Source organism: Lagopus muta, chromosome Z (genome assembly GCF_023343835.1).
Source record: "Lagopus muta isolate bLagMut1 chromosome Z, bLagMut1 primary, whole genome shotgun sequence".
Lineage (NCBI taxonomy): Eukaryota > Metazoa > Chordata > Aves > Galliformes > Phasianidae > Lagopus > Lagopus muta.
In genome coordinates this window covers 6,525,475-6,597,563 of record NC_064472.1, presented here as the reverse complement: position 1 = coordinate 6,597,563, position 72,089 = coordinate 6,525,475, and positions in this window count along the sequence as shown.

Genomic DNA, 72,089 nt, shown 5'->3' with positions numbered 1-72,089 from the left:
AACCGTAGGAGTGACAAGATTGTTCAGCTGAACAGTTACAGTCAGCCTGGTTAGCAAGGGATCCTTCTTTGCTTCGCAGTGAACTGTTCAAAGGCTTACATTTTTGTAAACCTCTTCAGCGTATCCACTGTTTGCAAAAATCAGTTGCATTAAAGCAAATCCAAGAAAACACAACTGCATTGGGAAGCTGAGCAACCATGCAAAATGTTATCCTAACAGTCCTAAACACTCCAGACTAGACTGTTGTTTCATAACGTGTTGATCACAGCAAGGCGATGTGTATGTGCATGTGCTGTGGATATATGCAACGTTTGTTTATAAATGAAGTGGGGAAAACTGTCAAGGGAAAATAGGCTGTTAGCTTGGCCCACGGGAGAACAGAGTTCAAGCTCTAATTTATCAACACAAACGTCCACATAATAGTGCGACAATTTACTATCTCATGACTCACTTTGCTTTTGTGAAATAAGTGTGGTAATCCCTTTTTCTCAGAACTATTACAAGTAGAAAAAACTAGCTACTTTTATTAACTAAAAGACAATTATGTATGTGTAAACGTGTAGATTGACACTTAAGCAACATTAAACAACTAAGCTCCAGTTCTGTAATATATATTAAGGGAACAATGTTCAAAACAATGTTACAGAAGTTCACACATTACCTCTGTGAGCATTATGCAGTATAGGAGAAAATCAGTATTAGTAGTAATGATAGCAAATAAAATGCAGCTCTTGCATAAGGCAAACTTCACCATGTGGAATCTCCAATATTTTCTCAACTCTTGCTTTGACATCCCTTATTTAGCACTTAGCAACATTAATTCATATGTAGTCTATACTGTGTTTAGTACTAGCTGTATAATTAGTTGTGGAATATATTTAGTTGTCATCTCTATCTATTTAGGTTCTTGGGATCATGTAAAGTTCTGCTACATTCAAACAAATTTGAAAGAAAATGATTTTTATTCACTTTTCAGTGTAGTGACCATTTCTGATTAGCTTATATAAATGATAAAATATTGTTTTAACACCTTTTCCATTTGTTTTGCCGTCATTGATGTAAACTCCTGAAGAAAATATTGCAATAATTTCTTGGCTATTTGACAGAAGAATTGTAGACATATATTTTATTCTCAGCATCCTGTCAGGAAATGTTCGCAATCCCATCCATTATTTAGCAGTTAATTTGTTAATCGATTGATCGATTGATTTGGGGTTATTTTACACTGGGATTAGCATGCACACACACAAAAATCTTGTCTCTATGGTAAATTCAGGGAAATTGAATCGGAATGTAAAATGTTCTGGTGTTTACAGATGTAGATTGAATCTACCATGGACTAGCAACTACAAAAATAATTCATTGCTGGGAATATATAAGGTTTGGATCAAAACTTAAGACCTGTTCTATTTGATGTGATTATTTCTTCTATACTGAAAATAATGTGGGGCCTATTTTTCCTATGGGAAAAAAAGCTCTTTGATTTATCAATTCTTCTGAGGAAAATATTTCTCAGTCTGAAACAAAAGAAAGCTACCTCCAGTCTTTGAAATCTAAATGTTCTTCAGTGCTAGAGTGTTTAAGGACCTCAGAGTTTCTCATTACATACCTTCTCACAATGTAGGGCTGATGTCCTAGAAACATTCATAATTACCAGATGTTGTATATATATATGGTACTCATATGGAGTTCATCTTAAGCACTTAGGCTTTGTAGTCTGAGATTCTCTTCTTAATGATCGTATGATAGCATTACTTTAGCAACTCCCAGTTTTCCCCTTTCCTAAGTTGTATCTGGATAACTGTTTTTGAGAAATCGTAGTTACTCAAGAGGACCTTTGATTCGATAGAATACAAGTGATGTTATAAACCTTAACCAATGAATACAATGGCTTCCCTATGACCAAGAACTGTACTGCTGAATATCCTGCAAAAGTTGGTTTGGGAATCTGGAGAAACACAATGTTGCTGTGGTCACCTTCCAGTCATAAACTGGATATATTCCACTCAAGATATTCAGCAGTGTTTTCTAGAACTGTAATACTATAAATTCAAATATATGTATGCCTGTTCTTCTACCCCACCTGCTCATTAGATTTGCAGAATTGCAACAATTGCACCACTGAGATTCCTAGGGAGTATTCAGAATAAAACTGCTTTTAACTAAACTTTGATTTGAGAAAATTTATTTAATAAAAAGTGAAGTAACAGTGCTTATTTCACTAAAAAGCCTTTGCATAACATCTGAATTACACAATGACAATTACTGAGATAGATGTTTGACAAAACATTTACACACCTTTGTATTTTATCTATGTTTTCTTCACTGACTGCTTTGGTAACATTCCAATTTTGTGTCTCATTATGTCTGTTCTTGAATGTCTGGCAAAAAAACTTTTCTTGATCAATAGTAAAAAAGGAGATATGTTAAAACTGGAATGAATTCCAACCACGATGGGCCAAGTTCTGTGATCAGATGTGCCTTGAAGTTTCCTACTGCCTTTCACTGTGTTTTGTACATAAGCATCCAAGAGTGCAGGAGTGTCTCTCATATTGGAAATTTTAGTGAAGCAGGTTGTATACTGAGAATACTGGGACAAGAACCAACGTGGGAGGAAATCCAGAGCCTAAGAAAGCTGCCACTGTGCTAATGGATCTGCCTGAATTAAATCCCAAAATCCTCAGCAACAAATGCTCAAGCAATTTCCACTTCTTTGAGAGTATGTTCCAGATTTACCATGAGGTTTATCTTCTGGTTTTGGAAGTCCTCTTTCCCCTGTTCATTTGACTTTGGTAGAGCATATACACAAACAAATTCAAGTGAATAGAAAAGGAGAGGGCAGGAGGAAAGGGGGTGATGGGGACTAACAACTTGTTTATCAGTTTCAAGTTGAACCATCTGTTGTTAATGATTACATCTTCAGCTTCCAATTTTCATTTGAACGTTATTGCTCATTTCTAGCTGGGTACTGAAACATCATTTTACACTACTACACAGGATTCTAAATTAAAGACTATTTATATTGGAAATCTGTTGGAAGAGAAAATTATGTTCCCTATTATACGACAAAAATACTTTGCCTAACACTGAGAGTATTTGACTTTTTAGGGGAGGATACTCAAGATCTGCAGCTGAAAAATGGATTCATTTATGGTGTAAATTGCATTTGAGCTGGAGGGGGTTTGGTGAATGTCGGGGGTTTAGGTTCTGACCTCAGGCATAGAAGTGTAAAGTAATAATAAGTAGAAGTCAGGGGTTTAGGTTCTGACCTCAGGCATAGAGGTGTAAAGTAATAATGAATAGAAAAAATGAAAATCTTTTCCAGATCCATAGCAAATGGAAAGGATTCAGCATCTTACTGTGGAAGTTTAAAATAGTAATTCACTTTTTTTTTTTTTTTAAATTGTTCTTATTATTATTTCAGTTAAACTATAGAGGAATGGAATCCCTTTCCCAGTATGCAATTAACACTGTGGAGAAAGAAAAAAAAAAAAAAAAAAAAATTATACCATCAATATTTTATCCCCAAGATTGAACCTGTCTAGATGCTTGCTTTAATGACCAAAATAGGAAAAAAATAGCAGGCATGTAAGTCCTAGTTTTTCATACTCTGTTTACAAAACCCTTGATCAGATATCCACATCTACATCAAAGAGGTTGTAATTTTTACAATAAAAGGTCAATCTCATTGCTTTGTCTTTTCTTGATTAGTTAGCAAGTGAAAAGTAACTTATCAAAAGGCACACCTAGCAGAGTCTCCCAAAATATTTTCAATATTTTCACTGGAAAATTCTGCAGCAATATGAAGGCCTTCCTTCTCTTTATTAGTTGCAAATAAGAACAATAGAAAAAATCTAGAAGTATCATTTTCTGAAACACCTTTGTGACTTTTCTATATATGCATAAATCACACAGGTACTTTGGAATTTAGATCCCACTGGGATCCTAAATGTTCATGTGATTTATGAAAATAGGATGTATTAGGCTGTGTTTCCTAGGTAATTTAGAAAAAAATTGCTCCTAAAGGAAGAGCTGATCTAGTTGATTTTTGCAGTTACTTTGTTTGCTTTGCAATCATATTTTACTTATGGAATTTCTTGCTTTTACTCTTGCAGGCTGACAGACCTTTAATTTGCTATTTTTCACAGCATGCATTCACCATACAGAATTTCTTCTATTGATTGGAGGTAATTAAATTGTAGTTGTTGGTTTTCATCACTAATGTGGTTTGTGTGAGAGTCTGACCCACAATCCCTATGGTAAATATAATAGTGTTTTATCTACACTGTACCTCAGTTTTAAGATCAAACACTTGAAAAAGCTAGAGGTTTGCAACAAATAAAAAGTTCTAAAGAAGGTGAAGTACTATGTTGACAAACTGAATCATTTATAACCCATTCCTTTTAACAACCCTTGGAAGAAGAATAAGACACTGCAATTTCCTGTTTAATCTTTCTGTATCTTGTCAATGACAAGAAGAGATGCACCACTGTAAATTGACGTAAGTGCTATATGTAGGTTAAAGCAAAGCCACGCAGACCTGAGATATCCAAATTTTGTTTCATCTGTGCAAAAAAAAGTAACACAAAGTGTACACGTGTGAGGGATATCCAGCTTGATAGACTAATGATCAAGTGGTCAGCAGTCCATAGGGAAAAAACAAAAAAAACAAAAAAACCAAAAAACACTGTGTTACTCTGGAATAATCTAAATACAGTACTTAGAAGTATGCATCATTAGGTAAAAATCTTACTGATAATGATTTGAGCTTGAGTCCTGTTTAATGTGTAAACACAGTAATTTATCCAAATAATTATATATTTTTTTAATATAAGAAGTATATTTTTTTAAGAAAACAACACATGAAGCACAAAGAACTAACCAATAATGAGGGTAATTATAACATGCAGTCTGAATTCAGATATTTGGATAATGTTATTTAGCTATGACTTCACAAGAATACTTGATTGTATTCTGCTCTTGAGCTTAGTTAGTCAAATGTACACCAGTCTAATCCCTGCAAGGCTGGGGGTGAAAAACAGTCTTTGGAGCTGATTGCACTATAAAGTCCCATTAACATGTAAAAGTCCCTGGAGAGTGTGAAAACTTGGGATATTTGGTGGAAAAAACAAACGTAGCACCAACTTTTGAATTTCCTTATCTCAAAACTATGTAAAAACAAGAGTGATAATTTACTCTAGTTGTCAGAATGCATTAAAAATTTCATGGCATGACCACTGGCCTTCATCTTCTGCCAGTGGTATTTTAGGTGAAACATGTTTTTTAGTTTTGAAGGTTTTGAGCGTAATTCAGAGTGCTTCTAAAATCTCTTAGTATATTCTCATTGTGTGGGATACAAACCAATAAGCAATATGGTGATATGTAATCTGCCTGCTTTTTTTATAAAGGGTGATTTAAAAATGAGTGTTCTATATATCTCTCTCTGTTTCAGTAGAGATACATTATGTTGCTACACTTATTCATAGTTTGGCTACAACTTTCAACCCTAAAGGCATGATGCTTGAGTGGAAGTGTAGTGGTTACCATCTGAGCCAGCACACTGGTGTTTGATATGAATCGGTCTCCAGAATTAAACCCATGAGTAATTCTGAGCTTTGAAGCCAGACAATAATAAATAGCTGGGGGCTGTAATGTGCCTGTGTTCCCTGTGCAATTGGAACAATTGTGTTGTACAATTACACTGTATTCTACACTTTGCTCAACACCGAGGAGTATGTCTCAGCTTCAGAAGAATAAAATTTGTTTATATACATATATTTATGTGGATTTTGAAATACTAATATCGGAACTTGGATGCTGGAAAATAAAACAAGAACAAAAGATTTAGATTTTGTTTTGTTTTGTTTTGTTTTTCTGCCAGTATAGACGCAAATAAAAGCATTTGGAATAATAGTTTTACAAATAATTGTGCTTTGGAAAGTGAAAAAGAAAAAAAAGAGAAATTGAAAAGCATCCTCTACACCCAGATGTAAACATCTTGCTTTGACATTTTCAAAATGCATAATTCTTTGGAAAAGCATATCCAGATTTAAAATCATATTTAGATAGATAGACAGATACATGCATCCATAGATGGTAGATAGGTAGATAATGCAAAGAAGATAAATATGTCCACTAAAAGCTGTGAATTAGTGGACAATTGTTAAAGATTTTGTAGAATGAATTTCTATGTGGTTCATCATAAAGAATTAAGAAGAATTTAAGAAAACAATTTTAAGGTGTTCATGCTTAGTCTCATCAAACAAGTGCCTACTCAGCTATTCTATCCCTGACAGCTGCCAATACCAAGTGTAAGGAGGGGAGCATACAGTGCTGTTTCCCAGCACATTTGTTCAGAAGGCTATGACTTGAGAGATTTAGAATCATAGAATCATAGAGTCATAGAATTACTCAGGTTGGAAGGGACCTCAAGGATCATCAAGTCCAACTGCAGCCTAACCATAGTACCCTAACTCTAACAAACCCTATGCTAAATCATATCTCTGAGCACCACATCCAAACAGCTCTTAAACACATCCAAGGATGGTGGCTCAGCCACCTCCCTGGGGAGCCTATTCCAATGTTTAAGCACCCTTTCTGTAAAGAAGTGTTTCCTAACGTCCAACCTAAACTTACCTTGGCAGAACTTGAGGCCATTTCCCCTCGTCTTGTCACCTGTGACCAGTGGGAAGAGACCTACCCCGCTCTCACTGTAAGCACCTTTGAGGTACCGGAAGAGAGCAATAAGGTCTCCACTCAGCCATCTCTTCCCCAGACTAAACAGCCCCAGCTCCCTCAGCCTCTCCTCATAGGGCTGATTTTCCAAGCCCTTCACTAGCCTCGTTGCCCTTCTCTGGACCTGCTCCAGTACCTCCATGTCCCTTTTGTACTGAAGTGCCCAAAACTGAACACAGCATTCTAGATGAGGCCTCACCAATGCTGAGTACAGGGGCAGGATGACTTCCTTAGTCCTGCTCACCACACCATTCCTGACACAAGCCAGGATGTCATTGGCCTTCTTGGCCACCAGGGCACACTGTCCAGCCACACCTCACCAAGTCTGTAGGGTTGCCTGGGGTTGTTGTGACCAAAATGCAGGACCCGACACTTTGCACTATTGAAACTCATACAGTTAACCTTGGCCCATTGATCCAATCTGTCCAGATCCCTCTGCAGTGCCCTTCTCCCCTCAGGCAGATCAACACCCCCTCCCAGCTTCTTCTTGTCTGCAAACTTACTGAGCATGCACTCAATCCCCTCATCAAGATCATCTATGAAGATGTTAAAGAGAAGTGGTCTCAGTACTGAACCTTGGGGGACACTGCTCGTGAACGGCTGCCAACTAGATCCAACTCCACTGACCACAACTCTTCGGGCCCGGCCGTCCAGCCAGTGCTTCACCAAGCAGAGCGTACACCCACTGAGAACATGGGCAGCCAGCTTCTCCACTAGAATGCTATGGGTGACAGTGTCAGAGGCCTTACTGAAGTAGATCAGATAGACAGCCTGACCCTCATCCACTAACCTGGTCATAGAATGAAATCACGTTTGTCAGGATCTACCATTCATAAACCCATGCTGACTGGGCCTGATCCCCTGCTTGACCTTTAATTGGCCATGATGTTTCCTGAGATTATTCGTTCCATTCATTTCCTCAAATTGAAGTGTTATCTTTGTATTTTGTAGCCCTTGCATATTTTTCTTAAAAAGGGAAATAAATAAATAAATAAATAGATCCAGATCTATTTCAATCCATGTAAAGTTTTGCAATTTGTAACCTGCTTTGAGAACAACTTCCACAACTTTGGTAGATGCAGTGTAGCCTTGTCTTTGTTGTGAACAATAACTTCTCACACTGTGTCTTCAAGTTCTTAAATTATTAGAAACATTGCTCATTTTTCATTTCTTTCTCACTCTTTGTTCATCATCTCAGGTCAGAAGTCTCCTTGGGCAACATTTTCTTGCATCCCTGATGTTTCACAATTGTTTCATATAAAATTAGTACCAAACCAGTGTCATTCATTCTCCATGAAGAGTTCATTGTTGAAGAAAGAGATGCTTCTGGATTCAAGGTGGTTTAATTACCTGCTTATCTAAATGTTATTACACCCATGGATAGTGGATGTATTTTGACTTCATTCTATCACCACTATCAAATTAACTTTGGCAAAAGCCAATTAACTACTGTAAATTATTCTGCTTCAATTAAAAGAAACAGAAATTGTGAAGGATTTTAATGTATCACTTTTAATCTACAGGTTTATGAAACACCAAAAAGAAAAATTGAGGATTTTATTTATTTTATTTTTTTCTAAGAAATAAGAAAGTATCTGGAAGGAATGCAATAAAAAATAAGGATCATGCAAAATGTCACAATCATTTTCTCTTAATTTCTCCACACAGTTATATATCTGGTTATATTATTCATTTGACAAATCAATTACAGCTATAATGAAATTTTATAAGATTTTACTTTTATTTAATTAGTTACATCAACATGTATTATTGTTTTTGTTTTGTTTTGTCTTGTTTTGTTTTTTAATTTCAGTTATACATGAAAGCATCTAAGAATAAATGATGGGATAAGGTTAATTATACATCCTCTAAACATAAATTTTTTAAAGACAAAAAGAAAGTTATAGTGCAAAATATTATAAGTAATGTAAGCTGCAAGGTGATTTGTTAAGCTGGCTAAAGGCCATTTTCTTAAATAATAGTAATAACAATAATCCATGTCTTTGTCACAAGCTATTTGAATTCTACAGAACCGTCTCAAATAATGGATGTAAAGTGATTTCCCCAGAATTTTTTTCTTCAAATCTCTTTGCTCCCACGGGTAACGCATTTTATTCTCCACAAGGGAATGTAACTCCAGCATGAAGGTAGTGAGTCATCTAAAAAAGTGTTATCCGGTTCACTGGTGGTAAATACAAATGATGCATTATGCATGGCGAGGGGAGGGAGTAGTAATTTAAAAGAAATTTACGCTACATTATTTTATATATTTATTTCTATCTCTTTTTTTTTTAAACACTGTTCAGTAGACATGTTACAGTCTTACCAACTGCTATATCAAATGATGATTATAATAACATTAAGCTATAGATCCCAGTCTTAAACAGACACTGGGAATTACATTTCTGTGGTGCTACACGGAGATTTTAAACTAGGCTGTTGCAATTATGCCACACAATTACCTAAGTGGCCCTGATTCAGGAAAGTATTAAACACATGCTTAAAATTAAATTAAAATGAATCTTGTTCTTAAATACTTTTCTACATGAAGAAGGTGTCCTAATTTTCTCTGTAAGGTAGAAAATCACTGTGTTAAATCAATAGGTACTTTATTCAGGTATTCACTATAGTCTCCAGGATCACTGCACTGAAGTCCCAGACAGATGGCATTCAGTCCAGATAAAGCCCAAGCAACTATCACTATTTTTTTAACCGTATAATTTTTCTCTCCCAGTGACCTACTGCAGTACATATGGGAGTTAGAAATGTATGCTTGTCTGTGGGGCAGCCAGCAGAGTACTTTTCACACTGCAACTTCTGCACATCTGCAAATATCTGTTCTCAAAGCAAAGTGAACACATTGGGTCCAGGCAAAATGGAGACTTTTTTTTAATACATTTAGTAGAAGCTTTGCCCCTCTTTCAGAACAAATTTATATCCCTATTTCTCGCCTTTTTATAAAGGACTTTAAACACTTTTGTGATTATTATTTAATAAGAGGAGAGCATGGTTCTTACTCTTCTAAGCGTAGAAGAATTACAATTTTTTGGATCAAGAAGTGAGAAGCAGACAGAGACAGAAAAGGTCCAAAACCACAAACCACACTTCTTTGCTCAGTGATCATGGAACTTGCTTGGCTTCTGTTCTTCCTTGTAAAAAAATCTTTTCACATAGAAGTGCTCAATTTCATCCTTATTCCAAGTGTCCTTCCAGTGAGAGCAGAAAATCATAATGTGCCTCACTCTCGAGTATGCAATTCTACCTATCTGTCTTTTTCATACTCTGTCTAAATGAGGACTAGGAAACAGAAAGCTTCTCTTTGCAAAAAGTAAATATGCTCACTATTCTACCAAAACTAACTGTATGAGACAGATGGAAAGCATGGTTACCGCAAACTGGTTCTAAATTAATTGGCACTGTGATGAGGAAATAATACGTTTTTGCTACATCTCAGCGCAGGCATGCTATGAATAAGGACAGCTCTAGGATATTCTTCAGAACAGTAGTGAGTTGGCAGATATGTACACAAAGTGGGGAACAAATACAATCTCAGAACCCAAAAGTGAAATGGCTACACGGGTGGGCACTACTTGACTACCTGTTAGTTTCACCATGCTGATGAACCTTGATAGAGTAGGTTTCTTTATTTTAGTTCCAGAATTAATTCCTTGAAATCATTGGTTGAAGATTCTATTTTCTATTCCCTTTCTTTGTTTTCAGGTTTTCATGTGAACTACAAATAATTAATTGCTGTTACAACAATCTTCCTCACAATATGAGTAAGTAGCTCGAATAGCATGAACTCTTATCAGAGCTTTCTATTGCCAAGAGGAGATTTTTTCCCTTATATCTACGGCAGTTTGTACAACTCTACACAGATATTTTTTGAAGGCTGGACTTCATCTCCTCTCCAGCAGAGATTTCTTAAAGTCTGCTTCTTCACTGTCAAGAGAATTTAAAGGAGTGAAAGAACCAGGCCATACCACAGCAGTCAATCTAAGTGTCTAAACCACCACAGAATAAAATGGGAAGTTTGTGCAATGCGAATAATCAGATACAAATTTGGTATTCTCAGATAGAGTGCTTCACTCAAGTTGCCATTTTAGATCCTCATCTGGAGCTTTTTTTTTTTTTTTCCAAACTCTGTAGTCCTCATATCCCTTTAGAAACGATCAGGAAATATAAAGGGTCACATCTCTGATATCTCAGCAAAAAAGAAGGGTCTTATTTTTTTCTTGGGCTTTCTGCATTTTTTTTTCTTTTTTTCTGTCATCATTTTTAAAAAGAGTACAGAAAAAAATGAACTTATGAGAGCAGATTTGAAGTGGTACATGTTTGACAAGAAAAGGAAGAAAAACACAATATTTTACATACATGGAAGACCCTCTCTTTCTACAGATGCAATACTAGATTGTTTTCTTGTTAAGAGATTTTGAAGAACACTGTCTAAAATTGATTATTTTAGGAAATCCTTAAAGATGAATTTCTTACAAATATTAATATAATCTAAGAGCTAATTCCTTTTTACAGAACTAACATTATTTTCATTTTGACCACATTTTAGGTGGTAGAATATATTTACTAACTGGAAATAAATCCCTCCCCTTCCCTTTGCTCCCCTTCCCCTTCCCCTCCTCTTCTTCTTCTTCTTCCCCTTTCCCTTCCCCCTCCCCTCCACTCCTCTCCCCTCCTCTTTCCTGCCCTGCCCTTTACATTTTATCATTCAGGAAGAAAAAAATGACTATGTTTATGTAATGGCTATGTTAAATTACTTGGTATATATAAAAAAAGTAATAATAATAACACTTTTTTTTTTTTTTTTTTTTTTTTTTTTTTTTTTTTTTTTGCATTAGAAAAAATGTTTTCAGGTGTTTCCAAGCTTGTTATCTTGAACTAGTTGTGCAGAAAATTTACAATCTAAAATATGAAATAAACAAATAATAGAAAACTTCAACTTTTTTTTCTCTCGTTTGCAATACCTGTTCTAAGTTAAAATACTTGCCCTGAAATTTAATGGTTGCACATTGCTGGGGACCCAGGAAATTGTATCTTTCCAAATGTGGCGCAATGAATATACATACACCTGGCTCCTAGAAATCCTTTAGTTTCATATTCATTCATTCAAAGTGATCTGACCTCATAGAACCAAAATTAGGCAATGCAAATTTAAGTTTAAATTGAGAGAGATGGGGGGGGAAGGGGGGGGGGGAAGGGGGAAAAGTGAATGGTAATAAAATATGCAGCAAGTAAAATATATATATATTTTTAATTACATACTGAGAATGAATTTTGATAGCTAGAAAAGACTAAATCTGCAAGTGTGTTTATAACCCCTACAACTTTCCTTTGAAACTCTAAAACATAGCAAGTTGATGACTGATGACAGACGTAACACACTGATTTGTGTCAAAAGGAATGTTGTTTTCTATTACAGACATTCTTGTTATTAAAACTTGTCATAGTGCTACTCTTTGTGAATATGTCTATAGTACAATCTCTGGCATCTTGTATGAAAAATGAGAGCCTTTTTTGCCTTTTTTATACAAAAAAAAAAAAAAAAAAAAAAAAAAAAGATGAAGCTAAGTACTTGAAAAGTCTATAGATGAGTAACGGAATTCAGGTCCTTGTTCAATGCCTCTGGATGATTTTGCTCATCTAGAGCATTAATTAAAAAGTGTTATTCTTCAGATGTAATTCTCCAGCTTGTTGTAAAGGATCACAAAAATACGAGTTAAACAGATCCCTGACTTCATGAGTGTTGAAATTATCTTCCCCTGATTGTCATTTTCACAAGTTTCCAGAAATTGTACATTTCCTCAACACTCAGGAGTCAGACCCGTCTAGTCTTAGTTTTTTCTGGTACCCACACTTTTCTGGAAGTTTTGTTAGACACAGGTTCTTGATTTGACCCAGAATCTTAGCAAATATGATTTGAAAAAATCATACACTTGATTCAGGTTTTCTTCGTTCTTTGTTCTCATCTCCCTCCTCCCCTTCCCCCCCCCCACCCGAACGTCCCATCACATCTCCAAATGCCACTTCACCTTAGTAAGATTTTGACATTTGGGAGAAAAACTTGCTTTAAAAATAAAAGGATAAAACAGTTTGGCACAAGGGAGCTGCAGCTCTTCGGTTCCCATTAGAATTTCTGAAACGACAATCGCTGAAAGGTTAGGGCAAAACCTATTAGAAAAGAAAAGTTGAGGTAAATCAGGTGAGCTCATCGAAGAAAATAGGGAAAGATTGGTTCCCTTTTGGGATTAGGTCTAATTAAGGTGAGCAAGCAGCTGTGCCTGTTTGGAATAACAATTGTGCTAGCATGTCACTTTTTTTCTGCTTAGTTGAAATTTATATAGTTTGGGAATGGTGGATGTAAGAAAATTAGAGCTCATTTAGAATCTGTTGAAAGGACACTGCGCCTTCATTATTAGTTTTGCATCTGAATTTTCCTGGGGCTGTCTTCTCACTGTTATAGGTAATGGATTTTTCCCCAGATGTAATTGGATGAGTTTAATTTTTTCTTTCATTACCTGTCTAGAAGCCCTCTGCCCCAATTTCCCTTTGTGTTTTATTAGGACTGTAACCCCTATTTAAATAAAGGCTTTGATTGTGATTATGTATGTTCAATCAGCACTTTCTGATTGAATAGTTCTGGCCACACAACGTTCTTGCCTAGCATTTTTTACTAATTACATTTTAGCTGTAGTTGTGTACTGTAGAACTTAAAACAGTGTTTGTTTTATATCTTTAAACTCTGAAAATTTATATCCCTCATGAGTCTAAGAACAAAGAGCAAATGCAGGCATTTTCTGATATTAAGATATATATGCTAATTGTACAAGGTTATGTTACTTGCTCACAAAAAGGTTGAAGCACTGATTGCTTTATGGTGTTGTTGTTGTTTTGTTGTTGTTACTGTTTGTTTACTTCCAGAGTTACACTTTGGAAATCCAAAGGTAGCATTTGAAATCTTTTTTCATTCACATTTTAAATCTCATGGGGGACAGGGCAGTTGATCTCTTCTCACTGGTGACACGTGACAGGATGAGGGGAAATGGCCTCAAGTTGGGCAAGGGTAAGCTTAGGTTGGATATCAGGACAAACTTCTTTACCTATTTCCAGGTCTTTAATTAAGGCTGCAGAATATGTCTCAGTATTTAATAATGAAAAAATATTCTAGAAAGTCCCTGCTTTTCTTATAATTGGAAAAAGGATTAATTAGATCTCTAGTCTAAATTAAGCAAAGATGTCACCAGTCATACTATTTTAAATATCATAGAACCTGTATTTTCAAGTTATCAGTGGCCAGGGAATTTATTACTATTCAATTCTAGTATTATTTCACTATCTGCAGATGCAACTCAAAAAGACGTCTTTGGTATTTCAGCTTTAAAACATTTTAATCTATCACATTATTACAAAATGACTGAACTGTGGGTGGTTATAAGAGATCACTACTGGAAGAAGTTTACAGATTGCTTTTATTGTCATCCCATTGTGCATACAAACAGTTTGTATTCCTCCATACATATTTATAAAACTTAGATGCTTTAGAATTCCCTTACTCTGAATAATTTCAACACCGCAGAAAAGCCACTTCAAAAACAACAGATGACCTCAATGTAAAATTAATAATAATGTTATTAGTAATAGTCATAACATGTACTTACAAATAAATAGATAAATAAAATTGTCTCTTACTTTATAAAATGCATTTCTTATTGCAGTTCTTTAATAGATTGTGATTCAGAATAACTTCATTAATGCATAAAAACTGTGAAATTTTAGTTTCAGAGCTCAAAAGGCAGAGCATCAAATATTTTACTGATTAAAAAAGACCTCTTAAAACAAGAGGATGAGAAGACATGAGAACACAGTGAAACTGTACAGTAATCAGGATTTTGTGACATTCCTTATAAGCATGTGTTAAATTGGTGCCGCATGCTTTCCTTCACACCTTTCCTTTTCCTATTCTCCTTGGCTATCCCTGCCGCTTACCAAATCTCTCCAATGTTCCCTTTATTGATATAATTAATACTTAGGTCTATTATTTGGAAGTAATACAGACACAGACTATTTCCTAGAAAATATTGGAGGTCTCCAGTTGGAGCCTCCTCCTTTGGAGAACTTTAAAAGCCATTTAGGGCAGATCTGACAACCTGCTCTGGGTATCTCTGCTTGAGCAGGGTTTTTGGAACTGGTGACATTCAGTGGTCCCTTCCAATCTCAGCTGTTTTATGAACAAAGAATCGAACTTCCTCCCAATTTAGAATACAAAGGCAGTACAGAGTAAAAAATTACCTGTCAAAGAACTGAACAAGAGAAAAAAAAAAGAATGTTAAGGAAAAAGAAAAGCATTGTTCAGATCATTTGCAAAAAGAAGGCAGAAATGATCTCAAAATGACCAGCTTTATGTTTATTTCATAACTTCCAGGTCAAGTTATGTCTGCTAGAATTTTGGACACTTCATTCTAAAAAGTTTAATTTCTTTTTCCCGAAAACAAAATATTTGAAGGAGATAGTATTTAGAGGATTTCAAAAGAAAATATATTGAATTTAAATAGAAAACTCATGAGTTATTTCCACAGAAGATAACGATATTAATAACAAGGGGTATTGAAAATTTCTTGCTGAAATTTTTATATTAATAATGGAGTTTTTTATGGAAACACTGAAAGGTTGAATCATGGAATAATTGAATTGTTTGGATTGGAAACAACCATAAAGATCATTCTGCTTCAGTACCTCTGCCGTGAATAGAGTTGCCACCTCACAGATTAGGCTGCCCCGGGTCCTATTCAGCCTGGCCTGAACTCCTCCAGAGACAGAGCATTCACATCTTCTCTGAGCAGACTGTCCCTTTGCCTCAATATCCACTGAGTAAAGAATTTCTTCCTAACAACCAATCTAAATTTCCTATATTTTAGTTTAAACTAATTTGCCCTAGTCTTAACACTATCAGATTGCATAAAAAGCTACTCCCGTTCCTATTTATAATCACAGAATCACAGAATCTGTGATTCTGTGATTTATAAGCTCCTTTTAGGTACTTGAAGACCACAATGAAATCTCTCCTGAGTCTTCTCTAAGCTGAACAAGTCCAGCTAGATCAACCCTTCTTCATAAAAAGGTCTGCCAATTCTCATAACTTTTGTGGCCCTCCTCTGGACCTTATTAAACCTCTCTGCATCTTTCTTATTTTGGAGTCCCCAGACCTAGACACAGTATTCCAGATGTGGCCTTAAAAGAGTCAACCTATTTTTGATGTACTAATATGCAGTTAGCCTTGTGCACTTGCTTGCCTCTTCCATTTTAATGATCTTTAAATAAATTTATTATATATGTGAGGTGTGAACTACTAATATCTTTTATATCCATTATACATATAATAGGTATTTATGCTTTATTTTCATTTAAAAAAAAAAAGAGAAAATAAGCAATGATTTTTTACATTACACTTCTTGCACAAACAGATTTGTGAGTGTTGAAGTAAAAGCCACAATGAAGTTACATTAAACAAGCAAGAAATTAATTCTGATTTTATTTATTTATCTATTTATTTATTTATTTATTTATTTTGAGGATGAATTTTTATAATTCTATCTTCATGTTGAAAACAGTATCTGCCAGTAAGGAGATTGAGTTTAAACTAAAATCAAAAGTAAAAGATAAATTCTTTTGTCAGGGGAATTGTAACTAACATTCATATGACAGGGTTTTCTATATGATCAAAATAAAAGTGGAGAAGTCTTCTAAGTCTTCTCCAGGCTGAACAAGAACAGCTGGCTCAGCCTTCCTTCATAAAAGTGGTCTTCCAACTCTCACCATCTTTATGGCCCTTCTCTGGACCCCCTCCAACATCTCCATAAGTTTGCTTAGTGGGATGCCCCAGATCTGGATGCAGAATTCCAGATGGGACCTTACTAGGGCAAAGCAGAGGGGAATAGTAAAACTTCCCTGCTCCGCTGGTCCCATCTCTGTTGATGCAGCCCAGGATGCAATTGGCCTTCTGGGATGCTCTTGACAATAACCCTCTGTCTGTGACTATGCAACCAGTTCTCTATCCACTGTATAGTCTAGTCTTCAGATCCACCTTTCTCCAACTCAGAGAGAAGATTTGATGTGGGACCATGGTGAAAGCCTTGCAAAAATCGAGGTAGACTACATCAGTTATGCTTCCCTTGTACACTGGAGCTGTCACTTCTTCTCCAACAAATTTATCAGGCATGATCTGCCTTTGGTAAAACCATGATGGCTATCTCAGATCACCTCCTTGTTTCATATAAATATTAACATCCCTTCCAAGATAATCTTCTCCATTATATGAGCTACATCAACATGTAGTTCCCCAGATCTTAACTTCTCATCCTAAAAACTGAAGTGACATTTCCTTTTTATATAGTTACCAAGGGCTGCACTGGACAGCTCCAACATTTTAAAGAGGTGGAGAGCAGCTTGGCAACTACATCAGTGCAGTTCCTTCAAAATCCTGGGATGCAAGTTGCTTGATCCCATAGACATATACAGATTTAACCTCATGAAGTGGTCTTGGACTCACACTTACAGTGGAAGGGCTTTTCTTTTTTTTTTTTTTTTTTTTTTTTCACCTGACCCCTAACTAGAAGTTCAGGGAATGTATTTGACAAACTACTATCCAAAATTTCCAAATATCACATCAGATGCAATAACACTCCTGCTGTCTTGTGAAGGACATTTCAAACATTATTTATAAATTATTTATTATTTATTTGTTTACTCTGGAGATGAAAAGTCTCAGGGGAGACATTATTGCTCTCTACAGCTATCTGAGGGGAGGTTGTAATAAGCTGGGTGTTGGCCTCTTCTCTTGTGTAACTACTGATAGGACTAGAGGAAATGGTCTCAAGTTGTGCCAAGGGAGATTCGGGTTGAATGTTAGGAAATACTTCTTCTCTGAAAGAGTGGTCAGGCAGTGGAACGGGCTGCCCAGGGAGGTGGTAGAGTCAGAGATCCTGCAGCTGTTCAAGGAACATTTAGACACTGTGTTGAGGGACATGAGAATTAGTGAGAACTATGGGTGATAGGTGGACGGTTGGACTGGATGATCTTGGAAGCCTTTTCCAATCTTGGTGATTCTATAATAATACGATTTATACACTTAGCACTTAATGGTGACATTGCTTTATTTACAGTACAAAAGAATTCCAGATAGAATTTGAGCCACCACTGGACAGCTCACATTAAGGCAGTTATCTAACATAAGTCTATACCATTCTGTATTCTAAAGAAATTCTCCTCCATCTTCTTGTAGAAAATCCAACTTTAGAAAAATACGAGTTCTAGGGACATACAAATTATGGATTTTTTTTCCCCCACAAATATTAATTCCAAATTTAAAACAATCTTTCTGATCATTTTGTGATCTTTTAGGGCAAAATGTCTGAAATTATTGGTTTGTTGATATAAGTATTTCCAAAACTGAAAATGTAATTTATAAAGTCTATTTTACCAGATAATCACGTTAATTTTTGATTCTTGGTTAAGAAACTTATGCGATTAGTCAGTCTTCATTTCCAAGTTCACAAATGTTTAGTAAATCATTTCACTTTAGTATATTTTAGGTTAAAACTTTAATTTTATAGGTGCTTTCTCATTTTTAACAATATTATACATTTCTATAATGATCAGTGATGTGGATTATTGCAGATTCTGATAAATAAAAAATAAATAGGTAGATAAAAGAGTGTATCCGTACATATATTTTTCATCCTTCAGAGGACATCCACTAGCAGGTGCAGATTCTTAAATAAAATGTACTATATAAGAAATTGGTGTCTAAGCATAGTCAATGGAGATTTCAGAGAGACACATTCTAGAAGGATATTTAGCTGGAAATCCATACAGGTTTGACTTAGTAGCCTTAATAATAAATCAGCACTGTTTGATAGACCCTTACATTCTTGCTCCAGTTTGCTTTAGGTATCCCATAAGTATCATATCTTTCAGACCCAGATTCTAGGCTTTGGTGAGTTACATATGTGCATCTGAACTTAATACTATGGTGATCTGAGAACAGAAGAACCTGACTGTCTGTAGAAATAAATTCAAATGGCAGAGAACTTTCAAGATTAAAAAGTGTTTCACAAAGTGCAGAAAAAAAGAAAAAAAAAGACAAAAGAAAATGCAGTGTATTTCAATGTAATTTTTTTACACAGTGTATTTCACGTGGAGTGTGTCAATCAAAAATTCACACTTTTTTTTAATATCTATTCTGTATCTTTATTAATTAAATACCTAATAATTAAAAAGATGAACTTTTTGAGTATTTGTCAACATTTGAGACTCTAACCTGACTAAGAACATACCTAAGCAAATGACATATGCAAAAATAACTGGACATTTTAAATTATGGTACAATATATTATTTGATAAAAATTGGGCAATATGGAAGAAGAAATTCAGGAATTTGGTAAATTGATTTGGTAAGGGGTACAAAAAAAAAAAAGAATAAGAAAGACTTCTACAGGAACATAAAAAAAGAAAGACCAACAGGGTGTGATCAATTCAAGGAATCTGGTAACAAGACTGAAATCCTGAACTTTTTGTCTTGGTCCTTACTGGCAACTGCTCGTCACACAATCCTTGAACACACAATTTAGAAGGAGGAGATAGGTGGAGCAATATCATTCCTGCTGCAAGAGAAGACCAGGTTCATGACCACCTGAGGAATTTGAACATTCACAATTCCATGGGTCCTGATGAGATGCATCTCAAAGTCCTGAGGGATTGTGTAGTCGTCAAGCCATTCTCAATGATATTTGAAAAGACATGGCTGTCAGGTGAAATCACTGGTGTCTGGAAAGATAGGCAATATTGCACTAATTTTTAAGAACGATAGAAAGGATGGCCCAGGGAACTACTGATCTGTCAGCCTCACCTTTGTGCCAGGGAAGATCATGGAACAGATCTTTCTGGATGCTATGCTAAGGCACATGGAATAGAAAGAGGTAATATGAGAAAATTTTACAAGAACCTTCTATAAGTGGTGTCCCTAAGTAATCAGTACTAGAACTAGTGCTGTTTAATATCTCCATCAATGACACCATCACACAATGAAGTGAGATTAAGTGCACCCTCAGCAATTCTATGGATGGCACAAAGCTGTGGATTGTAGTTGACATGCCCAAAGGACGGGATGTTATCCAGAAGGACCCAGACAGTAGGTCCAGGTGAACTTCATGTGATTCAACTAATCCAAGTGCAAGGTCTTGCATCTGCGTTGCAGCAACATCCACTATCAGTACAAGTTGGGAGATGAAAGAATAGAACAGAACCCTTCCAAAAAGGACTTATGGTTACTTGTAGTCAGAAAGCTGGACATGAGCCATCAATGTGCCCTAGCAACCCAGAAAACCAACTGTATTGTGGGCTGCATCAAAAGAAACGTGACTAGTTTGTCAAGGAAAGTGGCCTTGCCCCTCTACTGTGCTCTGCTGAAGCTTCACCTGGAGTACTGTGTCCAGATGTGGAGTCCTCATTACCAGAGACATGGATATGTTGGAGCATATTCAGAGGAGTGCTGTAGAGAATCTTCCAAGGGACAGAATGAGGAAAGATGAAGATTCATGGACTCATAGAATGGCCTGGGTTGAAAAGGACCTCAAAGATCATCTATATTCAACTCCCTGCTATGTGCAGTGTCACCAACTACTAGACTAAGCTGCCCAGAGCCACATCCTGACTGGCCTTGAATGACTCCAGGGACGGGGGGAGGTCTCTGGGCAACTTGTTCCACAGTGTCACCACTCTCTGAGTCAAAAACTTCCTCCTAATATCTAACCTAAACCTCCCCTTAGTTTAAAACCATTCCTCCCTATCACTCTCAACCCATGTAAGCAGTCATTAAGAGAGCTGGGGCTGTTCATCTTGAAGAAGAGGAGGCTCCAAGGAGACCTGATAGTAGCTTTTCAGAATCTAAAGGAGGGGCTATAAGAAACAGGGGTTTAACAGGCTAACTCATTAATAAGGTCTGCAGTGATGAAAGAAAGAGAAGTGGTTTCACACTGAAAAAGAGATTTAGACTTGAAACAAGGAAAAAGATTTTTATAATAATGTTGATAAAATACAGGAACAGATTGTCAAGTGTTGTTGGATGTCCAGTCCCTGGATACAGTCAGGATCAGATTTTCAAACAAAATGATTCTAATTCTGTGACTGATTCTATCATTCTGTTGTTCTATGATTCTATTCCTGGAGGTGAAATGAAAGAAGCAAAGAGAAAAATAAATAAATACCTGTACTGCAAAGATTAGAATGCTAGCTTTATGTAATAGCTATTGTAATTGTACATTAGTTTTAAATTTCCAAGCTTATATGAATTAACATTTAAAACACCCCCAGTATTAATGTGCTAGAGTCTAAAAGTGTTTTCCTTGTATAATCAAATTGAATGCATATTCTGTTTCCAATTGTATCACGCACAGTGTTCACCTCATAGTAGATAAAACTCAATCAACTTCCACTCTTGACCTGTGATGTTTATTGCAAGAGCTAATCACTGTGATGATGCCATATTATGTCAGGAGCACTTGCCATGGTTCAGCCTGGATCTGTAGAAGAGGGTTAAGAGACCCATGGCCTTATTGCCCAGGAGAGGGGAAAAAGGGAAAGGAAAAAGGTAGTGAGACGGGCCAAGATAGGGAAAAGATTAATTTGCCAAATGCAGTAGTGGAATGTGAGTTAACACTACATAATACAATATAATTTGAAGCTAATAAATCAAATGAGATGAGAGAGAGTATCTAAAACCGAAGGCCTTACTTTAATGCTATAGGCGAGAGGGAAGGAGTACAGAGCAAAGAGAGCAAAGAGTCTCATGACTCCCAGTAAGTTTTATATTTTCCCTCTGAATGGAAAACAGAAATGGAAAAAAAAAATGAAGTGTTTCAGGAGTTGTAGTTCATTCTGCTCTTCTGAAACCAGGTAACTGGAACTATCAACAATCCACAGAACTGCAGCATTAACTCTTTAACTCCTTGTGCATGACATGATGTTATGATGTGGAATACAAATCAAAAAATCATAAAAGCATGATACATGTCTGAGGCTTTTATAATGAATATCATTTTAATCTGGGAAAACATACTACTCAATTCACTAATAAGCTGTCTCTGTAATTCACTTTTTGTGGCTGATAACCAACATGGATAGTGTATTTACACGGATATAAATGGATCTAATATTTTATTCATAAATTTTAATATTGTTTTGAGACAGGGAGATGTTATAAATCATAATCTATTTCATAGATGATATAAAAGGTGAATTTGGTTTGTAGTATCTTCTTATTCATTGCCGGACATACTGTAGATGATGCTCATAATCTTAGCTCTTGGCGGAAAGATTTTAAGGGAATGAAAACATGACACAGAATCATGATCTTCAGCTAACAAAAGCAGTAAGTATATTATGGAGTTCAAAAAACAATGGGGCAATACTTTTGTTTCAATAGATCATCTCAGACTGAGCCTGTGAGAATCACTGTTCATCCTCTGGTGGGAAGTTACCATCTGTATCAATGATTAATAGGCAGGGTATAGCAGAAGCTCCATATAGTTGTGGCTTCCTTGGTATGAAGCATAAGAATGCTTTGCAGATGAGTTACCATTACTACTATATCAGAGCGCTGCAACAGCCAACTAATGGGGAAAGAGGGAGGCAACAGTTAGAGTTCCAAAAGTTTTTCTTCACCTGCAGTAAATTAATGATCTTTTACACATAATTTGATTAAAGATATTTTATTTTATTAATTATTATTTTATTTTATTTCATTTATTTACTTTTGCACAGATCTAATTCCTCTTAAGGGTGATGTTATTTTGAGATAAAAAAAATATTGATATATATCACTGACTTATATCTAGGAGCAAAGCTGGAAGTAACTCAGAAAGAACGGAATTTTGTTACCTTACTAATTGAACTGAATTTTATTAGTATCCTCTCTCAGTAATCTGATAAGTCACTAATATGATATGACTAAAACATATTCATAACAATATATTCTGATATTATATAAATGTTAATGCAATACAAAGGAATGCTACTAACATGTTAATCAGATAAGATATTGTTAATGAGATATGAAAGACTCCACTAAAACCATAATATTACTACCTTGAACTTTTCCAAGACAACATTAAACTTTCTCACTGGGGAAAATGCAAAATGTTCCTTTGCTCTTTATTAGACATTTAAGATTCTGTCTGCCTGCACTGCATGTTTGTAGGCACAAACTGTGATTTTGCTGACAGAGTATTCAGCCTCAATAATAAAGAGAATAAATAAGAGCAGAATAATCAGTGCAGTTTCAAAACAGCATGAACTGATATCATAGCTACTTAGCATGAGTACAATACTGTACATATTTTAGTGAGTCTTTCAACTAATCTATAGTAGCCTTGTAAAAATTAAGACTTAAAACTCACATCATGCAGGTGAAAGAGAATTATGGTTTTTCCCATGTTATGGGAAGAAACTGTGGCTCTAAATATGAGTTAGGGTGGGTTAACTTTTATATAAGTTAATGAGATTCTGGGCACAACTGTATAATTCCTGTACACAGAGGACTATTATTTTAACTAGATTTTTTTCCTCACTTTCTATAGTTTTATTATTATTATTATCATTATTACATTTTCAATTTTATTTCTTACAGTGTTCTTAGATAATGATTAATAAAATTATGGTATGAAGGTATTGGACTGAAGGCCTACATGCTGCACTTCTCTCCCCATTTATGAGACACCAAGTGGAAGGCAAAGACAAATCAAATGTGTTTCTGACACCAAGTTACCTGAAAATATGTTCAAAATACTTGGGACGTATTTCTGCTGATATAAATCAGAAATAATTTGCTGATTTCAGTGAAGCTGTGTCATTAATTGTCTTTCATGACACTTAATAAACTGTGCATTCTTATTTTTCTATTAGCTGAGGAAGGGAAGCATGAGCCATCGAAGAACTGGCAGTGTCTGTGATCAAATTTCTGTGACTTAAGTCAGCAATAGGAAATCTGTTCTGCATCTGACAGAACTGTCTTGAAACACTGATGAGATGACATGAAACTAAAAAGCTAAGTTGCATTTTGTCCATGGTTTCACAATCCCATGTATCAGCCCAATAAGCAAAAAACACTTTTTAAAATAAATAGATTTGACTATGAAAAAAATCAAGCACTCTTTGTGGACTTAAAGCAGTAACTATCAACATACATTTTTGGCAATAGAAAAATCAACAGCATTGTGGAAACATAAAGACATATAGAGTTTTTATATGTCTGTGACTGTAATCAATTTTAATCCAGAAAGTAAATGCTAAAATAGCTGATTTAAATGTTGTGTAGGATTTTTCTATTTATTTTTAATAAAAAGTTATAAATGACTAGGTATGGCTTGGTAAATCAATGTGATTTCAAGTTGTCTCAGATTAATTCTATGCTCATTCCTCTCCATACATTTCAGAGAAATAATTATGTTCCCATCAAATTCATTGTTTTACTCTTCACATTTCATTATTTTGCAGCCTCTCCAAGACAGGAATTGTACTCCTCCTTACTGTTAGTCACTGTCTGATACTGTTCCCAGGTCACTACTTAGGTTATTTCAGCATCGTGTCAGCTAATGGGCAGTCTGAAAATGATTGAAAATAATGTTTAACTTCTTGCCATACCATACCTTCAGTAAAAGAGCCAAGAAATTCATTCATGGATAGATATTTCCTTAAACTTCACTGGACTGGAGCTTTTCAAAAATACCTATTTTTTCTTTGGATAGATAATGGTCAGCTGCACTTACTGTAGATGGCTGCTTCATTAGGAGCTAATGATTTCAGCTCCTGTTAGGGAGCTAAATACAGCATGTCTGAACCCACACTATGTTCTCTCTTCTTATTTTCTGCTTCCACTGCAATAATTTTCTTTTTGAATGAGACTATATATTGTTCTTTACCCAGGGGGAAAAAAAAAAGAGGGAGAAAATAAACCAAAAAGATACCCCTGACACTCACATTTCAATTATATTAAGAGAAGCAAATAAATATAATAAGCTTTCCCCTCACCCCTCATCCCCCTCTCTTTTTCTACTGCTCCTGAATCTATCGTTTGTTTTCAAGAAAGGGATGAATTCATTAACCAGAATATAGCAAAGTAATTACCTATCAAAATGAAATGTTGAATGAATACCTGAAGGAAGGTACTGTAACGCACATGTTCTCCCTGAGATGTGGGCAAGTTAGAAAGTCTTGAGATGCTTAAGCATTGGTAGAAATTATACATGTGACACTTGTATGTGTGTTGTAAATGCTATAGCAAGCTCTTCTAAACCGTGATTTTTAGCAGGAGAGAGAGAGAAAAAAAAAAAAAAAAAAAAGCATAAATCTAAGGCAGGAAGACTCAGCAGAGAAATTTATGCTTTTAGTTGTAGTTTTATGTGTCACTGGCATATTTACCACATTACATTATTTAAAATAAAATAAAATAAAATAAAATAAAATAAAATAAAATAAAATAAAATAAATAAAATAATTAAAAAGTTGACTTTTTAGGTCTTTACTTAAGAGATTTTTGTAATTCCTTTTTCAACGAACATATAAGCAGAAATATCTAGGAGAAGATTCAATATATTTGGGATTTTTTTTCTTTTTTTTCTTTTTTTCATTTAGGCCTTGTATTCCATAAGATCATAGTGACATGATTTTCGTAACAGTTTCATTTTTTGTAGTCCCTGGCAGCTTGTAGGTGGAAAATTTCTTCCCAGTAGCAGAATGATGCTGCATGAGTTAAAATAGGAATGAGAAGAAGGGAATATAACCTTTCTTCTTCATATGCTACTTGGCTCCTCATTCTGTGCAATACTGGCAAAGTTATATAGTTAGGCAGTGGTTTAAATTATCTGCAAAATGGGTGTATTAATAATTACCTTCTTGCAGAAGTAATTATAAACTGTTTAATACTGATTAATAATTAGAAATGTTTTAATCCCTTTACAGGAAGGGAATTAAATGCAAAGTACTATTATTGCTTTTAATAATGCACGCTGAACTTTCATGCTTATATGTAGTAGTTTCTTCTTTTATCCATTTCCCTCTTTAACACTTACTTTTTAAATTGAAACTTTATTAGACAAGGTTGTTCAGAAGAAAATAGAACGATGGATGTAGGGGGAAATTTGAAATAGGGAGTGATTTAGTGAAGGGAAATGAAACCACTGCTTTCACTGTGTCTTACAACAAAATGGAGGAGAGCAGCACAAAAGAACTATTAGTATTAATATGAATAATGACTTATAAATATTCCACACAGTCAATTTTTTGTGTCTCAGCGATTGTCCATCTTCATTTTGTATATTTGTATATTATAATTTAAATGCATACATTGTAACCATTTTTGTCTCACTGGTTAAATGCATGAGGGATTATTTATTTAGCAGTGAGATATTTATTCATTTATATTGTATTGATATTGCAAAGTCCTTGCTTAGCAGTTTTAGTACAGTAAGTAGTTATTCCATAGGTCAGTAAGGTTAAAAGTGGTATGATGCAGGGGTTTCCAAAGCTGATAGAGGCATCTGGTGCTCAGCTTTGGGTATTGCTGGTATGTGCCTTGTTTAGATATTTTTAGTCATAGTGACTCTGTTAGGATTCCTGTGTTGAATGTGTGAGCTCATTACCTAAAGAACATGAATTTGTTTAAAAGCCTGTTGACACTGAGTATCGAATCAAAGTCAATGTCTCATTAATATATACAATTGAATATTTCTCTAAGTCAGAGTAACCTGCTAATGTACTGAAGTTGGCATGTCTAAAAAAGAAAGGTCAGAACATTTATCCTACTGTCCCTGTTGACAATATTAAGCAGAACTATGATCAACTATAGCATATAATTGATTTAAACTTTTTCTCATCTTTTTCATCTATTTAGTGAGCTGGTTTGACTCCAGGTAGACCATCCAGTACTTTGGAAAACTGGGGCAATCACTGAGTTTTAATGTAATAATTAAGGTATGAAGTCTATTGTGTCTAGCCTTACTTTTCTCTTTACTCTAGATTATAAATAAGTAAAGAACATGTAGAAAAAGATGAAGACATTGAGTTGCCTTTTCCATTTCAGTGGGTGTATTTTTTTCCCCAGTGGACCTAAAAACCATGGAAATGGTCGTAGGCAACTCACTGAAAAGTAAGCATCTGTAAGTAAATTGTCTTACAGAGGAAAAGTGAAATTTACAGAACTAACAAAGAAACAAATTTACAAGAAAGTATGTTTACCTCTAACCTCTTATGATGGTTCAAGTAGCAATGAAGTACTTTTATTTGTTTATTTATTTTAAAGCTGGAGTATATTAGAAATGACATTTGATACGGTTTAAAATGAAATTATTCTGCATAAATGAACTGTAAGCTTCTGTTCCTTGAATTTAAGATAATTTTAGGACGGAAAGTCCATGGTCAAATTTAGCTCTAGCTATCCTATATGGTAACTGAAAACTAGACCCTCCTTGATGTAATTATCATTATTTTACTGATTTATTAGACTTTAACAATTAATTACAACAAAGGCCGTTGTCCAATTGAAAGCTTCAGCTTATGTTTTTAGCAGCTTGTCAAAATGCTTCTGAAGGATACTCATGGTCTAAAGAGTGCATGTAAAGCTCTCCTTATGGAGTAAGATATTTATAACTGCTACATTTGACTTGCTAACTATACAGGATTAAATGCTACAGTTTTAATCATACTGGGCCTGCTTTTCTTTTGTTTCATCTAAAACAATAAAGATTTTGCCTTAGGAATATAGTTGGCCATTTCCTGCTGAAGGCTGAGAAAGGATGATCTTAATCTTTCCTTTAACTCCTCCTCATCCAGGTGCACATAATTTTGTGTTTAAAGTTTTGAATCAGTCAGCCATTTTTAGTCTCATTTCTGATGTAAAGTGACTCATATAGTTCAACACTGCTGACAGATGTGGAATCTATTTTTGATATTACAGAACGTAAGTTGTAGAAGGAAACAAGTCTTCTCTTTTCCAACCTAAATGTAGGTGTACACATAGGAATAGATGGGTAGAAGATGAATGGATAGCCATAAGTTGATGGATGTTTCATTGAGTAAATCTGGCACTGGCCACAGTTATTCTGGGCAAGAGGTAGTGAATAATTTTGTCAAGGATGAGAGAGAGCAATTCAAAGTTCTACGAGCACTGGGAGCTGATATACCTTCAGTGCCATTACCTCTGAGAGGACTGCTACCCCAGCAACAACTCAGACTGCCCTACCATCATATGGTTACTGTTTGTTTTTAGATATTTTCAGTTCTTCAGCTTCCAACTCAGAAAGAAATGCAAACTTGCAATGTTTGAGTCTCATATGCTGCTCCATTTCAGTTTGAAGGAGAAAGAGAACAATATTTCAATCTGGAAGGGGATTTAGTCATTTCACCTGTAGTACAGGTCAGATTTCTCATAGATTTCCATTGCTGGCTGTTTTAATAATCTCTCTTGATCACTCTCTCTTGCGCAGTGTTGGCTTTGGTTACATTTATTCTCTGTCTGTTAATTTGTTAATCCAAAATCTTAAATCCTCACTAGTAAGACACACAATAGAGACTTAGGAACCTTGCCTTTTCAGTCCAAAAAAAACTTCAGAATTTCTCTTATATCTTATATCTTAATTTTCTAATTTCATTGCAGAAACATTTTCTGTAAAATTGAAATCCTTTATCTTCAGACCACAGATTTTAGCTTTGGCCTTCTACCCTTTAAATAGGAACAAGAGGTATTGCTGAATAGTACCTGTACTGTTTTGTCTGGTCATCTTACAGTACTGTCTATTGTGTCTATAGTTCAGTATTGCTTGAGAAGAAACCATCTCCTCTTTATCCACAGTAATTGATTTTCTTTATAATCCAAATGAGAAAGAGAGCTTAAAGGAAATTTCTTGTACTTTTCTTTTCTTTCTCTCTTTCTTTCTTTCTTTCTCTCTTTCTTTCTTTCTTTCTTTCTTTCTTTCTTTCTTTCTTTCTTTCTTTCTTTCTTTCTTTCTTTCTTTCTGTCTTTCTGTCTTTCTGTCTTTCTGTCTTTCTGTCTTTCTGTCTTTCTGTCTTTCTGTCTTTCTTCTCCTTCTTCTTCTTCTTCTTAAACTTTGATTTGTTCTATTAATGTTATCGGAATTTCAAATTGGATTTATGTATTTTAGATAATAGAATCATAGAATGTCTTGGCTGGGAAGGGTCCTCAAGTATCATCAAATTCCAACTGCCTGCTGCAGGCAGGGCCACTAACTTCCAGATCTCATACTAGACCAGATTGCTCAGGCCCCATCCACCTGATCTTGAACACCTCCAGGGGTGGAGCATCCAAAACCTCTCTGAACCTATTCAAGCAATTCACCATTCTCTCTATAAAGAACTTTCCCCGACATCCAGTCTAAACCTTCCCTCCTTCACAGAATTGTAGGGGTTGGAAGGGACCTCCAGAGATCATCGAATCCAACCCCCCTGCCAAAGCAGGCTCCCTACAGCAGGTTGCACAGGTAGGCATCCAGGCAGGTCTTGAACATCTCCAGAGAAGGAGACTCCACAACCTCCCTGGGCAGCCTGTTCCAGTGCTCCGTCATCTCACTGTAAAGAAGTTCTTGCGCACATTTGTGCAGAACTTCCTATGCTGCAGTTTCCAGCCGTTTCCCCTTGTCCTGTCTCCACTCACCACTAAAAAGAGTCTGGCCTCGCCATTCTGCCCCCCACACCTTAGATATTTATAGACCTGGATCAGGTCCCCTCTCAGTCATCTTTTCTCAAGGCTGAACAGACCCAGTTCACTCAGCCTTTTTACATAGGAGAGATGCTCCAGGCCCTTCACCATCTTTGTGGCCCTCCACTGGACTCTTTCCAAGAGATCCTTGTCTTTTTTGTACTGGGGAGCCCAGAACTGGATGCAGGACTCCAGATGAGGCCTTACAGAGCAGAGTAGAGGGGGAGGATCACCTCATTCAACCTGCTGGCCACGCTCTTTTTAATGCATCCCAGGATGCCATTGGCCCTCTTGGCCACAAGGGCACACTGCTGGCTCATGGCCAACCTGTCATCCACCAGGACACCCAGGTCCCTCTCTGCAGAGCTCCCCTCCAGCAGGTCATCCCCCAACCTGTACTGGTGCATGCAATTATTCCTCCCCAGATGCAAGACTCTACACTTGCTTTTGTTAAACCTCATCCATTTTTTTTTCTGCCCAGCTCTCCAGCCTGTCCAGGTCTTGCTGAATGGCAGCACGGCCTTCAGGCATGTCAGCCAATCCTCCCAGCTTTGTATCATCAGCAAACTTGCTGAGGGTGGCCATTATCCCCTCATCAAGGTCATTAATGAAGATGTTGAACAAGACCCAGCACCGACCCCTGATGAACACTGCTAGTTACAGGCCTCCAACCGGACTCTGCACCGCCAACAACAACCCTCTGCACTCTGCCAGTCAGCCAGTTTTCAACCCACCTCACTGTCCACTCATCTATCCCACACTTGCTCTGCTTTGTTATAAGGATGTCGTGGGGGACAGTATCAAATGCCTTGCTGAAGTCAAGGTAGACTACATCCACTGCTCTCCCCCCATCCACCCAGCCAGAGACAACATCATAGAAGGCTACCAGGTTGGTCAAGCATGACCTCCCCCTGGTGAACCCATGCTCCTTGAGCTTAAAAGTTTCCCCTTTGACCAGTCAATGTCTATCCTTACAAAAAGTTGATTTCTTCCTATTTAAAATACCTTTTAAGTACTGGAATCACAGAATCACAGAATTATAGGGGTTGGAAGGGATCTCCAGAGATTATTAGGTCCAACCTCCTCTCCCCTGCAAAATCAGGCAGGTCTTTTTGCAGCCTTCTCTTCCCCAGATTGAACAAGCCTAGCTCTCTCAGCTTGTTTCTGTAGGAGAGTTGCACCAACCATCTAATGATCTTCATGGCCTTCCCCTGCCCTCTCTGACAGCTCCACATCTTTCCTGTACTGGGGGCCTCAGACCTGGACACAGTACTCCAGATGGGGCCTCACAAGGGCAGAATAAAAAGAGACAATCACCTTCCTGTCCCTGCTGGCCATCCCTCTGCTGATGGAGCCCAGGATAGCACTAGCCTTGTAAGCTGCAAGAGCACGATGCTGACTCATGTTCAGCTTTTCAACTACCCGGACCTCCAGGTCCTTCTCCAAAAGGTACTCTCAGAAAGTTCTTCCAGTCTAAATACATATATATGTATTTCTGACCCATGTGCAAAACCTTGCAGTTTGCTGTGTTGAACCTCGGTAGGCTCACATGGGCCCTCCTTCTGAGTTTTTTGAGATTCCTCTGGATAGCATCCCTTTCTTCTAATGTGTGAACCACATCACTCAGCTTGGTGTCATTGGCAAAACCGCTGAGGATGAACTCAAGCCCATTGTCAGTGTCACTGGTAAAGATATTGAACAGTACCTGTCCCAAGACAGATTCCTGGGGAACACCAGTTGTCACCGACCTCAACCTGTACATAGTACATTCACAACAACACTTTGACTACAGCTTCCAACCAATTTCTTATTCACTGAATAGTCCACTCTTCAAGTCTGTATCTCTCCAATTTAGAGATAAGGATGTCATGGGGAACCATGCTAAAGACCTTGCACAAGTCCAAGTAGATGACTTCGGTCACCTTCCCTTTGTCCACCAATATAGTCATTCTGTCATAGAAGGCCACCAGATAGGTCAGATATGGCATTCCCTTGGTAAAGCCATGCTGGCTATCTCAGATCACTCTCTCATCCCTCATATGCCTTAACATGTATTCTAGGTGAATTTGTTACATGACCTTCCCAGGCAAAAAGGTGAGACTGACTAGCTTGTAGTTCCCCAGATCCTTTTTCCTCCCTTTCTTATAAATGGGAGTGAAGTTTCCTTTTTTTCCAGTCCCAAGGAACTTCACCACACAGCCGTGACTTTTCAAATATGATAGAGAACATCTCAGCAACCACATCAGCTAGCTTCTTTAGGACCCTGGGATGCATTCCATCTGTCCAATACACTTGTATACATTCTGTCTCACAAGGCAGTGTCAGACTTCCTCTGCCCTCATGCTGTGGGGGCATTTACTCTCCCAGTTCCCATCTGGATGCATCTTCAGGGATACGAGATTCAGGAGTGTGAGAAATACAAGAATCCTGGCTGCCAGAGAATACTGAGGCAAAAAAAAACCTCATATTGTATCTCAGCCTTCTCTGTTGCAGCCAGTTCTCCTTTCTCTTTTACCAAATGAGGTACACTTTCTTTGACCTGCCACTTCTAGCCAATGTACCTACACAATCCCTTCTTGTTTTTTAATATCCCTCCACAAGTTCAGCTCTATCTGTGCCTTGGCTTTCCTAATCTCTTCTCCATAAGCCCATACTGCATCCCTGTGTTCTCCCCAGGTAACATGCCCTTATTTTCACACCTAGCACAATCCCTGCTTTTCCCTCAGTCTGACCATCAAGTCCTTGCCAAGCCATGGTAGTTTCTTCCCTGCCTGCTTTCTTATTCAGAGGAACAGAGAGTCTTGGCAACCTTAAAGAATAGACAGCTTTCTTCCACTCTTTTGTTTATAAGGATAGCTTTGCAGGAGACCTGATCCAACAATTCCTTAAAAAGCTTGAAGTTCTCACTCCCAAAGTTCAGGGTCCTGATTTCACTCTTTGCCAGGCCCATAGTCCCCAAGATCACCAATTCAATCAGGGCATGATAGCTGCTGCCTTCGCTGCCTCTAATCTTAATGCCTTTAATAATCTCCACTGCACTGATGAGCACCAGATCCAATGCCACTTTACCTCTAGACAGTCTATTCAATACTTGCATCAGAAAGTTATCATCCACAGACTCTAGTAATTGCCTGCATATCTTGCAGCTCATAAAAATGATATAACTGGAGTTATAGATTGTTGTTGGAAAAAAACAAGGATATCATGTTTTATTTCTTCTATTCTGTGGTGATTTATTTTATTTTATTTTATTTTATTTTATATTATTTTATTTTATTTTATTTTATTTTATTTTATTTTATTTTATTTTATTTTATGTATTTATTTTGGCCAAGGAATCCCTGTATCAGTCAGTTAACTTGGATCTATATTGCACTTCCCAGGGAGGATTTTTTTTCTTTAATTATTTAATTATTTATTTATTTGTCAAAATAACTTGAATAAACATTATCTTAACTGCTAGAGAAGGAGTAGCCAAATGACATAAATTCCTACCTACATTTCATGAAGTTCAGGTACATGACATTTCACATGTAGACAAGATTTGACCAATTCTCAAGCCAGAAATCTTCTCTGATAAGTGTTGATCACACAGCCCTTGAATGTTTGGTTCGGTAAAAGGGGACCGGGGAAGTGAAGACGCTCCCACTATAAGCAAAAATCAAGTTTGTGACTACCTGAGGAACCTGAATATCCACAAGTTTACGGATTCTAATGAGATGCATATCAGAGTCCTGAGGGAATAATCTGATATGGTTGTCTAGACAATCTCAATGATATTTGAAAAGTCATGGTGGTCAGGTGAAGTGCCTGGTGACTGGAAAAAGGGTAACATTGCACCCATTTTTAAGAAGGATAAAAAGGATGACCTCAGGAACTACCAACCCGTCAGTCTCACTTCTGTGCTGGGAAAGATCATGGAGCAGATCCTCCAGGAAACAATGCTGAGGCACATGAAAGACAAGGCAGTGATACAGGAGAACCTGTATGGCTTCACTAAAGGCAAATCCTACTTAACCAGCCTTGTGACCTTTGGTGTCACCGCATAAGGGGACAAGGGAAGAGCCACTGATGTCATCTATCTTGACTTCAGTAAAGTCATTGACATGATATTCTACAATATCCTTCTCTCCAAATTGGAAAGATATGGATTTGATGGATGTGCTGGTCAATGGATGAAGAAGTGGCTGCAGGATTGATCCATTGAGTCAATGGCTCAATGTCTGGAAGGAGATCAGTGACAAGTGGTCTCCCCCAGGGGTCAGTGTTGGGACTGATACTTTTAATATGTTCATCATTGACAGAAAATGTGCCCTCAGCAAGTTTGCTGATGACACCAAGCTGTGGGGTATGATCAACACACCAGAGGGATAGTATGCCATCCAGAGGGACCTAGGCTGAGCAGTGGGCCCAGGTGAACCTCATGAGATTCTACATGTGCAAATGCAACATCTGGCATCTGGCTTAAGGCAACCTCCACTGCCAATACAAACTGGGGGATGAAAGGATTGTGCACAATCCTGCTGAAGGTGATGTGGGGTAATGGAGGATGGGAAGCTGGTTATGAAACAGCAATGTGCCCTCACAGCTCTGAAAGCAAATTGTCCTGGGCTGCAGCAACAGAAGTGTGGCCAGCAGGGCAAGGGAGGTGATCCTGCCCTTCTACCCTGCTCTGGTGGTGTCCCATCTGAAGTGTTGAGTTCAGATGTGGATGGAACACCTCTCCTACAAAGATTAGCCTGAGTGAGCTGGAGCCATTTAACCTGGAGAAGAGAAGGCTCCAAGGTGACCTGGCAGTGGACTTCCAGTGTTTAAAGGGGAGCTAAAGGAGAGAAGCAGACAGATTCTTTAGAAATGTCTACTCTGATAGAAAAAGCAGGAATGGTCTCAAGTTTAAAGAAGGCAGGTTTAAGTTATATATGAGGAAAAAGTCTTTTACAATAGGGATGGTGAGGTACTGGAACAGTGGAGCACAGAAGTTTTGTAGATGCCCTGTCCCTGGAGACTTTCAAGGCAAGGCTGGATTGGGCCCTGGGCAACCTCATCTAGTTGTGCATGTTTATTGAAGGGAAGTTGGACTAATGATCTTTAAAGGTTCCTTCCAACTCTGTGGATTCTATGATTCTATGTTTCAGTGGTATTAACTCTCCAGTTATCACAATATTTTGTGCATTTCCCAACTCCATAAACGCATGTCTGTCACTTGCACTTTCTTATTGGACCTTCCCAGCACCAAAATTCAGTCTTGTTTAGAAGGCTAGGTAGGACCATTGAAGAACTTAAATCTATCTAACTGTTTTTAGGAGAGTTCATCTTGAAGTGGAACCCACGAAATAACACGAATTTTGGGTTGTACAAAAAAAACCTTTCTGATCTAGAAACAAGAACTGTAAGTTAATGAGTTTGCAAAGAGTCAGTTAAGTTTCACGATTATATGTGTATAAAAACAAGTTCAACATTCCTGCATCTGTAGATAAAAATCATTTTGTATATGTATGTATTTAGCTTTCTGGAAAATGCTTGGTTAAATTTAGATAGTTGGCATAAAATGAAAAATGATCTGGATTTGAATGGGGAATAAAGTATTATGTATGTGCATTAGATATAGCAATGAAATTGCTCTTTTTTTTTTTTTTTTTTTTTCTATCAGGAGTAAAAAATTGACAATATGATGGTCATGGTTTTTTTAATTTTTAAAAATGGAAAGGAAAACAACAAGAACATGGACCATGAGAGCAAAGTTATATACAACAGTACTTCTTCTTCTTCCTATCATTATTCTGTAATGAGGAATATGGTATTGCAGCTTTCAAATAATTTTCTATCTTTCAAATCATTTCCATTCTTCAAAATAAATATCAGTCAACATGTCATACTCTGTTCTCCTTTAGATAATTTGTTTATAATGAAAAGGAACTCTAATGGCAATTGCAATGTTGTATAAACAGATTTTATCACCACTCATTTTTCTACTACTTTCCAGTGTCTGACTCAAATATTCACACAAGTCCTAGCTTAACTTTGAAGCATATGATAATGATTCATAACTTATAATGTTGTCAATCCACAAGGCATATTAATCTGAACTAGCATAAGGTATCCTAACATATTGTACTGAACACGGGATATCCTGCCCATTTACTGATAACAGATCTCATTCACCACTTATTCTTCTTTTTCATTTTATTTATTTTATTTTATTTTATTTTATTTTATTTTATTTTATTTTATTTTATTTTTAATTATTATTTTATTTTACTTTATTTTTAAGAAAAGAGATGAACGTAAGAAGACTGAATAAGGAGGTACCATTCTCTGAAGGATATCAGTCTGCCTTGTGCAGAGTATACAACTAATCTGAAAATAAGGCAGTGGTTTGTATTTTTAATACAAGTAATTCAAAAGACTTTGTGTCCTGTGAATCAGAAGTTTGAGGTGTAATTCATTGGACTTTCAATAGATATTTACGGAACAGATAATTTTATCTGAGTCCATCAGTACTTCATAGTGAATAAAAAAAGTAATGACATTTGAAACACAGTTCCCCTTGTTTTAAGGCAGGGGTCTAAAACATGCTGTGAAGCACCTAATTCTGCTCACTGACTGTGAAGGAAGGTAAGCTAAGTTGCAAACATCATTTAACATGTTTACAGCTACATGAAAGCTAACTCTTAATTAACTAAATATGCAAGGATATTTAACACCGATGCATATGAAGACTTCTCCCCCTCACTTCCAAAGCAAAGGTGTGTATTCCTCTGCATAGAATAAATTGTACTCATTTAAATTAATCAACACTTGCTGGACATTTATGAAGGCATAGTAGTGAGGTGGTGGGTGGTGCATTTCCGCAGTGGTGAGAGTGATGTGAAAGACAAACCACATTCTGTATGGCCATGTACAACTGTTATACCACGAAACGAAGAGTGTCTCTATCAGCTCTTTCATGTAAATCAGTGGACTATTACCAGGGGACTGTGTACATAGCAGAAAATTGGCTTCGGTGTCTTGGAAAGTGAGCGCAGCAATACTGGAATATAACAGATTTTGCTCCTGATGGGTTCCATGAATGCTCACAGAGAAACAGAAAGATCACTGTATGTAAGATTGTCAGGAATTATTGTACGTACATGTAGTGTGAGTGTAAGTGATGGTTTCCTGGATTGTATCATTAATGATGGTGAAACGTGGTGTCACAACTATTAGCCTGAATTAAAACAAAAGTCCACTGAGTTGCAACATGTGAATTCCCCATTGAATAATAAGTTTGAGATGCAACCATTACTGGGTAAAGCAGTATGCACTGTCTATTGGAATAGGAAAGGGTTGATCCTTCTAGATTTCCAGTAACCCAGATAAACAATCAAGTCTGACTGCTACATCATGATACTGATTAAGGTAAAAGCTTGAACATTCACATTTGGGCAGAAGACAGTATTTCTTTTGCAACACAACAGTACAAGAACCCATGCCATTCTGAATTCTGTGAAGCACACTGATAGTCTTGTTTGGACTGTTCTACCACACCCACTGTAAGGTCTGGATTTGGTGTTTTCTGTCTTTCATGCATTCACGCCCATGAAAAATGGACTGAATGAGCAACATTTCCCTAGACAAGATGCCACCATAGCATCTATGAGATAGTGGGTGGCCTCTGCTGATGCATATTTTTATGAATGTAGCATACAGACTCCTGTTCATTGTTGGTGAAAATGAATAATTAATGGTGATGACTGTGTTGCAAAATTGTGTGTTGTAGTTGAAAATTTGTTCTAGCAAATAGTGTTATTGTGTTCTTTCTGCTGTAATAGTTCCCATGGAAATAAAAGGAGACATTACTTTTAGAACGGTAATCTGAATATAAATATGCCCTAATCAGATAGAAGTGCTGGGAGTGCAGTTTATAGTTATTTTAAAATGATAGTGTATGTGTGGAGGAGAGGGATGTTGTATATGTGCATATAAAATAAACAAAAAGCCTCTACAAATAAAAAGCCACAATGCAAACAGTGGTTGGAATCCTGAAATTCAAGCATTTCTTTCTTTTCTGTGTTTTGTGTGTGTGTGTGTGTATGTGTGAGTGAGTATATTTGCGTGCATTTGTGTGTGTGCATATTCCCCTACGTGCAGCTTCTTAAGTGTCCATTTGTTTGTTATGGTAATTTATGTCATTTTGTATTGTATTATACAGCTAATGCACAGCTGGTCTCCTAATGTAGATTTCTTCACTCCTATCTCCAGGAGTGTAGCCCATCTTTGCATCAAGTATTTATCTTTACAGCTATTTTCCATGGTCTCTGATTCTCTAGGCAGCATAATATTTCTGACTGCCAGGCTGCTTGAGCAGCTTGGGTATGTTCAAATCCAAGTGCTGCTGTTTTCTACTTCCTACACTGGCAAAATGGGATTTTTTTTCCTCTTAAGAACAGAGATTGTCATTTGCTACTTCTTGGTATTGGATCAAACTATAGCACTGACTGAGGCAACTTAGGAAAAAGAGAATCAGTCTTTATTGCAAATGTAGAAAAAAAATGTAGCAAACATTTTTTACAACCTTCTTGCTACCAAATGACAGAATTTCAGAACAATTAAAACTCTTAACAAATCCAGAAGCATCAATCTCAGTATTACAGTGATATGGACAGGCAGACATTTCAAGTTGGGATTACTGGACACAGAAATCTTAATGCATTTACCTCCTATTGACCTTGTAAAGTATTCAATAGAAATTCCTTTGGAATTTGGAATTTGTTCCTTTGGAAGGAACAGCATTATCCATTATTGCTATTTTTTCTCTATTTGATGTGTCACATAAATGTATAGTATCTAAACTTGAAGTGGGCTGAACTTGCAACAGAGATCAGTAAGAATTATTTATCCCTGTACTTTCACATCTTCTCAGCTGGCTTACTGAATCACCCTGATTTCACAGTAGCTGTGAATTAGAGTGAATTCGCAACTGAATTATTTGGAAAAGGAGACCTGAAGAACTTCTGATATCCTTCAGATACAACTAATGACTCTAGATTTTGATTGTGAACTAAGGATTTGTAAAATCAGCTATCAGCAGCAGTCCTGCTTCCTGATCCATGAAACTTGGAAAGGTTTGGTAGCTTCTCTAGAACTTTAAAATCACACATATGTAGGTAGTCTAGATCTATTTTGATTTTTCATGGAGACTTTCTCAGGATTTCTTCAAAAAAGCTCAATAAACAGAAAGTAAAAATGACCAGGGAATGAGCCTATTCATTTGCAATGGGGCAACTGTCTCAACAGGGGGCTTGTATAAAACAATTGGTTCTACATAATAAATAAATATATCAATTTCATTTTATTGTCCTGTAGTGATATAACAGATGGAAGAAAACTATCCCTTTCAGATCTCAGAAACTGAGTATCTCCAAGCAGTGTACCCCAGTGAGTGAAGAAAAATACTGAATTCATGACTTAAATGCTTGTGCTGCTTCCCCCCACTACTCTGAATCACTGTTCATTTTGGCTAATACAATGTTGCCTGCTAAGACCATCGCTAACTGAATGATTTTCCTCAGTCTGTCTGAAGAGGTGTGCAAAGTAATGAATAGTTTAAGGCACCCTAGAAAATGCCCTTTCCAAATCAAGGTTAGAGTCAGGCTGTTAAGAGGTGTGTGTGATGGGAGCTTGTTTCTGTTGTAATTGCTAGCAGACCTGAGCCTCCAGGGATGTTGGTCCGTCAGCCATAAATTGACACAAAACATTATTGAAAACTTTGTTTTGCTTCCATTATGCTAATATTTGCTTAGTGGATATGAGTTTTGCATGAAATGTGAGAAACAAGGCACTTTAAATTAATAAATAACAATAACAACAATGATGTCAGGGTCAAGAGAAAGACTGGCTGATGGAAACCATCATCTGTGCTCAACCAGAGCATGAGAGTGAGTCCAGCTTGATGTGCACTGGGGACCTTTGGGAATTTAACAATTAAGGGCTGTTTCTCCAGAGAAGGAAGGGCTCTACCTCCTCTGATGTTGCTAATGAAGTGTAATTCTTTTTACGTCTTCCCCACCTTTCAAAATAAAGTTCAAGAGGCCGTAGCAGACAAATTTAAAAGGAGAGGCATTCATACCTCTTTGCAATGCTGCTCATGCACTTTGGGGAATATACTCCTATTAATTATTGTACTTCTCAGTCATTATTATTCATAGACTAGCATCTCAAAGTACTTGACTTAGCAGTGGTTCTGAACTAATACTTAAAGTACAGATCAGTGCTTTGGGTGATTTTTTATTTTTTTTTTTAATGTGTTCAACAGAAGAGTATTAATACTTCTCTTCACAATCCAGCCAGTTTTTTTCTTCACATCTGTGAGCAGAAAGGTAATAATTTTGGTAATTATACTGGTTTCATATTCAAGAGGCAGTGTTGGGAAGATATGACTAGGAACATTAGAGCAGCACCCACATACACATAACTGAACTGTTATTGCTGCCATATAATGGTATAATTCTGTCTGCAGCGGTCAGAAGTGGGAACAAGTAGGAAAGCCCTACACTACCTTCAAAGACGTGAGCCAAGCTGCGTAACAGAGGCAACCTGTTTCACATGTTCGCAGATAGAAAACAGTAGCTGCATACAGAATTTTTCAGGAAACGAATTGTCAAAACAGTGCATTGGCACACTAAAGCCTCAGACAGTGGAGGTCATTAGGAAAAATAACAAGATGATTGTTAGTAAGAGAGTTCATACTTCCTAAGTCTAAACAAAATGGCATTAGCGTGGGTATTTTGAAGATACTTCATTTTGAAGCTTTGTTCTACAGAGCTGGAAGGCCGAAGAATCAATATTGTTAAACTCATGTTTTCACAGGAATCTGAATTGGGCTCCAGCTCTGAGATTTTCCATAACCTAAATTCATTCTCCTGTAGGAGAGTATAATCTTTAACATGAAACTTGTTCTGTTTTCAAGGGAATTAATTTACTAACTAATGTTGAAATACATATTTTGCAATTTTAAGAAATAAAAGTATTTAACTATTGCATTTTTATTTATTTTCAAATAATAAAAAATACATAAAACATTGTAAACTATTTTTTAATTTGAAACAGACATTCTGCTGTGAAGCAGTCAGCAGGGTATAATACTACTATGTACTGCACTGCTCAGAGATACCAGCTCTCTTTTTATCTTACAGGGATTTGATTTCTTCTGACTACTTAATAAATACACTTTTAAAAAATATATACATATATATTGGCAGAAAACATATCAGAAAAAAGCCTGCTTACATTCTAACTGATTTTCGTATTTCCCTTACATATTGGGTATCAGAGTGAAGAGCAGATTGTGATGTTTAGCTGCCTAATATACGCTGTAAAAAAATTTCCTTGCTACTGCTGTATTGGATTGTCGATCATTAAACGTCTTTCATTTTACAAACATTTCTACATATTTTTACTAAAGACTGCTTTGTAAAAGAGTGCTTTGATGGGATAGGGTAATTTGACGATGTCAAACAAAATGGAATACATATTTCACTTTAGGTATATGTGCATATTTACGTATATAAGATGAACTAAAAAGTACAATTCAGTAGCATATAATATTACAAAGAGTGTATTTGAAAAGCATGTAACAATTAGCACTATAGTTCTAGAATTACGTGTGCTGTCATGGCTTTAATTCTAAAAGTATACTTGATCTAACATGGTAGTTGTCATCCCAGAAATGTATATGCTGTGATAGTCGTCATTACAGAAATATACATACTCTGATAGCTGTCATTGTGAAATATATAGTCAGTAATAGAAGTCAGCAATGAAACATAATAATAATAATAATAATAATATCTAGCAATTTTTTATTATTATTATTATTATTTTTGCCCTGAATCCATAAAAGCTTTAAAAATGTAGTATCGTGCCCAATTTTGAAGTGGAAGAACTGCTGTCCAGACAGGATAAGTGATTTGCCCAAGGTCATGCAAGAAACCCATGGTGTAGGTGATAACAGAATGCAAATTTATTTTCCTGTGGCATGGGTCTTCTCCCACATCTCTCTTCTCCCACATCTCATCAAAATCACTCTATGTGTGAAAGAAATGGATAGTCTCCCACAATGGGACTTGAGACTGTTTAGCAACTGGCAGGACTGGCTTGCTACTTTTCAGAATTGAGGCTCATTCCCTCTGAACAGAAATAACAGAACAATTCCCAAAAAATTGTTTATCTGAAAAATTAGCTTATTTCTACTTTCCAGCATATCACAGCCTTCTCAGATTTATTTGCTATCTGAAATGATTTGACAGATTTTTTTACCTTTTTTCTTTATATTATTTTCTTTATTATTAAGTTTACGGAGATCCTATCTGATGTTTTGTTGTTCTAGTTGTTTTTCTGTGTTCAAACAGGATGCTTATTTGCAATCAGTTACAGAAATTTCATAATCTTTTCTTAACTGGGAAAAAGAGCAACTTTTCACTGAAAATACTTGCATCGTTAAAACAACTGCTGATAATTGAAATAAATGTCTACTGAATGCATCCCTAGCAGGAAGCCTCTGTGTCTTCAATTTCATATAAAATGTGTATCATAGAAAATGATTCACATAGAAATTCATGTAGTATCATTTACAGTGTTTATTGGACACCAGAAATCAGAGATATTAACTCTTAGTGTCAGTCTGATCATAACGGCTTACACAATTATAAGTTTTTAGTACAAAATATATTGGTAAAAGAACACGAATGTGTAAAAGTTACTAGAAAATATATATATATATATATCTAAATAGCAGCAATACCATGAGTACAAAACTTGTTTATGATAAAAGATATTGCACAAGTATTGGATGGAATGAAAGATATATTAAAAATAACCAGTCAAGTGCCAACAGTTTTAGTTGATAATTTTTATCTCCATGTAGAATTCTACCACCAAAAGAAGCCTTTGCAAAGCTGGAGTGGAAATTTTTCTCTCTGAGGACTCTAACCATGTATACAAGGAAATTATTATGAAATCTCATTTTGACAAAACAAAAACTTGGAGGAAAATGAAGTAGATTTTTTTTTTTTTTTAATGTTATTGTAGAATTGTTTAGATTCAAACTTCATTGTTTTCCCCTTCTCTAAATGTATGCAAATATATGATTATAACGTAAGAGTACCCTGAGATAGTGACTCAATTATTCAAAAGCTTACATAAGCTTTTGTTTTTCTATAATCCATTTTCAACTGGACTGAAGTTCTGGAATTGTTATTAACACATATTAAAAGCAAATAATTGTGTTACTGATATAGCAAATAATAACAGATGATTAATAAATTGCATTAGAAGATCATCAAATATTATATGAATTGATGAAGGCAAAATAATATAATGAATACATAAATGTTACCATTAGCATTAAATTACTAAAACTTGGACTGTAAGAACACTACCTGTTTGGCTATGTTTACTCCTTCTCCTTATAAAATTAAAAGATATATATGATAGTGAAAGAAACTGTCAAAACAGAAAACATTATCACACGCCAAGTTTAACTACACAAGTGTTAAAGAACTAGACAAGAGTCAGAACATAAAATAGTTAATTACGAACAAATAAGAGGATATTCAGGGCCATTTTTAAGACCTCTGTTTTCTCCTTTTATTATAGCATCACTCAAAAATATCCTTGTTGGCTGATAGTAGACCTGTTTGGCCCTTAGAGACAAAGAAAACAGGCTGGGACAGGCTGAGAGGAACAAAATGAGGTTCAACAGGGGCAAATACAGAGTCCTGTTAGAGTTTGACCAGATTGAATAAAACTCTGCTGAGAATGACCTACATGTCCTGAAGGGAAAGCAGTTGACCATGAGTCAATAATGTGCTGTCATGGCCAAGGTCAATGGTGTCAAGGTCAATGGATGTATTAAAAGGACGTGGCCATTAGGTCATGGAAGATTATCCTCCCTCTCTACCTGTGTCCTGATAAGACCAGATCTATGTGCATTCGGAGTACTATTTCCAGTTCTAGATTCTCCAGTCCAATTAGGGAATTTCTAGAGACCTAGCACTGTCCATTCTGGGGGAGACTGAAGTGGGAGCATATAAATGCTTAGAAATATCTAAAGGGCAAGCAGATCAAGCAGATGAGACTGGGCCATGTTCAGTGGTGACCAGTGACAGAACAAGAGGCAGTGGGAAGAAACCAGAACAGAGGAAATTCAAACATGAGAAAATACTTCTTTACTTAGAGAGTTGCAGAGAACTGCAACAAGCTGCCCAGACAGGTTGTGGATTCTTCTTAGGAGATATTCAAAATCAGCTGAGCACTTTCCTGTGTCTACTCTGCAAGGGGCCTGCTTTAGTGGAAGGATTGGGTAGAAGGTTTTTTAAAGGTCCTGGGAAATTTTGAATCTTCAAACCTACAATTCCAAGATTGTGTGAGATAACATTCTTGGAGAATACCACAAAGATCTAGGTCTTCTGTGAGTAATACTCATGCAAGACCATACTAGCTTTGTTACAAAATCATACCGAATATATTTCTGCTTACTTCTCTGACTTATGGTAGATTTCAGCAAAGAACTGCTCTGTTTTTAGAGTATATTTTAGGAATTATTCATGGGTTTTATTACTGAATATAAAGGTTACCAGATCTATAATGTAACATAGTAAATGAAGTAGTAAGTGAATTCATGTTTGGTAATTTCTTGTTTTAATTAGTATGCATTAAAAGTGGTACTTTGCACTATATTTCCTTTTTTTCTTGTTTTGTTTTGTATATTATAACAATGCTGAATTTGCACAAAAGCCTGCTTTGGCGTGTATTTATATTGTTTCAACTACTTCATGTACACGATACATGAGGCTGGCAGAAGCGTTGGTGTCCATGCTCATTCTGAAATTGTTCCCCTGGCCTCCCACAATAGTTCCTGTCTATGTATTTCGTGGGAGTTAACCTCCAGAACGTACGTCCATGAGCCAGTGTTGTTCCAAGTGCTCTTTCCCTCTGAATTTCTCCAGCACATTTCATTGGCTAAATTTATACCTCTTTGCTGTTAGCTTGTTCCAAACCTGCAGAAGTTGCTGAAAAACTTTGCATCTATTTCAAAAAGGACCAGACTGTCAATTTGCTGTTGGTAATTTCACTCTAAAATCGCCTTCCTTGTTTCATTCTGAGCCTTTTATAATCTTGCCAATTTTTGCAGTTTAAAGCCACCAAAAGCCTCTGCTCTGTCCATTTACACATCTATAAAAGTAGCCTTACATCATCCTACAGACAGCAAAATTAGATTAGGCACACAAGGAAGGATAGAAACTCTTCCTACTCCTCCTTCATTGTCATCATGTCTTGGCTACAATTTTAGGCAAAACACTGTGCTAAAGGAAATGTACTCTGTACTTGGATTTCCTGCGTTACTTTCAATATTGATCTTAATACTGAACCTTGCAAACCATTCCTTTTTCAAAACAGGTTAACAGCCCTGTTGGCCTCAGGGCTAATTTTTTACAGTGAGACAGAAAATGCATATGCTGTTGGATATGTTTCTGATATTACTAAGAGCTAAGAATACTCATCTGTTCCTAAATGTGTATGAACAATCCAGAAAGCTACACTGGCATTTAAAAGGTAGCTCAGTAAATTTAGCAATACCTAAATTTGTCTTGGTTTATGCAGTCTGATCTTGTTAAAGTAAGATGTGTAAATGTATATATATGAGGTGTGTGAGTACACACATATATATATACATACACATATATCTACACATATAAGTGCAAATATTTGTATAAAAATTCTTGAACTGAAAAATATAGTACAGAAAATTTATACAATGCATCATTTTATATATATATATATGAAAGTTTCTAATATAATTTATCACATATTTAGTGCATTTTACATAGTAAAAAGACTAGTGATTGCTTATCAATATTGTCACTGTTTATTGTCAATATGATAATTGGTTTATTATTATTACAGCCCTACGCACTGTTATAGCATCTATTTTACTTTCTTATTCCAGAACAGCTATATTTAGCTCACTTAAATGAAGATATATTAAGAAGCTGAAGATTCATAAAGTTACAGAAGGATGAGCATGAATTATTTGTGATAGCAAAACAGCTTAGCCTTAACAAACAGCAAAATAAGAAACAGAGATCCTACAAGCAAAGTGGGAACAACACTCTGGAATTCAACAGTGCAGAGACCTGCAATTTGCCCCTTCAGTATATGGAGATAAGAAAAGCAGAACTGCGGAACAGAGAACAATGTGGACTGGAAATAAATATATTGCTGAAGTTTCTTTCTGTTTTTTTTTTGTTTGTTTGTTTTGTTTTGTTTTTGTTGTTGTTGTTGTTTGTTTCATTTACATTGTTTTGGTTTGGTTGGTTGGTTGGTTGGTTTGGTTTGGTTTGGTTTTTAGGGGGGAGGTTGATGTTTTTATGGGTTTTTTTTTTGTTCTTTTTTTGCTTTCAAATGAGAAGTTGCTTGATTGCCGAGGATCTCTGCTTTGGAGCTGGTCCAGCCAGAAGCACAGCGACTGACTGCAAAGTACAGGGGGCTTTCGTTCAGTTCCCTCACTCAGGGATCCCCGAGAAAGCAAAGCAGCCGGGCAGCTCTCGGCTGGGCAGTTCTCGCGAGAGCGGCTGACGCGGCGGGAGCGTTGCCAGGGCAATGGCTCTGCATTCACTCCTCCCATAGGGAGGTGTGTTGTCTCCCTCGGGCACGGGCTAGGGACATTTCTAGGAAACTCCCTGGCCTGAATTACCCTTCTGATTATTACCCCTTATTGATAGTCCAGGCTGACAGTGACAAAGTTGCTGAGAAAAGTCTCAGGGCTATCAAGAAAGACTTCAGGAGACTGGGGCAGGTAGTCGAGGGAGCGGGTGTGCAGATGGTGTTTTCTTGTATATCTTCAGTGGCAGGGCAGGATACTGAAAGGTACCAAAAAACCCACCTCATAAATAAATGGCTCAAAAGTTGGTGCAAACACAGGAATTTTGTTTTTTTTTTTTGACCATGAAGCAACTTATTCAGTGCCTGGCATGATGGCAGCAAATGGAAGTAGCCTGTCTCTAAGGTGAAGAAGGATCTTAGCCAAGGAACTGGCAGGACTCATTGAAAGGTCTTTAAACTAGGTATAAAGGGAGAAGGGGGCAAAATCAGGGCCACTGGGGTTGAGCAGGTCGTTCAAGGGCTCATACTGAACTTGATGGGCAATGATGGTGAAGTACAAAGGGATGGACTGGGGCAGGGGGTTACTGGGGATGCCGCTGTTCTAGGGGAACCTAGATCCTCTATAAAGGCGGTGAGATGGAAAGCCCAGCTGAAGTGCCTTTATACTAATGCATGCAGCCTGGAAAATAAGCAGGATGAGTTGGAAACCGTGATGCACTTAGAAAGTTATGACCTTGTTGCTATCACAGAAACATGGTAGGATGACTCCCATAACTGAGGTCTATCAGCTCTTTAGAAGAGATAGGCCAGGTAGAAAGGGTGGGGGAGTTGCCTACTATGTCAAAGGGTGGATGGACTGTGAAAAGCTACCTCTGAGAAACGGTCAGGAACAGGTTGAGAGCCTGTGGGTTAGAATTAAGATTGGCTCTAACAAAGGCCAGCTGGTAATAGGAGTATACTACAGGCCACCTGATCAAGGGGAGACTGTTGACGAGGCTTTCTTGCTTCAGATGCAGGAGGCTTCATGCTCTTGTCCTGATGGGGGACTTGAACTATCCAGATATCTCTTGGAAAGACCACACAGTGAGTTGCAAGAGATGTAGGAGGCTCCTGGAAAATATTGATGGTAACTTTCTGGTCCAGGTGTTGGACAGACCAACCAGAGGTGAAGCGTTGCTGGAACAGCTGCTCACCAATGTGGAGGGAATCATTAATGGTGTTAAGGTTGGAGGCAGCCTGTGTTACAGTGACCATGCCCTGGTTGAGTTTGTGATATCAAGGGATGTGGGCCTGGTGAAGAGCGGCATCAGGACCCTGAATTTTGAAAGAGAGAACTTTAATCTGTTCAATGGACTGTTGGCTGAGATCCCCTTGGATGCTGTCTTTAAAAACAAAGATGTTGAGGAGAGCTGGCTACTCTTCAAAGATGCCTTTCTGAGAGCACAAGAACCCTCCGTCCTTCTGAATAAGAAAGTGGGCAGAGGAGGTAGGAAGCCAGCGTGGCTCAATAAGGATCTGCTGGGCATGCTGAGGGTGAAGAAAGGTGCATACAAGCTCTGGAAACAAGGGCATGTCACCTGGGAAGAATACAGGGATGCCGTCTGGACTTGCGGACGTGGGATCAAGAAAGCCAAGGCGCAGGTGGAACTGAAGTTGGTGAGGGACATGAAAAACAATAGGAAGACTTTCTACAGGTATATTGGCCAGAAGAGACAGGCCAAAGCGAGCGTACCTCCTTTGATAAATTTAAAAGGAGAAGTTGTTTCAACGGACAAAAAGAAGGCTGAGGTATTGAATGAGTTCTTTGCCTCGGTCTTCACTGGCGTCCAGGATTCCAGTACTTGTCACGTCCCTGAGCCCTGCATCCCTAAACCTCTAAGTAGGGACTGGGGTGGTAAATCACAGAATCACAGAATCACAGAATCACAAGGTTGGAAACGACCTGCAAGATCATCTAGTCCAACCACCCTCCCATTCCTATCAGTGCCACAAGCTACTAAACCATCTCTCGTAGCTCCTCATCCAGGTGCCTCTTGAACACTGCCAGGGATGGCGACTCCACCACCTCCCTGGGCAGGCCATTCCAGTGCCTGACCACCCTCTGAGAGAAAAAGTTTCTCCTAATATCCAACCTAAACCTCCTCTGGTATAACTTCTTGCCATTTCCTCGGGTCCTACTATTTGCCTGGGAGAAGAGGCCAGACCCTTTTGCACCACAACCTCCCTTCAGGAAGTTGTAGAGTGCAACAAGGTCTCCCCTGAGCCTCCTCTTCTCCAGACTGAACAATCCCAGCTCCCTCAGCCGCTCCTCGTAAGACTTGTGCTCCAGACCCCTCACCAGTTTCGTTGCCCTTCTCTGGACACGCTCCAGGGCCTCAATGTCTTTCTTGTAGTGAGGGGCCCAAAACTGAACACAGTACTCGAGGTGCGGCCTCACCAGTGCTGAGTACAGGGGGATGATCACCTCCCTGCTCCTGCTGGCCACACTATTTCTAATGCAGGCCAGGATGCCGTTGGCCCTCTTGGCCACTTGGGCACACTGTCGGCTCATGTTCAGCCGTGCACCAACCAACACCCCCAGGTCCCTTTCCTCTTCACAATCATCCAACCACTCATCCCCAAGCCTGTAACGCTGCCTGGGGTTGTTGTGGCCAAAGTGCAGAACCCGACACTTGGCCTTATTAAACCTCATCCCATTCATCTCAGCCCAGCGATCCAGCTTACCTAGATCCCTCTGCAGGGCCTCCCTGCCCTCAGGCAGATCGACACAACCTCCCAACTTGGTGTCATCTGCAAACTTACTCAGGGTACACTCAATCCCTTCATCTAAGTCATCAATGAAGATATTAAACAGGATGGGCCCCAGTACCAACCCCTGGGGGACACCACTTGTAACAGGTCTCCAGCTGGACTTCACTCCATTGACCACCACCCGTTGAGCACGGCCCTCCAGCCAGTTCCTTATCCAACGGAGTGTAAAACTGTCCAAGCCATGGGCAGCCAGTTTCCGCAGAAGGATACTGTGTGAGACCATGTCAAAGGCTTTGCTGAAGTCTAGGTAGACTACATCAACTGCCTTTCCCTCATCTACCAGTTTGGTCACCCAGTCGTAGAAGGAGATGAGGTTGGTCAAACACGACCTGCCTTTCATGAACCCATGCTGGCTGGGCCTGATCCCGTGGACAATCTGTGTGATCTCTCCCAGGAGGGTTTGTTCCATGACCTTCCCCGGCACTGATGTCAGGCTGACAGGCCTGTAGTTCCCCAGATCCTCCTTACGGCCCTTCTTGTAGATGGGAGTCACATCAGCAAGCCTCCAATCCTCTGGAATCTCTCCAGTCAACCAGGAGCGCTGGTAGATAGCCGAGAGCGGCTTAGTGATCACCCCCGCAAATCCTCCTCTGCTGTGAGGACAGAGCAGGTCCAAGACTGCCTCATGAGACTGAAGTGTACAAGTCTACAGGGCCGGATGGTGTGCATCCCAGGATTCTGAAGGAACTAGCTGAGGTGGTTGCCGAACTGCTCTCCATCATATTTGAAGTCATGGCTGTCCAGTAAGGTCCTGGATGACTGGAGGAAGTGTCACATCACTCACATTTACAAGAAAGGGAGCAAGGTTGTCCCCGGGAACTACAGGCCAGTGAGTCTGTGCCTGGGAAGATCATAGAACAGATTATCCTGGATGACATGCTTGATCACATGAGGAATGGGATTGTGATCCGAGACAGCCAGCATGCCTTCACGAGAGGAAGGTCATGCTTGACCAATCTCGTGGCCTTCTATGATGGAGTGACGGCATCAGTGGACAAGGGAAAGGTGACCAATGTCATTTACTTGGACTTGAGTAAGGCCTTTGACATTGTCCCCCACCACATCCTTATCTCCAAATTGGAGGAATGTGGATTTGATGGGTGGACCACTCGATGGATAAGAAACTGGTTGAAACACCGCAGATGGAGGGTGGTCATCAATGGCTCTGTGTCCAGGTGGAGGCTGGTAACAAGTAGCATCCCCCAGGAGTCTGTCTTGGAACTGGTGCTCTTTAACATCTTTATCAATGACATCGATGACGGAATTGAGTGCACCCTCAGCAAGTTTGCTGACGACACCAAGCTGAGTGGTGCAGTTGACACAGTGGAAGGAAGGGATGCCATTCAGATGGACCTCAACAGGCTTGAAAGATGGGCCTGGGTGAACCTGATGAGGTTCGATACGGCAAAGTGCAGAGTTTTGCACTTGGGCCAGAGGAATCCCAGGCATCCATACAGACTGGAAGGAGCGGTCCTTGACAGCAGCCCTGTGGAGAAGGACCTGGGGTCTTGATAGATGAAAAACATACCATGAGCCAGCAGTGTGCCCTTGCGGCTCGGAAAGCAAATGGTATCCTGGGATCCATCAGAAGAAGGGTGGCCAGCAGGGACAGGGAGGTGATTGTCCCCCTCTACTCTGCTCTTGTGAGGCCCCATCTGGAATACTGCATCCAAGTGTGGAGCCTCCAGTACAAAAAAGACAGGGAGCTGTTGGAGAGGGTCCAGAGGAGAGCCACGAAAATGATCAGGGGACTGGAGCACCTCCCCTATGAAGACAGACTGAGGGAGCTGTGCTTATTCAGCCTGGAGAAAAGAAGGCTGTGGGGTGACCTCATTGCAGCATTTCAGTACCTAAAGGGAGCCTACAAACAGGAGTGGAATCAACTCTTTTAAAGGGTAGATAACTGCAGAACAAGGGGGAATGGTTTTAAGTTGAGGGAGAGAAGATTTAGGTTGGATGTCAGGGGGAAATTCTTTACTATGAGAGTGGTGGTTGTGTCGATCTGCCTGAGGGCAGGGAGGCCCTGCAGAGGGATCTAGGTAAGCTGGATCGCTGGGCTGAGATGAATGGGATGAGGTTTAATAAGGCCAAGTGTCGGGTTCTGCACTTTGGCCACAACAACCCCAGGCAGCGTTACAGGCTTGGGGATGAGTGGTTGGATGATTGTGAAGAGGAAAGGGACCTGGGGGTGTTGGTTGGTGCACGGCTGAACATGAGCCGACAGTGTGCCCAAGTGGCCAAGAGGGCCAACGGCATCCTGGCCTGCATTAGAAATAGTGTGGCCAGCAGGAGCAGGGAGGTGATCATCCCCCTGTACTCAGCACTGGTGAGGCCGCACCTCGAGTGCTGTGTTCAGTTTTGGGCCCCTCACTACAAGAAAGACATTGAGGCCCTGGAGCGTGTCCAGAGAAGGGCAACGAAACTGGTGAGGGGTCTGGAGCACAAGTCTTACGAGGAGCGGCTGAGGGAGCTGGGATTGTTCAGTCTGGAGAAGAGGAGGCTCAGGGGAGACCTTGTTGCACTCTACAACTTCCTGAAGGGAGGTTGTGGTGCAAAAGGGTCTGGCCTCTTCTCCCAGGCAAATAGTAGGACCCGAGGAAATGGCAAGAAGTTATACCAGAGGAGGTTTAGGTTGGATATTAGGAGAAACTTTTTCTCTCAGAGGGTGGTCAGGCACTGGAATGGCCTGCCCAGGGAGGTGGTGGAGTCGCCATCCCTGGCAGTGTTCAAGAGGCACCTGGATGAGGAGCTACGAGAGATGGTTTAGTAGCTTGTGGCACTGATAGGAATGGGAGGGTGGTTGGACTAGATGATCTTGCAGGTCGTTTCCAACCTTGTGATTCTGTGATTCTGTGGTGAGGTACTGGAAGAGGCTGCCCAGAAAGTTTGTGGATGCCCCATCCCTGAGGGTGTTCAAGGCCAGGTTGGATGGGGCCCTGGGCAGCTGTGTCTAGTTTTGGATGGGGAGGTTGGTGGCCCTGCATGTGATACAGAGGTTGGAGATTCATGATCCTTGAGGTCCCTTCCAACCCTGGTCATTCTGTGATTCTGTTGAGGATTGATTCAGTAAATACACATGAAATGTAATGACAGTAATTAAAAACAAACAAATAAAAAACTTACAAGGAAAAATGTGGTCTACAGTAAATTGGGATAGTTGGGATAGTTGCCCCAATCCCTTGTCTCAATTCTCATCCTTGTGTGTCCTTTGGAGGACTCTAAACTATCGAAGTCCAAAGAGAAGGAAGGAGGAGATGTAATCCAGAGTCTGTTTCTTGAGACTAAATTTCCCTTATTTGAAAAAGCAACTGTAATGCAATATTGTTAACAATATATGTTGTGTTACCAACATATGTCATGTTACCACATCATACAACACTCATGTTACAATAAGTAAGCAGAGGTAAGGCAATTTCAAATTAGTCTTAAAATTAGGCTAGGAAAGATTTCAGCATCATTTTGAGAGACACAAGTGAATAAAATAGAACCTCCAAATGGCGTAATATGTGTTGTAGCACTGCCCAGAAACTTTCAAACATGATTTATTCATCTGATGCAGAAATACTTGTTTTGGTCTAGGTCTGCATTACATTGGAGGTCAGCAGAGATAATCGTAATAGCTTCTACTGGTTTTTAATTAGAGGATTCACCTGCTTATCTCTCTGCTGGTTGTCTTATATGATTTCCACAGTATGGGCATACTCTGGAGGACATCTATACAATCTCAAAAAAGATCTATATTGACTTTTTATTTTTTAATTTAACAATAAAATGACTTAATCTGCAAATTGCAGCTATTTCAATGATTCTATTCTATCCCAGTGAAAACAAAAACAAAAAAAAACAAACTGAAAAAGCAAAGCAAATCTTTTTCTGAAGACCTACCCAGACCTTTTTGCTAGGATTTACTTAAAAATACAAAACAAAACAAACAAAAATAAATTAAAAAAACAAAAAGTAAAACAAGCAAGCAAGCAAACAAAGAAACAAAAACCCACAAGCTCATTCTTTTCCTCCTGACCTAAGTATTTTCATCTGCTGTTGGGTTTGGTCCCAGTTATTTTCTTCCCTGCTAACTTACGTTTTGTTAATTTCCTTTCCTGTCTCTCATATGATGCTTATCATTTCAGCTGTACTTTATCTGCCATTTAAACCATGGTTCCCTATTTTATTTCTTTTTTATCAAACACATTAATTTCCTTCGCTTATCCTCTATGTTTCTGTCTCTCCTTTTCTCTAGCAAAATCCTCAGGGCCAAAAGTTACACCTTCACTCCTCAGCATTAGGATGTTTTACAGAACTTCTTTTTTCCTTCAGACTTATCTGTCTTTATCTTTCACTGAACAACAGCAGTGCAAACTAAGTGTGAGACAACATAGCTGAATGATTGATGCTTTCCAAGCCCTGAGTTTCTTTTCGTCTATTCACATAGTCACCCTCCTGAGTTAAGGGTTTCTGTTGGTACCTGCCATGGTGACTAGAAAAACAAGAGTAAGCTGCCAAATCCAGCGACTGTTTTCTTGTTCTCATATTGCATTTCCTTATCAGTTGTGACAATGTGCCACAATTAATGATAGCAGAAATACCTATGTTTGATACCATATGCATCATACTTAGTAGTGATGGATTAGCAATCAAGAAAATTAATTCTGCCTTTACAAAGTAACATCTGAACTTTGAAGTTAGGCAAAAGCTTTATAGAGTAGTGCAGATAAAAAATTATCTTGGAAATAGGATAGTCACATTTCCATTGTGCCTACATAATTTGTTCTGGACGGATCCCAAACGGAATGGTATAGTTCCAAAGGTACTGCAAAAAATCATTTATAAAAAATTGGATTTCATATATCCCTGTAATTCTTAGGCAATTCTTGAAATATGAGAGCAGTCACAGCTGGGAGAGTTCAGGGTGGTAGATCCTGATGGCATAAGAATGTCCAGATCTCACAGATAACCTTGAATAAACAGTTACAGCAGCTCTATAAATAAAAATAAAATAGATTCTTCCTTAGTTCATAAATGAGTTGCATGAAAACAAGTGTGAATACATTTAAGAAATTTCCATTAAACTTACATTAACGAGAGCTTCGAATGTAAGTTATCGGACAAAGTAAAAAGAAACATGATAGAAAAGTCAGTCAGCCTCCACTGCTTCCTCCTGACCTCATAGCTTGTAATGTTTCTAAACAGCTCCATGTAAGATGAAGACAGTATTAAGTCTGGAGTAGGATACTGATTTGTCTTCACAGCTTCACCAAATATAGGACATATATAATTCTTTAAAATATCAGAATGACAAAGTGTCACCCCAAATTGAGCATGATTTTCTCTTTCTAGATACCACAGCAATCTTACCTGCCTGAATTTCAATATGATCATTTTATTGTCTTAAAATAATTCTCAAAGGGGATCAGTTTGAAACAGCTGAGAAAGAGGCTGACAACCCTTGGTAGTTCACTGTTGAATTGTGACAATGATATACTTTCAGCATATCAGAATCACTGAGACTTTTCAATTCTTCTTCCATCTACCACTATGACTGGGATTCATTTTTACCTATTTTTACATAGGTATAATGTAGATATAACTGTTGTAAGCAACCATACTTCATTGTTAAAAAAAATAAAATAAAATTAGAGGAGAGGATACAGTGACCCTGAGGGTGCTCAGAGAATGTTAAGACATTATGATGAGGTACACGGTTTAGTGTGAACTATTGGTGACAGGCAGGCAGTTGGATAAGATGATCATGTAGTTTCTAACCTCAGTGATTCTATGATTGTATGACTGTGCATTTGTCCTGTTTAGACATGAACTAGAGGATTAGAGGTATCTACTCCTGGTCTCCAATGTCCATCAGATCTAGTTAGATCTCTAATCCTTAAGAATGTTGAGTTTTTCCTCTGGTGAAGTCATTCACCAACATCTGAGTCCATAGCATGAATCTGCACTTTTGTATCTTTTATGTAGCTATCTTTACAATCAGATAAATAATTTTCTGTATCAGATATAAATAGACACATACAAATGCAACAAATAAAACAACAATGCAACTTCTAGTATTTTCTGAGGACACATGGTATTTTTTTCAAATAAACTGAAAACTTTGTTCATGTTGGAAGTATCCAAAAAAAATTTAATCTTATGACAGAAAACTGGTGATAGGCAGAGGTTTTCCACAGGGAAAAATAGATGTCTGAAGACAAAGGCAAAATAAGACAATGTGTTTTGGAGAATAAGCAAGGAAATATTTTCTTTCAGATTACATCATATTAAATAAGGATATAATGTCCTGTAGTGATCACTAAGAAGAGAATTGAGAGTTTGAATTTTTCAAATGATATGATTTTATATGTTTATTTACTTTATAAAAGGTGATAAACATTTTTAGATCTTCAATAATTATGCTCTTTTTGTGGGGAAAAAGAAGTGGTCATACAAAAATTATTTTCTCTTCCAGGTATATTTATTTAGTTGGAGATTACTTTTATATAGACAGATTTTGGTGACTAGAAGTTTCTAAAGGAGTTTGCATTCCCCATAACTACTGATAGTTTTAATGTGCTGAAATATTTTTGTAGCACTTTATTTTTGTAACTGTAGTCTGTAAGTCTGGCTTTTAGAAACAGCAGGTTTGATAAACCATGGAAAAACAATTTATGGAAGATTTTGTAACTTGGATTGCTGGAGAGAAGGGGAAGTAAAGAATTTTAATAAATGACCGCTATTGATCGCCTCATACAGTGGATGGCATTTTGCCTTCATCTTCAACATAATTGGACTGGAGGATTACTAATCCATAGCAATAGTAAGCTGTCTTTACTAGACCATTAATGCACCATAAATCAGCTAGTAGAAATAGCTCCTATGTTGCAGGCTAAGTATGTTTTCATTCATCTCATTTGCACTTCAAAGCTGAAGTCAATAATTCAGCTCCAAGTAGGTGCAATTGGGGGATATTTCCCTTTTGTAGAATATGAATACAAGCTGAGAAAATCTCTAAATTCATTTGCACAGAACATTACTAATCAGAGTCTGCAACTCAGAGAAACAGCCCAGATTCCAACTGAAGTCAGAGGTGAACTTGTAGCTGCTCATAAATCCTTCAAGGTCTGTGTGCAGTGGTTAAACAATGTTTACTCACTATTGGTGATCAATTGTTTTTTGCTTAAGAGACAAGTATAGCCTTTGTATTTCAAATACTAAATAAGCAGCTTCTTTCCTGCCTTCTCTCTATGAGTGTGGCTACCTTGAATCCAGTTTTTGCAGCATCCCTCAGAAGGGAGGAGGAAAGGTAACTCCAGAAAGGTACAAATGATCACATCACATTGCGTGTCAATGTCAGATAAAGTTCAGTTGGGTTGGAAATCAAGGAAATATAGTCATCACAGACTAATCAAGGATGATTCTTTCCAGTTATGCAATATTTTATGTCTTTTAGGCCCAAGAAACTCCCTCAAATGGTCTTCATTTGTCTTTCTTTAAACACACACCCACACACACATACATATTGCATTCTGTAATTTTGTTCAGTACCTGAAAAACACTATGTAGACATGCTCAGTCCTGTATACTTTTCCTACTCATATTATGTTTCTACAAAGAAAATATATATCATTTTCAGGACTATTTGCAGCTTTGAACTGAGTTTTTTACAATTTTATGATACTCTGGCTCAATTTTCTACCATGGTAGAGAAATAAGGCTGAATCCATGCTGGGCAGAAATGACTTTTAAGTAGGATCTATAGTGGAGGATCAGGACAGATTCCTCAGTATTGGAGTGTTTCTCAGACTCAGACAGGGATGAGAGGGAAGATGTAGAAAATGGGAGTTTATTCCTTAGTCCAAAATCAGGGAATGAAGAACCTCAGTTCAATGGGACATGGGAATTAGGGGATTGGCTTAACAGTAGTCATGGTAGTATGATATTAATGGCTGGATTTAATCTTTAGTGTTTTCTCCAACCTAAATTATTTTATGTTTCTAAACACTATATTTTCCCATAGACCTCAGTTTTGACAAGCATAATCTGAAACTCAACAGTCATTACTCCAGTGTACTCAGTGGTACTCAAATGTTAGATTTCAAGAATTTGTTTTATTTCTTGGCCTCGAAAACTATAGCTTCCAGCATCAAGAGATTGAATGTCATGGCACTGATCTGTTTTTCTCATGTGTTCTAAATGACTCTTTTGAAATAATCAGCTAACTAGGAGAATTGCTGAAGGTCACAAAGAGAAAATTTCAGAGCTGAAACAGTTAATCAAGTAAGATGAATGCGGTTTGTAACAGAGTGAAAATACTGCCTACATCTAGAAGAATCTCAATAACCAAAAATGAAAAGTGGAATCAAATTTTCTATCATTTCAGTTTCAATGAGCTACTGGGTGGAAGGTCTTAACTCAGAGCTCATTATGAAGGAAGCAACTGTGGATTAAGCTTATGTAGCTGAGAAGAAAGAAGGTTTGGATAAAATGTAAAGATGTTATCAGATATTGAATATTATCCATCTTGATCCACTGAAGAAGCTAGTGGCAGTTAAAAAACCAGTTTCAACACTATTGAGTTTGGCAGAATATAGGTGGCGTATACAGATATCTCAGTGGAATCTTATCTTGAAAAGAAATGCTTACTCACAGTTGATTTAACAGTGGAGATTCAACTAGCTTGTTAGTTTTATCATTTTGTTAATTTAGCCAATTTTAAAACTAAGCTTAACGCTGCTTCAAGTGCAAGCCTGAGGGCCTTGCATATAAAAATGCGTTATCAAACTACTTGTGATTGGTAACTGCTTTATTTATCATCCTTCCAGTGGCATTGTTTGAACAGTTTAGTATATATAAAAACAGAAGTGTCCTTTATGAAAAGAATTCAAGGTACCTCTTCTTCCCTCCCATCCTTTCCCTCCCCATCCCTCCCTTACTCCCTTTTTCTCCTTCTCCTTCTCCTCTTCTTTTTCTCTTTCTTTCTTCATCTTCTTCCTTTTTCTTTCTCCCTTTCCTTCCTCTTCCTTGTTCTCCTGCCCCTGCTCTTTCCTTTCCTACCTTTCCTTTCCTTAGATTTACTTAGATTTTTAAAACTAAGTTTTAAGAAGCAGAAAATCAGATTTTTGAGAGTACTACTTTATTTCTAAGCATCTGCTGGAACATGTAGATTAGATCTGGTTTTAGTCATCTGAAAAAACACGTGCATGGACCAAAACAAACAAAAATCTACAACTTTTTCTTATCTTTTGAATGAGTAGAATTACAATGTCAGGTAGTAAAGACAAAGATAAAAGGGCAGTAGATCCAGGGAATGATGGACTAGCTGTTGAGTCAGAAAACAGATCTTCTTGTATATAATCTTTTAGTGATCTACTTGACATTGTAACACTATTTCATCTCTCACATTTTATCCAGTTTCACTGTAATGTCATTGCCCAGTATCCACACAGAGAGAGCCTGAAAGGCTTTGAAATTCAATCAGGCCAGTAGCTACTGTCATAAGAATCCATTACTCTTTTGAGGTCAGGTATTTTGATCCAATGGACCTTCCTGGCTATAAGCTTAATGAATAATGACAGCTTGATGGCAATCGCTGTCAGTTTGCAAAGGGCTTTTTAAGGATAGAAGAGGCTAAATTCATAGCACTTGTTATCTACATAAAGTGATGTTGCCAGCACTACCCTGATCATTTTTAGTGCTTGTCTTTCCAATGTATTGATGGAATCATTACATTTGCAGAACTCTTGCTGGCTTTTCACTTTGCAGTCTCTGACAAGCTCTTTTGCATCATTGCCATTTCATTTCAGGAAGCACAACCGGTGTTTCCTTTGTAGAAAGCGTGTTTCTAACATGCTCTTTGATGTATCCAATGATAGTGTCATGCATACTGACACATCTTACCATTTTAGCAGTGGAAGCTATGCCTGTCTCAAAGTTTTATTCAGACACGCTCAGGTGTGCAGTTTTGTTTTGCTTTCAGTTTTGTTTGTTTGTTTGTTTCCAATTTAAGCATTTCATTTAGTAATAATTACTTGTTATTTATTTATTTTAAGGCATTAGTTTGATGTCACATTTGCATGTTGGGATCAGATAAGAAGTACTATCTCACAGCCTGGCTCCCTCTCAGAAGTCTATCCTTTTCCAGGTAACTGACTCACTATTCCAAAAAAGATAGATGTATAGACACTTATTTTTAAAGCACGTTGAGCCGTCACTGTCTATTAAAAGAAATGAACTTGCATTTCAGCATCTCTATAAATCCAAGGGACATCTTCCTATGTTTATTTTTTTCTTTTTTTACCCTTAAAAATTGTTCCAATAAAATCAGTTGCTTAAGTGCTGCAGGCAAAGAGGTGAAGTCAAATAATATTTTCGTCAAAAAACAGAAATCCTCACAGGAAGGAGTTTGAAAAAATATATAAGCTGATTAAATATGCATGACAAAATGAAAACAGCTTTCTTTTATTCGTATTTACATCTATTGCCTGATTTTTTAAGACAGATATCCTGATTCACTATTGCTCTTGCTTTTTCAATGAGCATTCCACATTTTTTTAGAACTCTGTACAAAGTGCATATAAAAGCAATTGAAGAAGAAAAGACAGTGAGTTACTGATTGTAGAAAACTGGAGTTCAATTCTCTTTTCCTTTACTGATTAAGCATGTGGCTTTGAAGGATATCATTTACTATTCCTGAATCTCTAAGAATTACTAGTACTTCATTATTACAAGATTGGATCTGCTGAAAATTGAGAGATGTTCAGGAAAACGTCAAAAGCAAGAATTGAGTGTCTGGCTCCCATCACATGAACAGTAAATTCATGTCTGCAGTTCTTGCTCCATGCTGCCGTGTGTTGACACAATGAGAGAATTGTATTAAGCTGTGGTTGGGGAAACTACAGGTTCCAGAGAAAAGCAGAAGAGGAGGTCAGAAATAAAAACAATGGAAGAAATCTGTATTATGAACAATCTTTTCCAGCAGGATAGTTTAATACCTCTTCATTAGATTTCCTAGTTTCACATGCTAAGAAGTAATGAACTTGGATGTTTGCTCCTGAAGTGTAACAGATTGCCCACTGAAATTGTGAATGCCTCCTCCCTGGAAACATTCAAACGCAAACTGGATAGGACTTTGAGCAACTTGGTCTAGAGGGAGGTATCTCTGTGTATAGCATGGGGGTTGGAACTAGATGATCTTAAAGGTCCCTTCCAACCCAAACCATTATGTGATTCAATGATTCTATGAATAACAGTGTTTTCACATTCCCTTAAAAAAAAAAAAAAAAAAAAAAAAAAAAAAAAAAAAAAAAACTGGGAAGAATTTAGTGTTGTGTGGTAACAAGCAACTGCTGGCTTTGGTAACCACTGTTCCCTACAGTGGTATGAATCCCTAAAGGATGTGCTTGATCTACTCTTTGGTTATACAGAAAAGCCATTTCGTGCTCAAATAAATAAGGCAGTACATTAGGTAAGATATATGTCTGTAAGCATTTTCAAAACCATGAATAGAGTGCAAGAAATAGCCACAAGATTTGAAAATTTAAAATAATTCCTATTACTTTAGCCGCAGAAGAGAAGTCGCTTATAACTCAGGTTCAGCATATCTCTGATGCAGTTTTTAAGATACCACCAAATAGGTATGAGCTGCTTTACATCAGATACCTACATGTATGTATTTTTTTTTACCTTCAAACTCAAATACCTCATGGAAGAATAGAAACAGGTTTTTTTGTTTGTTTGTTTGTTTGTTTGTTTTCCCCCAACCAGAAAGTCTACACGATTATAAGAAACCTGCTTTCCATACAGCTTTCCCAGAATATGGTCCTCACTTCCAGTGTCACGTTGCTCTGGGCTAGGCAACCCTCTGTGAGCCTGAACTACAAAATATGTGAGTTAGTTAATTTTCTAATTGTGGTAATTGGCTCTTATTTTAGGCTATAAAGACTTGTGCTATATTCCTTTCAATAAATCATCCTAATTTAGATGTAGTGTCATCCAAATTAGTACAGAGACATCAGCAGTATTGGGGGTTGTATCAGAGTGTCTTAAGGTTACATTAAAATCTGTGTAAATGCTGGTCACTTCTTGGAACTACCCTAGTTAATGGGCCTGACCCATTAACCCTGCCCCAGAGGAGGAGTGAAATAACTAATAATTACACTGTGTATTTAGAAACAATCCTACTTGTGTAATTTCTTCCATTTTTCCCTCTCATCTTTTTATTTCTCGCAGTATTTTCATGAAGATGGGATCTTCATTTCAGAGAAGTCCATCTGCTCAGGCTGTCATTCACTTACTGAAGTTATAAACCTGTATCTGCAACATCATAATCCTCTGAACATAGCAACCTGCAGTGAGGTCACAAGTAGAGGACTGTGACTTCAGGTGGGGAAATGAGCATCAGAAGAAGATTAACTGTTAAGAAGTAGAAATTCCATTTTCATTGCAAATGTCCTTTGCATTAAAGAATGAAGTTAGGAAAAGGCAGCCACGGGATAACACTGAAGAAGAAGACTATGCGTACAGAAAGCACGTGCTTTAAAATGTTACACACAATGAACTAGTTCCTGGAAGAGAAACATCTTAAAATGTAAAGCAATTAAGTTTCACACTGAGTGGGATCAGGGATGGATTAAAAAAAAACACCAAGAAACACAAGCATAAACAAAATAAAATCAAAACCTTCCCTAGAAACTCAGCTTTCCTCTTTTTTCTTTCTTATTTTCCTTTTTTTTTTTTAACTTCCCTCTTTCCATTTCCCTCTTACCTCTTGTCTTCTCACTCTCATTTTTTCTTCACCTTGTGTCTTTGCCTGTCTTTTCAACAGGACAATATAGCAGAAGGAAAGATCTAGGGAATTAAATCCTCCCTGCCCTTGGGAGAAGCACTTCAGAATCAGGAAGAAGGAGCTTGTCCCTCACTGCCATGCAAAAAATGCTGTATGGAATCTCAGAGAAAATATCTTGGTTCTGAGAAATATCACACTGACAGAAGTTCCTGGAGGTTATGAAACAAGACAATGAGTAAAGGCTAACTTTGTGAATAATCTAACATCTAATTAGGAAGATTCCGTAAACATATAGGCCATTTTATTATCATGTCCTTGTTTGCACTTTTTTGTATTCACTGATTTATATAGCTAAATATATATATATAGGTATATATATAACAAGTGATGGGCAATCAATTTCTCATCATCCACTGACTGATGCCCAGCTATCCCCAAGCAGTGGCCGCCTTTTCAACCAACTCCTCACCATTTTTCAGGCTTTTTTTTTTTTTTTCTTCCACTATGATATATGATATGAAATGTCTCTTTGGCCAGTTTAGGTCAGTTGTCCTGGTTTTGTACCCTCCTAGCTCCCTGTGGCCCTCAGCTGCTATCACTGGTAGGACAGCATGAGAAACAAAAAACTCAAATATTCTGGGTTCCAGCAAGAACTTAAACATTGAGATGTTATCAGCATGGTATTTCTTCTAAAGTCAAAACATAGCATCATATTAGACACTACAAAGGGGAAAAAAAAAAGAAGCAAAGAAACAAAAAACATACATATCCAAAATGAAATCAGGATAAGGAAGAAGAAATTGCAGACAGATTTTCAAAAAGCATCGAACAGTGTAAGTATGAAACTTGCAGGAAAAAGATCTATAATATGCAGAAATAACTGTAGTCTGGCCTGACTTCACTCCCAGTCTGCAGGCCCCATTTGGATCTAAGCAGCCTAAACCCACAGTTACTTTCATCAGATGTAGTCAAGTTGAGCTTACGCAGATGCAGCCTGTCCTTCTTGCACAAAAAACCTATAGGAGAAAGAGTTATATATTCTTATATGATCAAGCCAAAGAAGTGTACACTGACTCCAGCACACACATATTCAGAAAAAAAGTCCAAAACATCTGGACAAGGACACAAACATATATCGGCAGAAAGGTGATTGGAGATCACTTATTTGCCTTTTCGATTTTATTAAATAAGAATGTGATAAATTGATCCATGAGATGTCAGCACCATAAAATGTCCCCTGTAGTGGTTGGTTGATCATGTCCTAGTATGGAGTTTGCAGAGTGAATCACACTTGTTGGAACATTGCATTTTGATTTAGGGAAGTGAAGAATGGGGAGGGAGGTCTGCAATGTGAAATGTGCTTGGCAGTGGTGGTGAATTTTTTGATGTAAAAAAGAAAGGGGAAAAATGGAACAGAGTTGTCAGGCATTTTTTTCCCTGGCTCTTTCAAGTACAAGATACATTATCATTCATGAAAAGTCACACTGCCTCTAAGTCAAGAGTTAGTCCCTTATGGGAGGAGATGACATGACTGTTTGACATTCAGGACTACAAGGTTGCTGTACTGTAATCTCTAGTTAAAATTGAATCTTGTACATTGCACCCTGCCAGCACAGCTAGATTTCTGATAATTATTTAGATGCTACTATGTTTGGATTTTATCTTCCCACTGAAGGGAAGGGTTAGCTGGACTTATAGATCATCACTGGATGATGAGGAACCAGGGGAAGATAAGTCTTTTTTCCTTAATGGTTAATGTAACAGACACAGATAAATCTGTGGTGATTTTTGATTTTTATCTATCTATCTATCTACTTATTTATTTTTAAGAAAATTCTCTGTAAAGGAGAGGAAGGGAAAGTCCTATTTTCAAGAATTCATCAGAACTGAAGAAACAATCATCTGTTGACTTTCTTGTTCCCATGATATAAGGCAAAGGAAAGAGCTATATGTTTGCTATACTTAAAATGACATAAGTAACAGGAAGATTTTAAGGAATGGAAGGTCAAATTCACTTATGCAAACAGTCATGACAAAGGAGTGGACTTAACTTTATGTTAAAAATCCTTTGTGTTGCTGCATTTTAGGTCATTGCCACTGAAGATATATTAACAAGGAAAACTGATTAGATGAAAAGTGATCTGATTAAATCTTTAGGTTTCCAAATTGTTATTCTTCCTTCCAGCAATGGAGTGATTTGGAAAAGAAAAACCTTGGATCCAAGCTATTTGCACAAAATACTGAGACACATTATATTTTCCCAACAAATTATTACTGCTAGTATTAGTATCATTACTTTATGTAATGTAATGTAATCGTAGAGATACAGAAGGGTTTGCATTGGAAAGAACCTTTAAGAACATCAAATTCCAATATCCTGCCATGGGCAGTTACCCCTTTCACTTGTTCAGGTTACTCAAAGACCCATGCATTCTATTCTTGAGTCCTGGGCTTCCACAGCTTCTTTGGGTAACCTTTTTACAATGTTTCTTTATTTTCATAGTAAATAATTTCTTCAATACCTGATCTAAATCTACTTCTTTGTTTGTTTGTTTGTTTGTTTTGTTTGTTTTGTTTTTGTTTGTTTGTTTGTTTAAAGCCATAACTTCCTGTCTTGTCATTCCATTCTCTGGTAATTCTCTCTCCAGCTCTCCTGTATGTCCCCTTAGAGTATTGAGAGAATCACTGGTTCCCATATGGAAAGGAAGAAAACAGCAGTCTGTGCTCTTCACCAGTTGCGGCAGTCTCTCTGTGACATCCTGGTCCTTTTCTCCTGGCAAGTAGCAGATTTCTCTCCACTGTATGTTAGGGTGACAGATGGGATGCCTCCATGACTCTCAGCAGTGGGTCACTCCCTTGTGTGACTTCTAGTTACAGCCTGTGTGTCTTTATCATAATGCAAACACATTCAAGTGATAAAGAACAATAAAAGAGAATAACAGAAGATGATTGACAGAGAGGGACTAAGTGATGCAGGACATTAGGACTGCATTCAAGGGACACTGAAGAGATGCTGAAGTGCTCTGATGTTTCTGTGTCAGCCTGTATTTGACCTAGTGTTAGTATCAAGAATTATATGTAAATGTAAACTGCATAAACTACATTAGATTAAGTGGCAGATAATAATTGTGGTTTATTGTATACAGATTTCCAAATTCACTGATACAAGCAATGTTCCATTTGTGTGCTTTTCTAAGTTTGCAATGATGGCTAATATACATTGAACAATAGAAAATGTAGAGCTTAAAGAAGAATCTGAAGTCCTAGAGGCACCCACAAAGACAGATTTGATCCCTTTATGCTACTCAAGTGAATTAAAAAAGAAATAAATGAAAGAAAAATGACTCACTAAAGAAGCCACTATGTAAGGAGCTCCACTTTTAGTGGGAAGTATCAATAGAGATTTGTAACAGCCTTAGCAGCAGTATATAGAAGTTCCATATAAATGGAGAAGAACAAAGAGAGAAAAGAAGAAAGGTTGACAGTTATCTCCTTTGCTCCAAGGCTTCTAAGACTCAAAAGAAAGAAAAAAATCACATGGCTGATGATGGTGCAAAATTCCATGAGGACTCTAAATGTTTCCTGAACATGAGTACCAAACTACCTCTTTTACTATTTCTGTAGTCCGAGAAGAAAAATGAAGCGCAGTTGAATTTCAGTTGAATTGTCATGCCTGAACACATAACACATACGTTACATAATACGTCACATTATCTCAAGATAATTTTAACCTGCATGTTGTGCCCTTATGCCCTTATGATAGAGATACGTCTATGGTTATGGCTGTTTCTCGTCTTTTTTTTTTTTTTTTTTTTCTGAATTTCAAAATAAATAATTATCCCTTCTTCTCATCTTAAAGTATGCACTGTTCTGTAGTATAGTATAAAACTAATAACTAATATGTTTAGAAATTGAAATGAAAGTTTTTCTCAGGAGTATAAAATATTTTGTTTAGTATGCTGATCCCTTAAAAAAGAATCCCAAGTCACTGTAGAAACTCTTTCAAAATTCCTTGAATAATGCTACCAAAAATGTTACTTTTCCAAGGCATGTTATTATTGTCAGCATAATCTTTTTGTTGTTGTTGTTGTTGTTGTTGTTGTTATTTACATAAAGCATTTAAATTAGAATTAATGATGACATTCAAAATGAAGCATCTCTTTTCTTCAGATACAATTGTTCTGGCTTCCAGTGATAGTTTTAAAAGGAAATGCTTAAAACCCAGTTTTTTTGTTTGTTTGTTTGTTTTGTTTGTTTGTTTGTTTTTGTTTGTTTGTTTTTTTTTGTTTGTTTTTAATACACATATAAAGAGACCTCAAGACACACCTTTAGGTCATTCTTTTATAATGAAGATAATTTTCTCACTCACAGAATGAACTGACTTACCAAAATCAACATAATCTGAGTCATAAAGCTGTAAATTATTTTCTTCTAACTCACCAGGGAATTTTATGTTAGAACTTCTAAGAAATAACTGAGTTATTCTATCTTTACAATCTTTTTCCATGTGTGTACATGGGCAGCAGAACATGTATGGATGCCCCATAACTATGCATGTATTCCTTCTGATTTTGTTCAACTGCATTCCCTGCACAGAAGTAAAATAGTTCGTCATGCTCTGAATTATTGTTCAAAATATCAGAATATTATACCGAGTACACTAAGAATCTCTCTAAAACACAATGAAAATAGTAACCTGCAGGTGATTCAAAAATGCAGTTAGAAGAGTAAGGCTACTAATTCCATTTGTTCTCCAAAAGTGGTTACATACTTTTGGACATCCTATTTGATGTCTCTCTGTGTCTGTGAAACACAAATGCAGCTGCAAATCTAACTGTCAAGCTGTATTTCTTATAGGAAGCTTGAAAAAACTGCTCTTTCTCTTGCTTAATTAATTCCATTCTGACCCATGAAGAGGAAAACACAGTTCCATATGTGGACAGATTAAAAAGATTGTAGTTTGTATATTAGACTTGACCAGGAAAAAATGATGAATTTTATTTGTTGGGTCTTTTATTTTGTTTTGTTTTTAAACAAAAGTTATACTCTTGTTAAAATGTAATCAGGTTTTTCTTTCTGGGGTAAGTGACCGAAGTATCTGTCTTTTCATAAACATTTTTTACTTGACCAATACACTGATTGCAAATATTCAATTCCTAGAGTTTCTATAAATAGTAAATAGTAAATAGTAGTAGGAATGAGAATGTATTGTTTAGCAGTTGGAGGGAAAAGCATGCATGCAAACTCATTTCATAAGAGACACGAGAAAATTGGTTGTAAACTGAGCTGTATTCAGGAAAATCTTAAGTCAGTGCTCATCTCTTGTTAGAAAGCCCAGTAGGCACAAAGCTGTAGGAAATGAGGTAACACATTCTCCAACATCAAGTGATGAAAAAGTATTCACTTGTTTAAGGTTGTTCAGGACTGCTGACAGATGTTTTCAGAGCAGACAGGTCAGTCAGAATCAACGTGTTTTGTCCTCTCTTCCTGTGATGTACTTCGAGGAAGCTCTGTGAGGATCTTATTGGCCAGTAATATATAACATATATAGTTAGCACATAACTTATAATTTATAACTTCCAGAGCAAATATTGGCTGTGAATCTTTTTAAATGCTTCAGCTTTTTAATCATTCTCCTATCATGAACTTAATCCTAAGAGTGTCATTGGATAGTTTATCTGATAGATAAGATTGAATCTTTCTCTTAGAGATAGTCTGACTTTCCAATGGAGATGGACAGATATTTAACATGCCATACTACTGACTAGATAGAAGACTTTTCAAAGTGTTCTTGGATTAACTAGCATTCAATGAAGTGTATCAATAGCTTTTAATCTACTCCTCTGAAATATTTTGATTCTGAAATCATTATGGCTTTGGGTCAAAGTAAATACAGCACCTAATTTTACTCCTAGGTGGATAAACACTAAACCACAGCCTATCTGGAAAAGCTTTTGTTGTTATTTTTTTTATATGCAGCTCAGTGTACCTTTGAAGAACACCAATCGATTTCTTTTATTCTAGACCAGAAGAGCTAAAATACTCAATAGATGATTGAATGAGATGGTTTGTAAGGGAAAGTTTGCCAGTAACAGCCTCAAGCAAAATACAAATATTTTAACAGTAGATTACAATAGATTTCCTCTATCTGACTCTCAGATTCTCTAAACTTTGGAGAGTCTTACATGCAAATATAAATCTGAGCCATCTATGTAATTCATATATATAACAATAAAAATCAAGCACTACAAGCATATGTCTTTCCATTACATTCCTGTATTTGATCTTATGAATCTTCTCTTATTCTTACTGGGAACCATAGGATACAGAGCTTGTTATGTCAAATAAGTTTAAATTTTCTTATCTTTTCTTCTGGAGTTTTGTATACACACAAAAGAAAAAAAACAATTCACACATACACAAACAAAAACACAATACTTATCTTTCTTTTCTATTCAGAACAAGTTTTAACAATGGAGGAAAAACAAACCCCAACCTTATCCCTATTTTCACTTCCTTGTGTTTTAACATAGTGGGGAGAAAAAAAAAAAGTAAAAAAAAAAGCTTTGCTAATGTGAAAGAACTCTTCACTTTTTCAGAAAGGATATTTTTCAGACTGTTCTACTTAAGCTTCTTTTTAGTTATTTGCAACTTCACAATCCCATTCACAAACTGTTGCCATGGTAAATAATTATATCACAGATGAATTGTGTGTGCTGCCACTTCATTGCTAGAAGAGAAATTGTACAAAGAGAGGTGAGAGTGAGAGAGTGAGAGAGAGAGAGGGAAAAAATCAAAATCATTTAAAATTACTGGGAAGAGAGTTGAGAAATGATTGCCTCCTCGTTAACATAATTAACTCCATGAATTATAAATTGGTATTAGAACTTCTGACAAAAGGAGTAATTATATTTACTCATGTAAAATTAAACGATATTGAAAAAAAAATTAATGGGATTCACAAGAAGCTCTGTTAATATTATCATAAAATTCAGAGATCCAAATGACTCAGATTCAGAAATGATTTAACCAGTGTAAACTTTAATGTTTCATAGATTTGGATTGAGAGTGAATATGTAACCTCTGTTGTTTATAAACAAACTATGACAAAAAGCACATAACACTTTATTCTTCAGACAAATGTGTACTAATACACAGAGACTACTACATTCTTCCTAAACTGGAACTTCTTATAGGTAACATAGTTTTTGAAGGAAATTTGTGTAAGCATACACAGAATTATATACCTAGATAGTCCTCAGGTGAAGAATAAATCCTGCAGCTGATCCTAGAACTCTTTGAGAAGAACATCACAGGAAAAATGTTAAAGAGAAGCAGCTTAAATTACTGATTTATGTTTGATATTACTACTCTCATATATGCTTCCATTTGAGGCTCATTAACTTCACCAACTTTCTTGCTTAAATTTTGTTGTATAAAACTTAGGGATTATTCTAACATGTTTAACCAGTTGTTTGTTTGTTTTTCTAAAATAGGTGTACTGAGAGAGATAGCTCAGAGCAGCTATTTGGTCAATCCAAAATAGATCTCTAAAATAGATGGGGTCAATTCCATTCCGGAAAAGCAGTCATCGTTTTCCACTAGTTATAAAAGACCCCTTGTTTTTGACCTTTCTTTTTGTTTATGGGTGTTCTTTGTTTTGTTTTTGTTTGGTTTGGTTTCTTTTTGGAAAAATATATATTTTTAGGATGTTTTGACCCTTCTTTTTTTCCTGTATTTTACTTTAAGACTCCTATAAGTTTTTAAAATTTTCCCTCGTGATATCTTAAAATGGCCATACTTTAATACTTTAGTATTACTTTAATGCTTCAGGTTTGCAAGCTGATTTTCTCTGTCTTTCTCTGTCTGTCTCTCTCTCTCTCTTTTGTGCTCTTTACCTTTATTTCTAACCTAGCAAAAAACTCTTGCAATCCTAATTGCACTGTGATGTTTCAATCATGAAGTTTGAACCACAGTTCTAAAAAGTAGAAAAAGGATCTCTGGAGCTAAAAAAGTTCATCTATTGAGTCAACCAATGTGACTAGGCCTTTGCAGGGGGGCACACTGGAAGAAATTGTACAATGTGTGTGTACTAAAGTCATTGCGCAATTTAATTATTAAAGGTGCAGAATATACTCAGTCTCCAAAGCTCTGATTCCACACCAACCACATGCCCATACTCTCTCTAGCTTATGAACAAAGGCAGGCTTTTTCAATCTAAGATGAATTATCAGCTTTCAAATCTTCCCTCCTGATAAATTTCATGGGGAGACTGCATTTAACTTTCAGTTGTATTTTGTACCTTGTAGAGATCCTTCTTTCTCAATTCTGATCAGATACATAGAAAAAAAGTAGTTATTTCACCCCAGGCTTGTCTGTACTTAGTGTTTCTTTCACCCAGGGCATTAATTTCAATTTTCATGTTTCTACACTATTTTTTCCTCTTCTTCCTTTCTATCTCTCAACTTCATATATGCCAAAAGCCTTACCTGCCAACTGTTAGGGAAAAAAAATGTGATTTCTATTGAATAGTGCACTTTGGAATGAAAGAAAACATTGTATAAACGAGGCTGAGGAACTCATTCACCTATGCCTATATTACTGTGAAATCAATTATGCAGGGCTCTTTCGAAAGTTACTGATTGTAGCAAATTGAATGGCCTCCATTTCAGCATAATTTGGAGAGGTTGATGTAATCAGAGACCTTACACCACAGTGAGATACAAGATTCGTGATATTCAGATGGAAAAAAGGCTACAATGGTTAAGCTTATTCTGTACTCTCTGCTTACCGGCTGTAATGCTTTCATAAGTACAAATGAAATTGTTTTGATGAAGGCAGAGAATATTCTAAAGGGCGTGGGGGGGGGGGGGGAGGGGGGGGGGAGAGAGAGAGAAAGAAGATGGGGAAAAAAAAAAAGAAAGGAAACTATGTTAGGTTGTTTGAAATCAAGGTACTGTACTGTTAAGCGAGGCAGCAGCAGAATCTAATCTTGAGTATAATTGGTTGCAAATGAAACACTTTAATATCAAATCTTGAGTTGTGCCCTGGAGCTGCAGTTCAGGTTTGCATGAGGTACATGTAAGTGGAAGTAAATTGTGTCTTTTTTTTTTTTTTTTTTCCCCTTTGCAAATGTATTTTTTATTTTAGCCTGCTGGAAATTTGTGGAGTAAAATAATTGATCTTCAGTTTATACAAAAAGGTCTGATAAGTTTCATCATCCTACAAATAATAAGAAAAATAATAATAATTAAAAAAAACCCAAACACTGAAAAACAACAAATGTAAGCAAACACAACTGGAATATACCTTTTAATGTCAGCCTTTGGCTTAGTGTTCAGTGGTGTGGAGGATTTTATTAAATTTATGGTGATAAGATATAATGATATTTTATTTGTGCTGACAATCTTTTGTATAAGTGTCAAATGAAACAAACAAGAAACTGCAAAAAGTGAAGCTGCATGGAGAATAACAGAACAAATAATAACGTTTTGACTTCATGTTCTGAACCCAATCTGGAGATGAATTTTATCATGTAGAGTGGCTTCGCATTTTTTGAAAGAGAATTACAGTAATTGGATCTTCTAGAAACATTTATGGGAAGGAATAATAACAATACTACTACTACTAATAACAACAACAACAATAATAATATATTTCTTGGATAAAATTCAAGAGTGAACAGCTCAAATTACTTTCTACCATATTCAAGTCACTTAGGCCAGAATTTTCTGTTCCTCTTGTCACTTCAGAGGATGTCATCTCTGTTCCTTTTTTCCCAGCTTGTGAATTGCAAGAGATAACACTTCTTCCATATGAGGTATTTACACTTTAAGATTTTTGGAGATAGGAATTAGACTGTACAATTTCCATGCAAAGTACCAAGCACATAGTGTCTTGTTCTTCAGTTTATCTACAGTACTGATAAATAAAACTCTCATTTCTAGATTTTCCCACTCATAGTTTTAAACAGCATTTTCAGAATTAGAATAACTTGAGTACAGAAGCAGAAATTTTCAGAGACACTCTTCCAGTTACTTTAAGACACTTTTTAGTTTACAAAAAGACATATGAATGAATAAATTCTTCATTTTTAAAGAAAGATAAACATATATATTTAGTTATCAACATTAAAAAAAAAAAAGTTTAACTTTTTTCTAAATTATCTAAAACTGGAAACCTGAATCTTACACATTATGTTCCTTTAGAATTTCTTGGTTCATGTAAACTTCTGGTTTTAAAAGCCACTTCTCATTCCCAAAGCTAAAGATTTTGTCTGATATGAGGTTGCTATCAAACTTCTTTCTAATAATTAAGTTTAGAAACTCATGAATGGTAGAAACTCAAAAT